The sequence below is a fragment of the Manihot esculenta genome, chromosome 7 (genome assembly GCF_001659605.2).
Source record: "Manihot esculenta cultivar AM560-2 chromosome 7, M.esculenta_v8, whole genome shotgun sequence".
NCBI classification, from domain to species: Eukaryota; Viridiplantae; Streptophyta; class Magnoliopsida; order Malpighiales; family Euphorbiaceae; genus Manihot; species Manihot esculenta.
Window position 1 is genome coordinate 30,294,950 of NC_035167.2, and position 71,309 is coordinate 30,366,258.

Sequence of the window (71,309 nt, forward strand, 5' to 3'; positions counted from 1 at the left end):
GGTCAGACCGGCCTATCACCTAAGAAGGATCATCATTAAGCAAAGGCCAGGAGCCCAGAACGAAGCGATGAAGACACCTCGTAATCTTACAAAGTTATGGGTCAGAAGCTTAACCCATTGATTAAAAGCAAAGCTCATAGGTCGGTCAGTTCAGCTCGGAAAAAGTAAAATCGAAAGCTAAGGAAACTTAGAGCTCGGATCATTGAACACAGACAGAGCTCACAGGCCGGATAGTCCAGCTCGAAAACAGAAAAGTGAGTTATGGATCAGAAGCTCAACCCTTTGGTTAAAAGCAGAGCTCGGAGGTCGGATTAGTCTCACTTGGACAAAGTAAACCAAAAGCAAGCTCGCAGGTCAGTCGGCACAGCTCGGAAAGAGTAAACTAAAAACTCGGACAGGCTAAATGGATTCCAGGTCGGATCAATTAAAAAGTAAGAAGGAAAAAACAATATCGTAGACTTCTCAGAGAAAACCACGAAGAAAAGAGTCTCAACATCTCATGCATAATAAAGAACAGTTCGGATATGAACGAAAAAATGAAAGTTTCATTACAGCGCGTTACAAATACCCACATTACAGAACAAAAAGCTATCCTTAGAGGATTTACATGACCAGATACATCGTCTACGTTTACATCACTATCACCTATCATTATCCTAGTTTTCGATACAGAGGAACTCTTGAATACGGGAAACGAGCTCAGTAGGTCGGCCGAACCCTGCTTCGTTATTATAGGAGAACTGAACAAGTTGATTCCCATAAGCATTTCTCACTGTTCCCCTATGGACAAACATTCGGTTGCCCAAATGTGATGCACGGTACATTCGAACAAGCTCAGATATTATATGCTGTTCGTATGTCACGCATGAAAAACATAAGTCTTCGAGTTACGGCTTCAGGAAGATCACAGAGCATATATTCGAAGGCATCGACGGAAGCTTGACTGAGTACAACAGATTTCAGCCTCTTATAATACTGGTACTTCACACCAAAGGGGACAATAAATTGATCATTTTCGCCACTTCCATTTATATCAAAAGCAGGCAACATGGACATCGGGGAAGTTTCCTTTTCGAAGGAAGGTAGAGTCAAAGCAGACCCTCCAATAGCCCATAGCCTCTTTGGAGCTCGAACAACAACCAGAGGAGGAGGCCAGCCAGATGATTTGGGTAAAACAGTTTCAACGACCTGCCAAATGACTCCACCCATCAACCGCCCTACTAGAAGGACCTCAGAAGCGACCTTCAGACTCTCTCGAGGTAATATCAAGTTTTCAAGAGGTTTGGACTGACCCATCTTCATCTCAGGTACTGTAAAAAGTTCCAAACAGAGACAAGTCAATCTTTTGTCAAGGTAGTGAAAGCAAGGTTAAAGCAAACCCCTGGGGCAACAAAGCAATGAAGCCCCAGGCTCACCTCAATCCGTTTGAAGAAGGCATCAAATAGATCCTTTGCAGAAAAAACAGGAGAATCTCGCTGGAAGGAAAGACCCCTTTTCTCCGACAAAGGACCTAGAAGTGAAGAGGAGTCGACACTGATATATACTCAAAATCCGAAGTCTTGGCGCAAAGTAACTCTAGACTCTAAGCCCACGATGTCAGGAGCTTTAAAAGATATTCACGGAAAAGGAAAGAGAAGCATGTTCAGGCGACAATGACAGGGAAGTAAAGAAGAGCAGAGTATCTGAAAGGTAAGGAAAGGCCAGAAAGGGAAAGAGGCAGATAGGATTCAAGAAATGCGGAATGACAAAAAGATGAAAGGGAGTTATAAAGGCATTTGTACGCGAACAGACGCGGTCATAATGGTTCTCGATATTCACCCCCTCGGCAGTCAGAGCAATAACTGCCAAGAAGGTGAAGGGGCAATTGATGACCGCTGGATTCCCTTACCCCCAATCCTGGGCCAAGATTACGGCCACGGCCCATGAAAGGAAGGCCCGCACGCCCTCTCAAAACAAGCCCAGATCATCAGACCCCTGAGGCCGGACTCCACCAGATTCTTCCTAATCGAGATCGGCTCAGCCCGTATAACCTCCCCACGGATTCCTTCTCCTCCTGGGTTCCGCGTCCAGCCCAGCTCTCGGCCCAGCCCAGGATCCAGAACGAGACTCGTCATACCGCCTGGCAGATCCGCTCGAGCGTACGCACGGGGAAGAATCAAGGTCGTTACGCATGGAGCAGGCGCCTGATACCCTCGTACGCCCATATCTGTATGGCAGAGACGCGTGGCCCAATCAGGGGAGAGCCGTTATACGTCACCAGCAAGCAGAAAGAAAGGATAAAAGGGATGCCCCTTTAGAGAGATAGGATGAGCTTTATTCTTGAATACAAAAACCCTTGTAAAACCCCATTCTACTGGATCTCAGATCATCAATATATAATTTAATTATACTTTTAAAACATGCTGCTATTCAGATTATCAAGACTTAAAATCTCATTCTTTACAGATTTACAAACGGATTTATATATATACTTATTTAACTAAAATTATTTGATTTTAAACTTATTAATTTTAATTTAAAATTTATTATATTTATAAATAAATTCAACTATTCGTAAATTATTAAAAATTATATTCGATAAAAATTTGATATAAAAATTCACCAAGTAAATTTATTAATGATTATTTTTTTATAATTTTTTTTATTATTTTAATAAGTGTAGTCGAATTTATTCTCCCAAACGAAAATTTGATGAGTATTAAATTTCGAACTACTAGTTTTTCCATTAAGAATCTTTAAACAATTGGGGCAGCGAATAGCAATTACTATTCTCCTAATTTTGAGATAATGGAATTGCACAACTGGCTATGCATTACTTCACCTTGCTCAAGTTCCATTAAAATTTTGCATACATGCCTTTGATACAAGTGTTTTCACCACCAATCGATTGCCTATTTCCCATCACAATTCAAATTAAGCCTAACTATAAAGACTTCATGGAGCCCAACATTAACACAACTAAACATATGCAGATGAAGTCCACACTCTTCAAAGGCTCACCAGCCCAAAGCTAAACCTCCTCATTGGCCACAAATTTGCTATTGTCAAACCGTTGTTCCTCCTTGATTTCAGCCACTGGCGTTCCTGTGTGCAGCACACTCAGCTAGGATTTTAGTGTCTTTGTTATTTGGGCTTGGACCATTGTCTTGGATTTTTTTTTTTCTAGGGTGTAGTTTTTATGGGGAAAGAGAATATATGGATCTATCTTATTCTCTTGTCAACAAGCCATTGATAATTGGATTCATTCACCTCTCTGTCTCAGTTCATATCGTTTGAGTGGCTCTACCATGCATGATAATGGAATAACATCTATGACTTCCTCTCTCAAAGCAATAATGGACCAGAATTGATGCAACCGTTTGGTTTCCTTCTTTGATTTATTTGGAAAGATAGGGATGAGTGTACTTTTAATCAAAGAAGAAAATCTTTTGATGATCTAATATCTTTGACAATACATGCTCAAAAGAACTTTGTCGAATCTTCTTCTCCTTTTGACATAAACAAGACATCCTTAGTAAATTTGCCATCTGTTTTCTGGTCTCCTCCGTCTCGGGATTTTTTAAAGTTTAATGAGGAGGGTAGGCATAGACTCTAATAAGGATTATGGAGAAATAATCACGGCGTCAAATCTATCGATTTAAAGTTTATTTCATTTTTTTTATTGATGGTCCATAAAAACTTATAAATAAAATAAATAAGTATGGATTCTATAAAAATTTTAATTCTGTTTAATTTAAATAATTAATTGGAATAGAAGAATGGTCTAATGAAAAAAATAGAAAAGAGAATTTTTTAAATGAAATTAGTTTTATTTTGAGCAAATCAATAAAAATAAATTTAAAAGAAATAATGTAATTAAAAATTAAAAAATAATTAATTAATTGAAATTTTCAACCAAAAATAATTAAATTGAGGTATTTTGTAGTTGATAAAAATATTTTATATTATTTGGTTATAGTAGTTAAACACGCGAATTCCATCTATTTTTCATCCGCTTCGCGCTTGAATTAATTAGTTAACTAGGAATCCAGATTTAATTAGTCAAACATTAAGAAGGAAGAATTCAAAATCAATAAAAATACGCAATTTATTTAAATTAAATTTATCAATTTCTTAATATAAACTAATATGTTAATCGTTACTATTATTAATCTAATTAAATAATTATGAATTTAATTAAATTAATTAATTGTTATTAATCTAATTAAATAATTATAAATTTAATTAAATTAATTAACTATTATTTTCAATAGATCTTTTGAATTAAAAAAAAACAACAATAGAAGTGATATTTCTCGAAATCAAAAATTAATAAAAATATAAAAATAAATAAAGAGAAAATAATAATGTAGGTGGTATTTTACGAAATTAGAAATTAATAAAAATATAAAAATAAATAAAGAGAAAATAATAATGTAGGTGGTATTTTTTGAAATCAGAAATTAATAGAAAATAAAAATAAAAGTGAGAAAATTAAAGTGTATAATTTCACAATTTAATAAAATTTCAATTTAATTTAACTGTCAACAGAAAATAACTGTTTAGTTTCTAAAGGCCATAATCAAATTCCTAATAACTAAGGATAAGAAGAAGAAAACTAAAAGAAAAAGAAAAAAGAAAAGTTGGGGACAGCAGCAAGAGAGAAAAAAAAAGAGAGAAAAAAATTAATTTTAAGAGTCTTTATATAGACACAAAGATAAAATTTAATAGGTCCTATTTTATTTCTATCCTGATATGATTAAATTCGCTTTGCACCATAGATTTGGTCAAAATTATAATATTTCAATTCAAAAATCTTTTGATTGAGTCTCTTTTCTTTTTTTTTTAATTTTTGTTCAACAATCGGTGTAAAATTAAATTTTAAAATAATATTAAATATTTATATCAAAATTAAAATAAAATCATAAAATTAAATAAAAAAATTGTGAGTTTTACTATCAATCAAATTGTGAGATATGATTAAGGTAATTTCTTAAAACGGTGCTGTTATACGTGGAATTTTTAGAAAGCATTACTTGCTGAAAAATTGTGAGATTTTTCTAGAATTACTATCGATATTAATAGATTTATTCAAATGAACTTTGGTATTTTCTTCCTTATCAGTTTAATTATATATCTCTTAATTTTTTTTTAAAAAAAATCCGTCGATGAATTGAAGTCAAGAGAAGTGTGCAACTTAAATTACCGGCGAGCAGCAGGGACATCAACAAGAATCTTCAGCAATACATGTTCTCAAGGATCTTGCCATCTCACAAGTCACGTGCAGGTGTGAACGCTAATATATTTTATTTATAAAAACAAAAAAGAAAGAATATTTTAATTTATTTGAAAAAAATAATATTTTAAAGAAAGAATATTTTAAATTTTTGAAAAAAGAAAATAATATTTTATCAGACAACTATATCCCACTTTTCCCTCCCACTAGCTTGTCTTCGTCACAGCAATAAGAGAAAAAAAAAAAATTCCTTCAAAAGCAGCCTTTTGATTTACTTGTACGAGTTGACGAAGGTTTGATTGTTAATTATTTCGTTTTTTTTATTTATATAATTAAATTTAATTTTTCATCACCCAATTAGTGGAAATTAACATTTCATAGCTTTGATTTTCATGTGATTTTAATTTTCAAAATTAAAAAACTTACTAATAAATTTTTCTATATTCTAAGGACTAAATAATAATTTTTTAACTAAATTGTTAAATTTTATGAAATTATGATGGTAAATTGTAAATGGAATAAAAGAACCTTTTTATACAAAGACTAATTTATCAGTTTTTTAGAATTATAAGGATCAAATAGCTTGATTTTAAAAATATAGGATTAAAGTGTAGGTTTATTAAATTATGGGACTAAATTATAAATTTTTATTAATCATTTTGTTTAAATTAGGTTTCGATTGTGTAGTCCGAAATGCTAATGGTAAATTTATTGCGGCTAAAATAGACTGTTTTTGCAGTCAAATGGAGGTTAAGTGTGCTGAGGCAATGGTTTTTCAAGAGGCGTTGAGCTGGATTAAAGAGTGGGGATGGGATCGAGTTCTTTTCGAATGTGATGCTCAGGTTCTTATTGTATCCATTAACAATGTTTTGTTAAATGATTTATCATCTTTTGGTCTTTTGGTTCAATATTGTAAATTGCTTCTATCCAGTTATGAAAAAGCAAGATGTGATTTTATTTACAGGTCTGCGAATGATATCGCTTATATTCTAGCAATATCGGTTCATTTTGAGTCAGGTCAATGTCCCACCTTCTCATATAGTTTCTTTGATCGTTTTGAATTAATGATATTCCTCGCATTTTTTTTTTAAAAAAAAAACATATTTTATATTGAATTCCAATGTGAACACGCGCATTATGCCTTTGAAGAGAAGAAAAATGCCAACTAAAACTAGTTGGAGTTTTGTTATTAAATTTATTATTTTAATGTCTTAATATATAAATTAATATATATTTAAACTTAAAAAGTTTAGCTGAAGTTTTCATTCTCACTCTTCTAAATGATTTTTCTTATCAATAATAATGTTATTAAAATTATTTATATTTATTTATAAAAAAATTTGGTCAAAGATAAAAGATGATTCTGCTGTTAATAAAAGCATATTTAAATAACAAAATTTTAGTAGAATTCCATTTAAAATCATTTTCTAAAGAGTTTAATTTGAGTATCTTTTTTAAAATAGTTTTAGCTTTTAAATTTATTTTTTTAAGTAGATGAATAGTTCTAATATTTTAAAAATGAATTCTACGATATTTAAGTAAATTCTTTTTTTTTTTGTTTTTTAAAGGAGAAAATATCAATTTTTTAACGTTAAATATACTTTTTTTATTATATTTAAATAAAACTTTATTTTTTGTCATTTCAGTCAAGTATACAAACTTTATTGGTTTTATTTGCTCATTGGTACTAAAATTATTTATCGAATCAAAAAGTTTAAATTCTAATTTTTAATCAAATCAATTATATAAAAAGAAATTTATCGATTATCGATATTTTTTAAATAAAAGTATTCAGTATAGATTTTTTTGAGAGATCATGTTAATTTGGTAAAAATAATTAACAGTACTTTAAAACCAATAGATTTTTTTATTTATAGAATATATATGGAAATACTATGAAGAAAAAAACCATACAAGGAAATCATCTGCACATTAAAAAACTCCATAGAGAAAAAGAAATAAAAGGAATAAATCAAATTAAAAAAATAAATATAAATTCAAGTGATGACTATTGGGTTTTTTCTACTCTGAATAAGATTGGTCTAAGAAAATAACGTTAGTGTGGAAAGAACTCTAACACCCGTATTCATATGCGTGTCGGAAAAAATTAAATTACCGTTTAGAGTAAAAAAAATTCTAATATATCTGTATGTATGAATTTGAATAAGAGAAATATGTGATACTGTAACAGAAAAACCGTTAGACGACATTGACAAACAAAAAGAAAATGAATAAAAGTAAAATAACATTTTCGTTCTCGATTAAGCTTTTTGAATATTAAAATATTACCGTAAAATAAATGTGAAAGTTTTTAATTCGAGAATTCTATTTTATGAATAAAGTAAATATTTAAAATATTTTATTTTTTAATAAACTTAAATTAAATTTAAAATAAGTAGAATGATAAAAATAATAAATTTAATAAAAATATTTATTGTATTTTTTAAAATTTATATAGATATTTAATTTAATAATTAATGACACCTATTTAAATTAAAAAGTGAACAAAAGAAAGAAGGGGTTATTTTGAAAAAAAAAAAAGAAGAGGGAGGTGGGATGGAATTTTTCTTATTTTGACCGTTTAAAATGCTATAAGCATTTATTTGTCCATAAGTATATTTGCATAAAATATTAATTTTTTATTTAATGGCTATTAAAAAATCAACACATAATAAATACAAATAAAAAATAATAATAAATTAATAAATTTCTAGAAAAATAAATTGTAAAGAAGAGCTGGCCAACTGCAAAGCCACGTCCAAGTGTGCCAGAATCCTATCTTCCCAACCTAAAAGCTGGCCTTGATTTCCTAGGTATATTATCTGATTCTTATTACAACCTTTCAACTTTTTCTCTTGTCGCCACACACGACAATATATGCTACACTTTCAATTTTTTTTTTATTATACATAATACGACAGGAAAATTGATTTTTTTTTTAAATTAAAAAAATTAATTTTTTTAATTGATCTACACAAGAGAATGATGATGAACAGGTAGATTTAATTTTAAACCTAAAATTATGGATCTATTAATTTAAAAAATTAAAATAAACTTATCGGACTTCTAAATAAATTTAGAGTTATTTCCGTCATCCATATACGTTTTAGCAGAAAATTTCTAGAATTCTTCTTTTTTTTTTTTCTTTTTAAATGGCAACCCTATATATCTGGCCGTCTAAGATTTTCTTAACTTCTTAATTTCATAATTTTCTTGCAATAATAGTTCTCTCACCTGTTCTAAGAAAAACTTTTCATCAAAGTTCAAAGTTTGACAAAATAAAAACAAGTTTCATAAATTATCATTATCAGAGATATGGATTTGAATTCGAATTAGGGTCTGAAATATTTGGGATAAAAAAATTAAATTTTCTAATAAAATAGTCAGATTTATTACAGTTACAAATGGGATCACAAAAAAAATGAGAAAATTGTTTAAAATTTTAATATAAAAAGAGGGAGAGAGAATAATTTCAGAAAATTCAAAGCTTGTGAATTCTTTTATAATTTTCTGAAAGATTGATTGTGACGTTGGAATAAGTATTTACCTTATTGGTCCACGTAGTTTGTTCTTGATTTTGATTTCAAATATGGAGCTTGTCTAGTTAAAATTACTACTTTGTGGTTTCTGTTTTGGCGGTTTCTTGTGGTGGTCTCCTCCTTCTCTGCTGCTCTTAGTTGGTCTGTTTCGATACGTTTCCCAGAAAAAATATTTGATTTTCTCGCCTTCCCTTCTCTTTTTTCTTCCCTTTTCCCTCTTGAAAACTCACCCATTTGTAAAGATTTTCTCATTTAAATACATGCCCATGCTTTTGATTTTCTCGGCAAGAAAATGGGATTCTTGAGCACTTTGTTGGGATTTATTGGTTTTGTATTTGCATTTCCTCTTGGACTTCTAGTTGGGTTCTTCCTCTTCGTTTATTCTGAGCCTAAAGATGTTAAGGTAATCAAGTTTTTAACTTAATCTTGTCCTTTGATGATTTCTTCTCCCCATTTTTCTGTGGAATCCAGTAATTTGATTTTCTTTGATGATTTTGATATTGCCAAACAGAGTAGAGATTGGGTTTTTTTACTATGTTTTTTAATTTGATTTGAGGGTTAGCTGAGATAATGTAAATTTCCCCTTCTCCTTCTGGATTTAATTGAAATGCACTGCTTCTTTGGCATTATATTCCATTATTCTCACTTGATTATGATTCTTTCTTATTATTGGTATTATTATTGATAAGTTATAGATTGTGATGTTTGCTTTGTGAAGTGTGGTGGTTCAACTTGTTAATTCTATGATTAAGATGAAGGTGACTGTTTACTTACATTGTGGGCCTGCTTTAAGGAACTTAATTATTAAGATTAGCTTTTGTTCTTGCATTTGATGTATGCTGGTCCCCCCAACCTCTTCACCCCTTCTCATTTTTTCTGTGTTTTTTCACACCATCTTAGAGCTTTAGTATGTTTTTAGTGTTTTTTTCCTTCTCTTAATGATGGAGCAATAAGGTTATGTCTTTTATTTTTAACAACATGAAGTGACAGATTTAGTGTTTTATGGTGTCAAAAAAATGGTCTTAAATTAAATTTGATAATTTTTAATCATACGAACGCTGAAGTAACAAAATATTTTTTTTCCAAATATGATTTTTTCCATGAAAAGCAAATTTGTCCCTCAAACCACAATACCAAACAGGCACTTAGCTTTTCAAAAAGTATTCCTCTTCATGACGGAAATGGAACAATTGAATACTATGATAATTGGATTAAATTTCATTATGCCAAAGTCATTCTTTATTGATGTTTTTGCTTCATCATCTGAGGGAAATGCAAACCTTTCATTATTTACTTAAACTGTGTGCATATTCAAAAGAAAGGAGGTTGAAGTTACAATGATGACTCAGTTGAAATTATCTAATATTCTCTGCTTGGCCTTTTGGATTTTGATTTTTGAGCATGGACTATCTAATATAGGATGTAGAGGTTAGACCGCTTCAGGAACTGGACTCAGACACCTTGCAAGATATACTGCCTGAGATTCCATTATGGGTGAAGTGCCCTGATTACGAACGGGTAAGCATAGTATATTTAGCTTGTATATTGCCTATTAAAATATCTTTAGGTTCTTAAGTGCTTGCTGCAGTTCCTTTACTGTATATATTTGTTCTTTCTGCTGATTATGCTTGCCTGAATTTTCAGGTGGACTGGTTAAACAAGTTTATCTTGGATATGTGGCCTTACCTTGATAAGGTGATTTGATCTCTTGAATAGCCTTGCTTTTGATGATGAATAGTTAAACGTTGCATTCATTAATCATCATGATCCACAGGCAATTTGTGCTGCAATAAAAAGCACAACCAAATCTATGTTTGCAGAGTACATTGGGAAGTATAAGATAGAAGAAATTGAGTTTGAGAATTTAACTCTTGGAACTCTTCCTCCTACCATCCATGGTTAGTACTTTGTGGTTTTGTTAATATTGATCATTGAATAATTTGAACAATTGAAAAGCTTTGATTATTATTTTTCTTGGGTTTGCAGATATATTTAAAAAAAGAAAATTTACTATTTAGTTTTTGTGGTATGGAGAAACTCATTAGTTGGTTGCTTCGATTTTGAAAATTTTATTAAAATATCTCTAAGATTTTAAAAAATTTATTAATTAGTCATTCCATTAATTTTAATCGTTAAGTGTTTTACTAAATCTATGTGATGTAAGTGTTTTATTAAATTTCTGTGGTATGATATGAAAAAATTCATTAGTTGGTCTCTTAGTTTTGTAAAAATGTCTACTAATTAGTTTTTTCATATTGATGTCATTTTAAACTTTTCTATAATATTTAACGGTTAAAATTAATAGAAAGACTAAATTAATAGACTTTTTAAAATCTTAAGGACGTTTTAATATATTTTTTAAAATTAAAGGAATAACTAGTGAGTTTTCCTATATCATAGGGACTAAATAGCAACTTTTCCTTAAAAAAAAGCGTGCTTTTCCAATTGAAAGTGGTCTTGTGTGCCAGTTGAAGCAGTCATTTTAGTTCATTAACACACATATAACCACCATTAATTAGACATCCAAGTTTTGAATATACAATTGAATTTCCAAAATCATAGCAGTAGTTTAGCAAAAATTTGCAGGCAAGATACATAAGGCATTGACCCTTATAATGTTTCTATATTGTTTTTCTTTGAAACTTTTCAGGTGTCAAAGTCTATGAGACTAATGAGAAGGATTTGGTGATGGAACCAGCAATTAGGTGGGCTGGTAATCCCAATATAATCTTGGGGTTGAAAATAATGTCTTTACAAATCAAAGTACAGGTCAGAAGAGCCTAAAAGGCAAAATCTTTTTATGAAAGAAAAAGAATAGTCTTGTTAGTTCCTACTAAGAAGATGCATATCCTCCAAAAGATTGATAATGCTTTTCTGCAGTTAGTTGATTTGCAAATATTTGCAGCACCAAGGGTAGCCTTGAAACCTCTAGTTCCTACCTTTCCATGTTTCGCAAACATCATCGTGTCGTTGATGGAGAGGGTAAGCAGTATCTTTTTTTTTTGTCAATTAAAAAGGTTTTCTTTTGATTGTTTAATTAAAAGCAAATGACTAAAAGTTTTGTATATGGTGATTTCTCACTCATTTACAGCCACATGTAGATTTCGGACTAAAAATTATGGGAGGGGATGTGATGTCCATACCTGGCCTTTACAGATTTGTTCAGGTGCTGCTCTGGTAATACTTATATATGGGTAGGATCAGGCTATGTTTATATTGTCTGAAAATGGATAATAACTAATTACTTTACATTAAGGTTTAAACTATTTGCTAACTATCCTAAACACTTGCAGGAGATGATCAGAAAACAAGTAGCAAGCCTTTATCTGTGGCCCCAATCTCTTGATATACCTGTTCTTGATGCATCAACGTAAGCATAAATTAGATGATGAATCATGATATGATTTATCAATTGTGATTAGGATTTAGGCTGCGAAAACTGAAGCCATCAGAAAATTTCTGTTCAAGCAGATGATGACTTCAGCATGAACCAATATACAAATATTAGGAGTGAAACATACACCTCTCATCAAAGATGAAATCATTTTCATTTTCTTTAGCACGATTCATTTTGCATGAAAAAATTCAAATGGATTCTTTCATAATCATGCAGGTTTTCAACTTCTTCCAAAATGAAAATTTTTTAAGTCTTTTATTCCAAACAAGAGAATTATTAGAAGAGAAATTAATTGAATTGAATTTTTGCGAAATTCTTGATTTCAAGTAGTGGGTTTATGCACTTGGGATTATAAATGAGTTGTATTTGTTGTATCTCATGCCAAATGAAATCATTCCCTTTGTGAAATGAGTCCATTTTCAAGATTTCAAAGAACTAATCGGTAAGACTAGGTGAAGGCCTTATGAATTTCATGTCAAAACCTTTCCACTGCACTTATATGGAAAGATTTGATGCAATTTCATTGTGTGATCTTGTTTTATTTTCCCTTGTAGTGTGGCTGTAAAGAAGCCTGTGGGGATACTGCATGTGAAGGTTGTGAGAGCAATGAAACTCTTAAAGGCTGATTTATTGGGAACATCTGATCCATATGTCAAACTCAGCTTAACTGGAGATAAGCTACCAGCAAAGAAAACCACAATCAAGAAGAATAATTTAAATCCTGTGTGGAATGAGAACTTCAAGCTTATTGTCAAGGATCCTCAGTCTCAAGTTCTTCAACTACAAGTATTTGATTGGGATAAGGTTTGGCTTAGAAATCTAAATTTTAATTGACTTTTCATTTTTCTCACTTTTTAACATCTGCATTTAGATTGTAGTAACCTTCCTTTGGCATGATTCATTTTGCAAGAAAATAATTCGAATGGATTCTTGCAAAATCATGCAATAATCTTTAAAGTTAAAATGAATTGAATTCTTCCATTTCAAATAAGATAATTGTGTGAAATTCTTAATTCCAAACAGGGAGTGAGAGTTTAAACATCTTAATTTTGTTTCGCAGGTTGGTGGACATGACAGATTAGGAATGCAGCTAATTCCTTTAAAAGTTCTGACAAACCATGAGCCAAAAGAATTTACTCTTGATTTGCTTAAGCACACAAAGATTAACAATTCTCAAGACAAGAAGCGAAGAGGGCAAATCGTGGTGGAGCTAACTTTTGTGCCTTTCAAAGAAGATAGTACTAAATTCAATGAAGCTTTGGATGGTGGAAGTGAAAAGTCTTCTGAAGAGGAGAAGTTGAGTGGAGCAGGTTTACTTTCAGTTATTGTTCAAGGAGCTCAGGATGTAGAAGGAGTGCATCACAATAATCCATATGCTTCAGTCCTTTTCAGAGGAGAAAAGAAGACAACAAAGGTGAAGAAGCTCTCTCTCTCTCTCTCTCTCTTTTTCATCTTTAGCTATGATGAGAAAAACTCATTTTTGTTTTCAGATGATGAGAAAAACTCGAGACCCACGTTGGAATGAGGAATTCCAATTTACACTTGATCAAGCTCCTTTACATGAGAAGATCCGAATTGATGTTATGAGCAAGAGGACACGCTTTAGTTTCAAATCAAAGGTACAGCAAACAGGATCATATTTCTCATCTGATATACACATGTAATCATTTTTTAAAAAACTGTATTTTGATCATCCTGTGCCTCAATGCAGGAATCATTGGGGCATGTGGAAGTTAATCTTGATGATGTAGTGCATAATGGACGAATCAATGAGAAATACCATCTAATTGATTCGAAGAATGGAATCATACATGTCGAGATTCGGTGGGATACAGTTTGAGAACATACAAAAGCAAACAGAATTTTACTACAGCACCAGGAAAAAGAGAGAATCTATACAACACTGCTGCTGTTTTTTTTTTTTTTTTCTTTTTTTGTTTTTTCTTTTAAATGATTTACTGACGTTGTGATTATACCCAATTAGGGTACTAATTGGGGCTGTTTGTGCAAAAATATTTGGGTGAATTATTATCGGATACCTATATTTTTTTAAATTAATTAATTATTTAATTTTTATATAAATCATTTCATGTTAAATATATAATTATTTCCTTATAGTAATTAAGATTAATCCATTAAATAACTGAATTAAAATTATACTCTATTTAATAGTTAAATTTATAAAATTCATATAATTAATACAAATTAATCCTATTATTTATAATTTATCAAAGAATTAAATTTTTTTTATGATTTATGTTGCTAATTATATTTTAAATTTTATTGAATGTAATTTAATTTTTTATAAATTAATGAAATTATATGGGAATAATTTTATTACTTTATAAAAATTTAATTAATAAAATTTTTTTCTAATAATAAATCCAACTATTTATAATTATTTTTTAACAAAACACGTGGACCCTAAGGCGTAAGGATGCTGGGATTAAGTTTGACTTGCAGATGGTCAACAGTTTAATGATCATCTATGTGATATCATGATTAAAGAAAGAGAAAATTATTATTTAATTTTAAAAAATATATTAAAATATTTTAATATTTTAAAAAGTTTATAAATTAATTCTTTTAATATTAATCGATTGAAAAATTTAAAATCTCTTTAATATAAATAATTAATAGATAATTTTATAAAATTAAAAAATTAATTAATAATTTTTTAAATTATAAAATTAAATAGTAAAATAATTAATAGTTAAAATTAATTAAATAATTAATTTATAATTTTTTTAAAATTTATAAATATTTTAATATATTTTTTTAAAATTAAAAGATTAATTAATAATTTTTTTTTAAAGGAAAGCCACTCAGCTGCCCTAGTGGACTTTGTGCAGGGCTGTCTGGTAGCCTTCTTCTTTTGTCACTATTATTATTAGGGTAATTTACGATTTAGTCCCTGGGTATTACCATTATTAACAAGTCAGTTCCTGTATTTTTAGAAACCTATTAAAACGTCCTTATGTTTTCTCTCCGTCAACAAAATAGTCCTTCTGTCTATTTTTACCGTTAAAAATATAGTAAAAGACTATATTACCCCCCATTATTTTTCTCCTTCTCCTCCTCCTTCCTTTTCTTCTTCATCAATTATTCTTCTGCTTCTTCTGCTTCTTCTTCTTCTCCTTCTTCTTCTGCTTCTTCTTCTTCTTCTTCTTCTTCTTCTTCTTTCTCTCTCTTCTTCTTCTTCTTCTTCTTCTTCTTCTTCTTCTTCTTCTTCTTTCTCTCTCTTCTTCTTCTTCTTCTTTCTCTCTCTTCTTCTTCTTCTTCTTCTTCTTCTTTCTCTCTCTTCTTCTTCTTCTTCTTCTTCTTCTTCTTCTTCTTCTTCTTCTTCTTCTTCTTCTTCTTTCTCTTCTTCTTCTTCTTCTTCTTCTTCTTTTTCTTCTTCTTCTTCTTCTTCTTCTTCTTCTTCTTCTTCTTCTTCTTCTTCGGAGGAGGAGGAGGAGGAGGAGGAGGAGGAGGAGGACGAAAGAAAAGACAGGGACTATTTCGTTGACAAAAAGAAATGATAAGGACGTTTTAATAGATCTGAGAAAAGATAGGGACTATTTGGTTGACATAAAAAAACGATAAGAACGTTTTAATAGATATGAAAAAAGATAAAAATATTTTAATAGATTTTTGAAAATGTAAGGACTAACTTGTTAATAATTGTAATATACAAGGACTAAATAAATGGTTTTATTTGAGGGTAAAATTGGATTTTAAAAATTTTCTCTCTCCTCCTTTATCTAATTTTAACGGAAAATAGGACGGAAGGACTATTTCGTTGACGGAAGTAAAACATAAGGACGTTTTAATAGGTTTCTAAAAATACAGGGACTGACTTGTTAATAATGGTAATACCTAGGGACTAAATCATAAATTACCCTTATTATTATTGTATTTTTCTTTTAAAGTGATATGATGAAGAAAACTGACTTTTAATAATGCTCTCACTGTTTTATTATCTTAATTATATATATTTTTTCTTTTTTCATAATTAAATAACATTACAATTTAATTTTATATCAAAATAAATCTATCTCTATTCATTATTAAAAAATTATATTTTTATAATTTAATATTTAAATTTCCTTAAAAAGTAAAAATTAATACTTTTATAGTAAAAAAAAATAAAAACGTATATACAAAAATATAAATTACTCGGTATGATAGTAAATATATTTGAATAAATCTGAACATAGATTTTAGATTCTACTTCACTAATTTCTCATTTTTTAATTAAAAAAAAGAAAATATTGAATTATTTTTAACATTATAATTATAAAATTAATTTCAATTTTAAATTTAATTTTTTTTAAAGTAAAAACTTTAAATTTTTTTTTAATCAAAAAAGACTTTATTTATCTTGTAAAATAATAATTCAAGAGACAATAAGGAATGTCAATCCAAATCTTGAATCTACCATGATGAATAGACTCTCTAGCTAATAAATGGACAGCTCTATTTTCTGAACGCCGTACTCTACGAATATGAATGTTACCATGAGACCGCATAGTATCCTTACAATCAGAAACAACTAATCCAAACTCCGAAAAGTCATTCAGAGGAGAGCGAATAGCCAAGGCTAAGGATTGGTTATCTGTAAAAATACAACCAGTCTGAAGAAAATAATCTCTAGCATAAGATAAACATTGACGCAAGGCCAAAGTTTCAATAATAACAGGTTGCCCACCCCTCATACAAACCCGAAATTGCAATGGAAAAGAAGTCTTCCAAATCCTCAAATACTGCTGCAAAACCGAAAAAATCAGCTCTAGTAAAGACTGCACAATCAATGAATGCAATCTAATCAACTTTAAGAGTGGTAGCCTCAATCAATAAGAGCACACGAGGAACAAATAGGTTGGATTTCTAAAATGTCATTAAGTCAATTTTTTTTAATATTTTTTAAATATGGGATTTGAGGGTTCCAAAATTTGTGAAGATTTTTTAAAATCTTTGGTAATTGGTAATTTTTTTAAAATAATAATAATAATAATAATAAGATAAAGACAGACTATGCAACAAGATACTTTGATTGACAATCACTATATAAAGTGGGAGGCAACATGAGAAGGGAGTAAATTTAAAAATTTAAAAATATAAAAATATAAATTTAAAAATAAAAAAGGTTTCAGCTTTCTATAGCTCGTTGACTTGCCCTAGAAAAAGTCTGCAAAATTTAGAGGCAGTAAAGGGAATCCAATCCCTCTCTCCCATAAAGGCTTTTTATAAGGATACTTTCATAATGGATCTCCATTACTGCTGCAACTACTCATTGCTATGATATCATTTTCAAAAATTTACTATTTCATCCCTATATTTTAATAAAATTAATTATTTAAAAATCGAAAAAATACTTTTTTATAATCTAATCCATCAATCTTTAAGTACTAATATTTCAATATAGTTAAAACAAAAATACACTAATTTAAAACATTATTAGCAAATAAAATCTAAATAGTTAAATTTTAGTAAAGTTTTAGGACTAAATAGTAATTTTTCTACTATCTTTATAATCTCACACAAGTGGTTGAAGCATGTGATCTAAAAAGGAGATGAGAAAAGAAAAGGAGAGACTTTTATTTGGTTCCATGTTGTTGGTGTTTGTTTTGTGGGGAAGAGGAATATTAGCAATTGTAAAAAGATTGAGCATTTTCCCTTTTAAAAGGTTGTCTTTTTGAGGCTTAGTAAAGTTGAGTAAGTGGGAATAGGAAAATGCACTACCCAATGGACAAAGGAACAAAAAAAAAAAAAAGCTAGCCCTATTCTCCACTTAGCCTCTTCAATCTTCATGTTCGGAATAATTTTAAAATAAAAATAAAATATTTATTTTATAAAATTAAGGATGTAATGCAATATAACAATCGCTTAAAATACGCTATGAGCGCTCAAAATACGCTACGAGCGAACTGTGATTATAAAAAAAATCACGTGATAAAATTATATGTATATATGCTTAGTACACTATCAATGATTTATTTTTTAACACCCAATACCAAATTATGTTTGAAATTTGAGTAAGAAAATAAATTCTTCTTCCACTCATTAAAGTATATATACTTTAATCCTCGTTACATATAAGGAAAAATTATTAATTCACTTGATTATATTACTCTGTTACATTTAGGGGTGAGCATTCAGTCGGTTTGGTTTAAAATCGAATCAAATCGAATAAACTGAAAATTAAAATTTTAATATTTATATAAAAATCGAACAGAATTGATTTTGATCAGAAATCGAATCGAACCGAATCAGATCGGTTTTGATTTTTAATAAATTTTTTATTTTTTACACTTTATTTTTAATATTTTAAAATTTAATTAAAATATTTTAATTTTAATATAATTTAATTTTTTTATATTATTGAAAATAACATATTATTATCACTAAATCGATTCGGTTCGGTTTTTTCGATTCTTTTTTTGATCAAAATCGAATCGAACCGAAATAACCGAAAATTTTGAAATTAAAAACCGAATCAAATTGAAATAAATAAAAAACCGAATCGAATTTTCAAATTAATTCGGTTCGGTCGATTTTTTCGATTTGAACTGAATACTGCTCACCCCTAGTTACACTTTCGTCTAATTTTTTTAAATATATTTAAAATAATCAAAATATATATCCTAGATTTATAGTATTATTTAATTATTAATTATGTTAAAAAAATTTTATTAAAAATAAAAAATTTAATAGAAAAACCTCCGAGTTAATGAAGTTAAAATATAAAAAAAACTAAACAATTGAATTTTAAAAAAATAAAAAAATAAAACTTCGCTTATTTTTATAATTACACCTTAAATTTTAACAAAATAAAAGTTTAGATATAATCATAAAAATAGTAAAGTCTAGGAATTTTTTAAAAAGTTTTTTTATTAATAAAAATATTTATTAAAATATATTATTAAATATATATATATAGTAATTATTCATAAATTTAAATATTATATTATCACTAATTATTTTTATATGTTATATTTAAACTCAATTAAAAATAAAGATAAAACCCTTACGTGGCATCCATTAGAATCTATATCAAAATTGATGTATTGATGTATTCCTAGCTTTGGAAAAAACTAGAAGGTGAGCAGTATTCGGTTTAAATTGAAAAAATCAATCGAATTGAATTGATTTAAAAATTTAGTTCGATTTTTTATATATTTCGGTTCAGTTTTTAATTTTAGAAATTTCGGTTATTTCGGTTTGGTTCAGTTTTGATTAGAAAAAAATTGAAAAAAACGAATCGAACCAATTAGTGATAATAATATGTTTTTTTTAATAATATAGAGAAATTAAATCATATTAAGATTAAAATATTTTAATTAAAATTTAAAATATTAAAAATAAAGTGTAAAAAATAAAAAAATTATTAAAAATCGAAATCGATCAAACCGAACCGAATCAGACCGATTCGGTTCGATTCGGTTTCTGATCAAAATCGGTTTGGTTCGATTTTCATAAACACTAAAATTTCAATTTTCGGTTTATTCGGTTCGGTTTGGTTCAAAACCGAACTGACCGAATGCTCACCCCTATAAAAAACCTCCCAACTTCAACGAGTACTTAAAGTTTTAACTGGATAATTTTTAACGGACTCGATCCACTTTGAATCAAAATTTAAATAAAAATTTTTTTATTATAATTTTTTTAAAAAAATCAATAAAATAAATATATATTTTTTTTTCAATTGGCCAAATTTCATTGGTATCAGATCATTAAAAAATTTTAAAAAATAACGATAGGCAATGAATATTTTTATCACTAATTATATAAACCACTGCATATTATAACAAGATAGAAGGAAATGTTTTTCTTCTACAACAAAAATATATGATAATCTTAATGAATATTAATTTTTTTTTAAATATATAGTTTATTTCTAATTTTTTTGTCATATAAATACAAATATTAAGTGCATAAATAATAAAAAAAATTATAAAAAGAATTTACTTTTTATATAATATTAGTGTTTGTTAATAAAAAGGGCTTCTAAATAAAAGTTAAAGTAAAATATATAATATATTTTGAAATAATAATTAAAAGGATAAATTATATTTTAATATTTAAATTTTAATATAATTAATAGATTAATTTTTATATTTTTAAAATTCAACACTTAAATCTTTTTATAATTAGTTTATAAAAATTATAGATTATTTCATTTATTTTTACTGTTAGAAGTATAAAAATATATTTATTACTTTATTTAAATAGATAAATTATATTTTAATCATTAAATTTTAATAAAATTAATAAATTCATCTTTATATTTTTAAAATTAAATATTTAAATTCTTTTATAATCACTCATTTCACACTTCAATTCTTTTATCCATTTATTGCAATTAAAAACATAAATAAATATTTATTATTATTTTTTAAATTAAAAATATTAAAAAATTAAAATTTTATCATTTTTGCTCTTTTATTAAAATTTAAATATTTTGATTATAAAAATATTTAAATTTCCATTAAATTTTTGTCCCATTTATCTCATTCAATTAATTTTTAATATATTTTTTATCCTTCAATTTCAATTTATTAAAATATTTAAGTACTTGATAGTTTTAAAATTTTAAAAAAATATTTATAATTTCAGCTATTTTTAAATAATACTAAATAATTTTAATTAAATTATAAATTTTTATAAAAAATATTTAAAAAAAATTATACTCTTTAATTATTCAGTAGTTTTGAATTAGTTTTAGTTTATAATGAATAAAATAACTGTAATTTTATACGAATTAAATATATAAAATTTAAAATTTTAATTTTAAGAATAAAAAATTAATCTTTTAATTACACTAAAATTCATTGATTAAAATATAATTCACATATTTCACTTACATCGATAAGAATTTAAGTGTTTATAAAAATATTTTAAAAATTTAATATTTCTTCTCCCTTAATCGATCGACTCATAAAATTATGAATAAATTAATTATAAAGAAATTTAAGTGTTTAATTTTAGAAATATAGTTATAAATTTGATAATTATTCTAAAAACTCATGATGAATAAAATTATAATTTATTTTAATTAAAATATGAATAATTTTAAATAATAATTATATTTTTTAATATATATATATATATATATATATATATCTTAATGTTATTTATAATTGTGATTTAATTTTTATATAATTTTTTAATATGGTATTAATATAATATTAGTTCTTAAGCATTTTTCTTTAATTATTTAGTATTATATTTATCATTTTTATTTATCTTTCAAATAATATATAAATAGTCTATTAAATTGAAAAATAATTAAATTATAGTATTTTAAAATTAAAATTTTAAGATTAAAAATTAAAAATATTTCTAAAAGCACTTTAAGTTTTTCACGCCAGATAAGAACAATTATTATCTTTCAATATTTTTTAGAAGAAAATACCGTAAATGAGTATAAAGATTATTTTAGTATGAATTTTAATTAAATATTTTATAAATTTTACTATTCTAAACTTCCATATCTCAAGGATTTGGTGGTCAAAAAGTAAAACTTGCTGGGAATGTCAACCCTGTTGACAAAGGACCATGTCAATGGCGTGCACGTGCGGAACTCATGCCTTGTGCCAATAAAATAAAATAATTAAGGAAAAAAATATATCATCATTAGAAAAATCCCACCATTTTGAGTAATCCCTACAAAATAATAAGATTTTTGCATTTTTTCGAGTTAAAAAAAAATTGAAAATTTAAATTTAATCTAAATTTATTTAAGTATAAACAGCCTACCACCCAAACTTTACAAATTTAAAACAGGCTGGGCAGGTTATAAAATTTTAAAATTTATTTATTTATTTTTAATTATTATTACATTATAAGAATATATTTAATATTATTTTATATTGAATTCTCTTTTTACTATTATCATTTTAAAAAGAAAAATTTATATTTTAATCATTAATTATTGCCATTATTAATAAGTCAGTCCCTGCATTTTTATAAATATATTAATTTTCTATCACTTATCACGTTAAAAATAGATAAATGATTGAGAGAAAGAATTTTTAAAATTTAATTTTACTCCCAAATATAATCTTTATTTAGTTCTTAGATATTACTATTATTAATAAGTCAGTCCCTACATTTTTAAAGATCTATTAAAACGCCCTTATATTTTCTCAGATATATTATAACGTCCTTATCATTTTTTTTTATCAATGAAATAGTCCCTCCTTCTTAAAAAATAAGAAGAAAAAAAGAAGAAAAAGAATATGATGATAAATGAGAAGAAGAAGAAAAAGAATAAAAAAAGAAGAAAGAGAAGAAGAAGATAACAATGATGATGAAGAAAAAGAAGAAGAAGAAAAATCTCCTATTTCTTCTTAAAGAAGAATAAAAAGAAAAATCGAAGAAGAATTAAAAGAAAAATCGAAGAAGAATTAAAGAATAAGAAGAAAAAGAAGAAAAAGAATAATAAGAACTAAAGAAGAAAAATAAGAGAAAGAAAAATCAATGAGGAGGAGGAGGAGGAGGAGGAGGAGGAGGAGGAGGAGGAGGAGGAGGAGGAGGAGGAGGAGGAGGAGGAGGAGGAGGAGGAGGAGAAGAAAAGGAAGGGGGTAATTTGATATTTTGCTATATTTTTAATGGCAGAAATAGATTGAATGACTATTTTGTTAACAAAGAGAAAAGATAAAAATGTTTTAATAAGTTTCTGAAAATATAGGAACTGACGTATTAGTAATGATAATATCTAAGAACTAAATTGTAAATTTTATTTTTAAAAATATATATTTATTAATTATTTATAATATAATAATAAATATTTTTAATTATTTTTATAATATATTTTATTATTTTTAACATATTAATCTAATAACATTATTATTTAATTGTATCTATAAGATTTACCGATAAACTTTTATTTAATTTTTATATTATATATTATAGTAATATATTTTGTTATATATATTATAAAATATATTTAATTATATTATTAATAAATAAATAATTAATAATAAGTACCATAAAATTCTTCTCAATAAAGAAATAATAAAAAATTATAAATTATTGAAATAATATAAATAATGTAAAGGTCATTTAATAGAATAGACACGATAAAATCTCATTAAATAAAGAAAATAATAATATGTGATATGAAAGAAGAAAAAAAACACCAAAAATAAGGAGAGCATAATCTTAATATTGAAGTAAGAAATTCATATATATTCTTAAATATATATGATATTTATTTGAATAAAAAATAAAAAAATAAAAAAAAAGAAAAAGGAAAAAGAGTGGGGCACTAAAAGGAAATTAGAGATTTAATCCTATTAGAATTTTAGTTTTTTTTTTAATTTAAATTTTAAGAAAATAAAAAAATAACCAATAAAGTTTTTATTTATTCAAGTTTAGTTTGATATAGCCATTTTTTGTAAATTAAATTTAATTCGATTAAAAAATAAATTAAATTACTTTTATTTTGATTTGTAAATTTATTTAAAATTATTTTATATCAATTTTATTCAATTCCAAATTTAATTTAATTTATTTTATTTTAATTTTAAATCATATTTAATTGAATTAATATAAATAATTAAAATGAAAATATTATTTTTCATCATAAAAATAACAACAATTTTTTTCAAAAAATTCATATAAATAATTTATGAAAAAAAAAATCCCAAATCACATATTTTTACGAACCATTCATATAATTCATATTTTAAAAATTATTTAAAAAATAAAAATTAGGGATTGAGAGAGTAAAAATTAAAATTTTACATATTTACTCCGTCTTGAGTGGAAATGCATTAATATAATTATGATTTGAGTAGTTGAAATTTTATTATTTCTTTGGTCTTTTGTCGAAATTATTAGTTTTGTTTGAGTAAAGTGAATTCAAAGTAATATTTTGCTTACAGAATTTTATAACATACTCAATTGGCTAAATAATTTAGAATAATTTATTAAATACCTAAATTTTTATAATCATAATCACTAAATATAATTATCAATTTGCTTATCAAATAAAGTTAGTCAATATTTTATTTGCAATTAATTTAAATTTAAATTTAAATTTTATTAATTATACTCTAAATTTTTATAAAAATAAATTATAATAAAACAACAAGACCATAGTAATGTTTGGTAACAAGAACAAGACCATAGTATAATTTTATTAATTATATTCTAAATTTTTTAAAATTCGGACAATCATTGTAATTGTTTTCTAAAATTATTAAGGAAAAATTATTTTTTAGTCCTTGTGATGTAACGTAATTAACACTTTTATCCCTCTATTTTGGCGATTTAACACTTAAGTCCCTCACTTTCTCTTCCGTCCAAATTCGTAGTCCTTCCGTCCATTTAAATCGTTTGGTCAAAGAGTCAAAGGTGAGATGTGATAATTTTTTTCAAAAATACCCTTTTTTCAATGTGAAATTCCAGAAGAAGAAGAAGAAGAAGAAGAAGAAGAAGAAGAAGAAGAAGAAGAAGAAGAAGAAAAAGAAGAAAGTGAGGGACTTAAGTGTTTGGGTCGCCAAAATAGAGAGACAGAAGTGTTAATTACGTTAAACCTTAGGGATTAAAAAGTAATTTTCCCAATTATTAATTTAAATATTTAGTAAAAAGAAAGAAGGGTTAAAATGGTAATTGTATCCTAAAAATTATTAATTTAAATATTTTATTAATTATACTCTAAATATTTGGTAAAAAGAAAGAAGGGTTAAAATGGTAAAAGAGGAAGAGAATAGTGAAATGATTGCAAAAAGCAACCAAAACGTGCTTTTATTTTACTTCTCTTTTTCACTATTCTCTCAATTAAACCAACGACACTCACCAAAGCTCAGAATCCTCTCTCTCACTCTAATTTTCTCAAAGAATCAACCTTTCTCCTCTCCTTCTCACCTTTCCATGACGGTCAAGACCACCACTTTCAACCCTACTCCTGCTCTCAGCTCTCAACCCATACGCCCTCTGCGGCTCACTTCCTTCCTTTGACATTTTTTAGCTTCTCAAGCTCGCGTTTCTCCACCAAATACAGCCCAAAACAGTCCCCTCTTGAAAAAATAGAAGGGACATTAGACCAGCTCTCTACCTCTCGGTTTTCGTGTTCCATTTCACTTTTGTTATAACCCCATTATCTCTCCCATTCCAAGAAAGAACAAAACAGAAAAACAAAGAGAGTAGCTTGTTTCTAAGCATTTTGAGATCTGTTTTTGTTCATTCTTGCTTTTTGTTTTTTCAGTTGTTTAGTTGAAACTCCTTGGATTTTTGTTTTGGTTCTTGAATATTTGGAAAGAGTTGAAGTTTCAAGTAAAATGGGAAGCAAATGGAGGAAACCGAAGTTATCATTGCGTTTAAATCTTTGTGCGTATGTACCAAGAACGCTAGAGGATTTATCACCACCCTCAAGTGAGAGACTATCTGATGCTGCTTTGCTTTCACCTGCGAATTGGGACTCAAGGCCAATGACACCTACTCCTTCTTCACATGGTTTATGGTTGTCCAAGATTGGGAGCAAATCACCAAAGGTTTTTTTTTTTTTTTTTTTAAACTCTATTTGTTACCTTGTTTTAGTTACAAATACTTGTATTTTAGTATTTTCCCTGCTGGTTTTTCTTACTTTCGAGTTCAGTTTGAGGTGAAAAAAAAAGTAATGGATTTTTGAGTGTTGGGTTTTTTTTTTTCTAAAAAAAAATGTTTGACAGTTTGTGGTTCATGTGGGTATTGTTGGTATGCTTGGTGGATTTGATGTTGGAATTCATATTGGTTGTGGAATTTTTATGTGGACTTGGCTGAATTAATTTAATAGTTTTATGCTTCATTTGTGATTTTGTTATTACTAGAGCTTGTATGTAATTATGTGTGATGAACATTCTAGTTTCCTATTGGCTGCTTGGTCTTTAATTGCTGAGAAAGAGGGGAAGACAGGGTCTTTAATTGCCCAAATAAGCCAAGTTGTTATATTTCCATTAATTGAGTGAAGGTTTTCTTTTCGTGGTTATTGCATAATGAAACGTCTTCTTTCCTAGATTTTGATTGATATTTCCTGTTCGTACATCGTTTTCAGCTATTAAAAGCGGCTTACGTTTTGCAGAAGCATTTATCTTCTTTGTATTTTTCTCAGACATGGACAGTTGAAAAAGCATAGAAATTTCTCATTTTTTTACAGCCACTTATTTCATACTTGTCCTGATATTTGATAAGAAGTTAAATGATCTTGTTGAAACATTGGTTCTTGTTCGGTTCCGGATTTTAAAATCATTACATAGAATTCTTTGTATCTCTGAATTTTTGCCTTCTTAATTTTGTTTGAATGTCATTTTCAGGCAGTGGGGAAAAAAGTAGAAATGAAGAACTGTATAATTGAATAGTAAACATATGTTTGTTAATAATTTATTAGCAATTTTGGCAGTTTTTGAGCAGTACTTGAAATTATTGAGCTGCTGGGCTGATGTCATGTTGTTTCCCACTCTTTGACCTTGTGGGGTTAATGAATATGTCTTTTTCTGAATCATTTTCAATTGCCTTAACAATAAAAGAAGGCTACAGGATTCATCTTTCCTTTTCCCCTTTCCCTTGGATGGTGGTTTAAACTTTGGACTGTTTGGGTGTTTGATTGCAAGCTTTCTAGGTGTGAAACTTCATCAAAGAAGTAAAGGAAAAGAAAGGAAAATAAAGGAAAGGAAACATCACAAAGCAACATATGATCTTGCTTGCTTTGATATATAGGTTTTATTTGCATTGAGTGGCCTGGTTTATCTGTTGCATAAAATAATTGTTTGATAACATTTCAAAAGTCAGTCTTATTTTTAACTCCACATTATCTAGTGTATGGTGTGGCCCATATGTTGGGTACCTAATATCCACTTCTTTCCAGATTAATACTTATCCTTTTCTATGACAATGCGGCCTGGCCTAGAGTCGAGGACATTCAGGCATACAGATTATCCTGTTGTGGTTATTGCTGTCTGACCAAGATGCTATGAGACAAGTAGTTTATTGTCATCTTCTGTTTTTATTTTTTGTTTGTTGTTCTTTTGTTATTGTTTTTATTTTTCATTTTTTATTTGTTTGTGGGGGAGGGGATGTGAGAGAGAGAGGTATGTGCCTTAGTTGGCTCAGGACTCAATTCTTCTACAAGATAAATGTTTGTTATGAGATCTTTGATGTACCATGCATGGGATGGGACTGCATTCTCGTTATTGGCTGTATTCATATATGTTCTTTTCTATATCATCCATGATGCTACTGATCCTCAATATATATTGTGAGATTATTTTTTATTTTGAATTTTATCCCATATTTACTCTTTCTTGCTCGTTTTTGTTTTGCAATTTCAGCAAACCTGCTCCATATGCTTGGCCAAGATGAAACAAGGAGGCGGACATGCTATTTTCACTGCAGAGTGCTCACATTCCTTCCATTTCCATTGCATTACGTCAAATGTAAAACATGGTAACCAAATTTGTCCGGTTTGCAGAGCAAAATGGAAAGAAATCCCCTTGCAGGCTCCCAATTTGGAACCTTTGCCCAACAGAGGTTCCATCAATGCAGTAGGTTGGCCTCAACATGATGCTTTGATGACTGTGGTCCGACGATTACCTCCTCGTCGAGATTTGAATCGAAGGCATATTGTTCCATTGCTTCAGGCTCCTGAACCAAGCGTATTTGATGATGATGAATCTGTGGATCTCCAACCTGTATTTACTGATAAAAGTTCTGGTAATAGAAATGCTGCAGATCACAATTCTGCTAGAATAGAGATCAAGGCATACCCAGAAGTTTCAGCTGCATCACGATCCAAGTCATATGATAACTTCACTGTCTTGGTCAATCTCAAAGCTGGTGCTACTACTATAGGCCAAGATCTCAGAAGAAACCAGGCTAGCTCACCTCAACTTTCTCAAACTTCACGTGCTCCAGTTGACCTAGTCACGGTGCTTGACATCAGCGGTAGCATGGCAGGTACAAAGCTAGCATTGCTAAAACGAGCCATGGGGTTTGTAATACAAAACCTTGGCCCCAATGATAGGCTCTCAGTTATTGCCTTCTCTTCCACTGCCAGTCGCCTCTTTCCTCTTCGTCGAATGTCTGATACAGGCCGGAAGCTGGCACTTCAAGCTGTCAATTCCTTGGTTGCAAATGGTGGAACTAACATTGCTGAAGGCCTGAGAAAGGGAGCAAAAGTAATGGAAGACCGAAGAGAAAAGAATCCTGTGGCAAGTATAATACTGCTATCAGATGGGCAGGATACGTACACTGTCAGTGGTTCCGGTTGTAGCCAATCTCATCCAAATTACCAGTTGCTTCTCCCTTCATCTATTCATGGTGGTGACACTGCAGGGTTCAAGATTCCGGTTCATTCTTTTGGCTTTGGTGCAGACCATGATGCTTCATCAATGCATTCAATTTCAGAAATTTCTGGAGGCACCTTCTCTTTCATTGAGACTGAAGCCATTATCCAGGACGCATTCGCACAATGCATTGGGGGACTTTTAAGTGTTGTTGTGCAGGAGCTGCAGGTGGGAGTGGAATGCGTTCACCCAAGTATCCACCTTGGTTCGCTGAAAGTGGGAAGTTACCCAAGTCGTGTGATGGCTGATGGACGCACAGGATTTATTGATGTTGGAGATCTGTATGCTGATGAAGAGAGGGATTTTCTGGTTTCAATCAATGTCCCAGCTGAGCCATCCAGGAATCAAACATCACTCATAAAGGTGAGATGTGTTTACAAGGATCCTTTAACTAAAGAACTGGCAACATTAAAAACTGAAGAAGTTAGGCTTGAGAGGCCCGAAATATCTGGAGAAGGAACACTGTCAATCGAAGTAGATAGACAACAGAATAGACTTCAAGCAGCCGCTGCAATGTCACGGGCAAGAACTGCAGCTGAGCAGGGAGATCTGGCTGGTGCAGTTTCTATCCTTGAAAATTGTCAAAGGGTTTTGTCAGAAACTATGTCAGCTAAATCCCACGATCGATTATGCATCGCATTAGATGCAGAGCTCAAGGAGATGCAAGAGAGGATGGCAAGTAGGCATGTATATGAAGCATCTGGAAGAGCTTATATTCTTTCAGGTCTGAGCTCACACTCATGGCAAAGAGCAACAGCTAGAGGAGACTCAACTGATGGTTCAAGTCTCATTCAGGCATATCAAACCCCATCAATGACAGAGATGCTGACTCGATCTCACGCTTCATTACTCGGTAGTCCATCAGCTCAGAGGCTTGTCCAACCATTATGGCCATTCGAGTCGCAGCCAAATCCAAGGTGACTTGCTCAGAGGCCTCTCTAGCTTTTATTTTTGGGGTAAACAGGAGAGATATACAGAGGGTATTTTTGATAGTAATTTTGCTCCTCTTACTAATGTAAATGAATAAAATCTGGGAAAAGGGTGAAGCAGTATATTTGGAAGTCAAGAAAAGGAATACTAGGCATTTTGTGTTGCAGGGGTTGATGTAGATAAGGAGAAACAGTACTTTTTCTGTGAGAGAAATGGGTATAAGTTTGTAATTGTGATGATTGAGATGAAGCTTTTGCCTAATATAGTTTACCTGCTCTCAATTCTTTTGGAGAATTATGCTATTTTTTGCTTAGTTAAATCAAGAGTTAGGTTCTCTCTACCCCTCTCATAGATATGTTTCTGCACATAATGTTTTACTTGCAACCTCTCAATTTTGATTAAGAAAGTTTACTATGGTATAAAAAAATTTTATTAATTACTATTTATTTTTAAAAAATATATTAAAATATCTTTGAAATATTTAAAATTTTATTAATTATTTTTTTTATTTTATCTATTAAATATTTTACTATTTAATTTCTAATCTACTAGAAAGTTCATTACAACAACTTTAAATTTTTCTATAATATTTCCTAACAAGTAAAATTAATAAAAAATCTATTTTTTAAATTTTAAAACTTTAAGAATATTTTAATATATTTTTTAAAATTAAAAAAATTAAATAATATTTTTTATTATATATTATAAGAATTAAATAATAAATTTTCTTTTTTCACTCATCTTCAATTTGAATATATTTCTTAATTTTAGTTATATTTTTAATTTGGTAAAACTCTTTCGAGCCTTAATAGGGTATTAGTAAAATTCTTATTCCATGTTAATAACTCCTCTCCTCTCTTCTAAAATAATTTTCTTTTTCTTATTTATATTTTGATTAATAAATGTATACTTATAAAAAATTATAAAATATTTTTTAGTAATTAAATTTAATTTTGTACTTCTGGTATCTATCTCTTTTTTATTTAAATTAAATATTAGAAATAAATAAAATAAATATTAAATATTAATTGAATGGTAAAAATTCATAAATTTTTTGAAATACTTTTGTAAATATTTTTATTTTTGATTATATTTTATTTAATAAACCACTACTATGAAAAGTAATTTAAAACATTTATATAAATACAAAAAAGAATGAAATAACTGTGGATAATTTCAAACGCTTTTCATTTATTATTCATCTATTTAAAATTTGTAATTTTTAAATCTGATGAATATTTTGATTCTCCAATTCACTTTAAGTTCGATTACAAACAATCTTAATTTATTTAAATTCATTAGTAGTTTAATTATAAGATGAACAATATAAGCTTGTTAATTTAATTTTTTATGTTTTAATTAATAATTTATATAAAATATATTTACTCTTAATAATTTATGATTTAAAGTTTAATAATTCTACAACAAAATTATTTATTTGAAATATAACGCATAAAATTAATAATTAGGAATATATATTTTATATTTAATTAAATATTTATATAAAGAGTTTCGAGTAATGAAGGAAAACCAGCAAAAGAACAGATCTTTGTCAGAAGGAAAACTTAGATCAATATGATCAAAATAAAAATGTGAGTTTCCTAAAGTCTAAACTACAAACAACAATTAGTTAGTCTTTCACAAGTCAGAAATGAAAGGAAAGAATAAAAGATTTTGCCTTTTTTTCTTTTTCTTTTTCTTTTTTTTTTTTAAAAAATAATGTTCATTCTTCTAATTCACCACTGTGATTTTCTTTTCCATTCAAGATTGGTGCAGAGGATGTTGGTGATCCTCTGCCATTTTTGGGTTTTGAAGGTTTAGCTTCACTGGGTTTTGATTTGTTAAAACCAAACCTTCTGCAAAAGATGCTCCAACTCCCCTTTGTCTTCACTATTTTCTCAATCTCCTCTTTCATGTTCAAGCATTCTTTCTCAAGCTCTGAAACTCGCTCCTTCATTTCATCAACAGCTATGGCACGGTCTTGCGTTGCTACAGCTTGACCGTGCACATCGTTTCGGGTGAGGACAAGATTTCTACTGGGATTCTGTGAACTTTCAAGGTTGTCTGAAACAAAGAACCAACCAGCAATGGAGGTTCGAAGTCGTAGTTGTTCGAAGAATAAAACTTGGACAATAACTCTAAGTGGTAGCCTTTCATTTTGTGCTGCATGTGTGCTTGCTTCCAATGAGAGCTTCTGGCAGTTCATGAGCCTGCAAAGTTGTTCTCTTTCTGAATCTGTCAGCCATGTATGAGCCTGAAGCAAAAAAGAAAGCAAGCATCAGAACCAAGCAATTAAAGAAGCATTTGAAGATTTTTTTTTCAATCTTACCTTGAGGTATATATCTATTGCACGGTATATTCCATCATCTAATGGCCTGGCGTAATCAGGGATAACAGCAGCAAGTGATTGAAATTTTATCAGCTTCAAGTTAACATCAGGTGCCACTTCTGCCAAATAATTATCAATTAGATTTGCCACCATTGTGGTTGGGGTTAGTGAATGTGAAACTCCCATCAACTGCCCTTCTTCTGCTATATAATTCGATGAAGGATCATCACGATCTACCAGCAAGAAATGATCAAGAATCCGCTGAACACAGTCAATATCATATAGTGTTTCCATTGAGTAACCCATGTTTGGTATCATTATATCTTCAAGAGCTGCTTGATCTAACTGAGCACCAATCCTTTTCTCTAAGTTCTCACGACATGATGGACTCGCTTGAAAAATCATGGCTGTTCGTAGAAGCCTGAGAAGAAATTTGCTGGGTGTGACACCTTTTTGATCTGGTAATAGTTCCACCAATTCTTCAAGGAGATTCCTTTGATCAGGATCAGCTGCAGTTGAAATAGTTGATCCAGGAGTAGCATGGTTTCCGCTCTCAACGCTTGATTGCCTACCCAACAAAGGAAGATGTCTCCTTGCATAATACATTAATGCTCCAACAATCTTCTCAGGTTTCATGCCATTTGAACCAACAGCCAGAAGTAGCCTTTTGAACAGAGGTAAGCTAAGGAATGAGACATCCTCATACCACCAATCCTCACCCACAGGTTGTGGCTTGGCCGAAGTACATATCCCATTCCAAAATACAGTACCTTCTGGGTTCTTTAAGTTGTTGGATCCTGACATTGGCCAACTGAATAAACTTGGATCTGCACAAGCTTTCATTGCTAGAGAATTGATGCATCTTGAAACAATATGAAGCTCTTCTGCATATGGTAGAACCTCTTCACAGGTTTCAAGAGCTTTAAGGGAGTCCCTCCAATTTCCAAAGATTTCATTCAGAAAAATTTCTGTTTGGGTGATGAGATTTCCTTCTCCATATCCTTCACTCATTTGAAGATATTCGGTGGCACATCTAAGACTGACTATATTCAGAGCAGAGAGTTCTATTTTTACCCCATAGCAGAATTTGGCCACCAGCAAGAAAGTTTTAGCTCCTCCAGGTATATCATGAAGTTGCAGGAAACACTTTCTTTCATCCTCACCACAACATTCTCCAATTAGATCTTCTAGCACTTTACTCCTGGAAAGCAACGGAAACTGGAAAAGGTGCAAGAACTATAAAACCTTATGCAACTCAATGGGCGAATCAGACAGTGGAAAATTAAATTGTAAACTGTAGTTAGCTAATTTAAGAACCAAGACGTGATGCATTCCAGGCCAGAAAACATCCATTTAAATGAAGAAAATGATCAAGGGGAATTTTAATCATCCCTCAACACATTTACAAACTGACAATTAGGTTCTGCTAATAAGTAGTGTTGCTCTTACACTTTAAATGTGATTCTTTTTAAACGGTTGATGAATGAATAGACTAACAACCTTGTAACAAGAATTTGCACCGTTTACTTAATTCCTAGACTGGGCACCGGATAAGCTCAGGGTGTTGTGCATGCATTTCAAGGGGTCAAAGCCTTCTCAATACAGTGTCTATGAAATGCAGACAGCACTTTTTGGTGTCAGTCAAGTAACAAGAGAAAGATGACATTTGGTTGTATCTTACACACCTTATGGAGATTAAATGACATATCCCCAACTTCCACAATAACATCACTTGGAAGCCCTGTTGAGCAAAGCCTGCACAAAAAGCATACTTTGAATTCATTTAAAGTGCAGTTGAGATCTTAGCTTAAAAGTTGTACACATTATTCAAAAGAAGGCACAGTAGTTCTCACTTGAGAGGAGTAGAGAACATAAGAATTATGAGGAATTTAGCATCCAGAAATTGCATACAACTTTACATTATTTAGAATAGGAAATCATATGTGTAAGGCAGCAGCAAGTAGAAGTAATTCAGTTGAAATCCGATCAGAACTCAACTTATACATGCATATAGATATTCATTTGAGAATATATATGCAAACGTTTTCTCTTTTTGTCCTTTCTGCAATTGTAGTGAATTTGCAGCAAATTCACATACCTTCATTTCTTAATTGCTTGTTTGAAATTAATCTCTGTAGCTAAAATGGGTGACTGCATACTATGACAAAGCCCTCTATATTGTTAAGATGGCAATCAAATACTTAAAAATCTAAACACCAAATCAATAATTAGTATTTCAATGTAGACTTCATTTAACATTCTGAAAGATAATTAGAAGAAGCAGTAGACTTGAAAAGCTAAATGCATTCCTCGGCACCACATAAACTTACTAGCTCATGAGACCTTTTCTCCATTGAATTGCACGTATTCTTTTGAACATCTAAAACTGTATATGTTTATTTATCTTGTTAAATTTACATGTTGGATTACTACAACTCTTTCAAGACTCAAATAGTTGTTCAAAGGCAGCTCTTCGTCATCTTAATGAGCTGAACCGTGAGTAGGCTTCCTGTTTAATCTTTGAGACAGTATTTATAAAAATTCACACTTCTGCATGCAATTGCACATATTTAATTCCCTGCTTCTCCCTCCCCTTCCTTGAACCGATCATTTAAAAGAAAAGAAGAACAAAGCGGCGAATCTAATTCCCGATTTTCATGTTTCAGCTCAGAATCTCTATGAAATAATTCACACATATAAAAGAAGCTGATGAAAAGGGCTAGCCCGCCTGATCTAGTGATCATTACATTAATAAAACAAACAAACACTATCTAAAGCTAGTGATCATTACAGAAATCATATCTTAATTCAAACGCAACACAAACACATTCGTTAAGCATCACAGGCCATGAACACACAAGCCAATGAGTGACAGTCTCAGAAAGCAATCCAACCCAGTAAAATATTAAAGAAGAAACGCAACGCTACAGAAAAAAAATCATCTCAAAAGTGAAAAATAAAACCAACCCATTAATTGATTTCCGACTTCATCAAACACCCACATTCTAAAACCAAAACTAAAATCAGTATCGATACAAAACAACGGAGGGGAAAATGACAGACCAGGTATTGCCATCGAGGTGAAACACTTCAGATTTTGATCCAAGCTTCATGCAGGCCATGTATTTGCTTAAACTACACGCTTAATTATCACTAAAAGGACTTCCTCAAAAGTAACAGAAAGAAAGTGAATGAATAGGAAAAGCAATGGCAATGGTGATTAGTGGCAATGATGATGAAAAAAGAGAAAGATTTCCTCTTTTTTCCTTCCCTTTTCTTTTCTTTCGAATGCAAATTCTGCAGGCTTTAGGATAAACAGAAAAGACGAGAAAAATGAAAATGAAAAAGAAAAAAAGAAAGAGAGTTCCGAGTCTATAGGGGAAAATCCAGGAGCAGAACCGGTCGCGGCTGTTACCTCACCTGTTACGAGCAAAAGCCAGCGTTTATATTTATTTATTTATTTACATTAGTAATGTAATCCTCTACAGTTGTATCTATCTTTGTTCGGCTGTTACTTGTTTTGTAGCATAGTAATTATAAAAGCCCAATAGACCATGTAAATACACATATATTTTTCGCCAAGGATAAAATAAGTTTATTTTATTTTTTTATTAAAAAAATCTTAAAACTTTACATTAAAAATCAGATAAATTCTAGCAAATTAAAATATTAATGGTTTAATAATAAAATATTATTTTTTATATTATTTTTAATTAACTTAATATTAAAATAATAAAGCTTTATGGAAAATATTTTTTTAATATTTTTTGGTGTTTAAAATATTTAAAAAATTTAATAAGAAATAATATTTTTCAAAAAAATAATTTAATATTTAAAAAAAATAACTCATTTTTTAAGCCTTTAGAACTTTATTAAAATTTCTATATATAAATTTATTAATTAAATTAAAATTAAAATTAAATAATAAAAAATAAATTATCTTATTAAAATATTTTTTAAAAAATATTTTTTATGAAAAATATTTTATAAATATAAGTTATTTTTCATAAATAAATGAAACTTAATATTATATTAGCTTAAATTTATTTAAAAAAATTAAAATTAAGTTTATTTGGCTTTATTAAAGTATATATATATTTAGGCTCTATTTATTTATAAAAAATATTTATAATAATTCTATGTAAAATGTTTTATTCGAAAAATATTTTTCATAGAAAATATTAATAATATCACATTTAAGGAAAGCGATTTTATCTTTTCAATAAAAGAATATTTTTTTAAAAAAATAATTTCATTTTTTTATTAATAAAATATTTTTTATTGATTAAATTTTTTTAAATACAATAAACGCTAAGAAATATAAAAATTATTTTTCTATGAATATCACATCCTAAGGATATTTGTAAATCTAATTTTTATAGTACTCGGTCAGATTAAATTCTATTAAAATCGATTTACAAAATTATGTAAAAGATAAATTCAGTTTATTTTAATAAGTTTAGTTTGATTTTTTTTTTTAATATGTAATTACTGTTTTATTATTATAGTCGTGTTGGCTGTTCAAATAACCATTTAATTTTTAGGTGAAATAAATATAGTTTAATATTTTAATTGATCTCTAAATTTTAATTTTAATATAATTAAATTTTATAAATTATTAAATTTTATAAATAGAGAAATAAATTTATTAATTATATTATGATTTAGAAATAAAAATAATAATTTTTATTAATATTTATTGTTTTAATTATGTAATTATACTTTCTTTTAAATATTTTTATAATAATAATAATAACAATAATGAAAGTTGGTTAACTTTCACGTCACTACTCGCAGGCGTTGGTGACAGTGATACGCTATAACACAAGGACTGTCATCGGGAGTCCACTACACTGCACCACACGGCCATGGGAGCTCTGCAAGGAGCTCCACTGGCCCTTGCTCTCTCCATTTTTGCATTTCTCTCACTTCTCACCACGTCCTTCTCCTCTCAACAGATCCAAATCCTCAACGCCGAGCGCAGAGTAAGATCATGTCCTTCGCTTCTATCAATATATGCTTCTTAGTTTTTGCAATGTATGTGTTCCGGTCGTTTGGGTTTCCAATACTTGGCTTCTTTTGGCATTTGTTATTTCTTGTTTCTACACTACGTTTACTGAATTTTGTAATTTAGGGCTATAGTCTGCTTTTTGGGGATAATAATACTTGCATTTTGATTCACTCTTGTGATTAAATCCGATATTTAGCTTTTATGTGTGATTGCTTTAGATTTTTAAGCTATTTGTGGGAAATTTATCCTTTTAGATTTTGGAGTTTTATGCCCTTGTACAACTCTTTGGTTCAGACTTTGTTACTTGAACTGATATTTCTTCCTCTGTTGATAATGGATGCAGATTGACCTGACTTCACATATTGTTAAGGTCTTCTTGACTTTGAAGGTATGTAAGTTGTACCACTTCTATTAACATGGTAGCTTTGCAATTTGTTTATTTTATTAGTTTAATGTCTATTGAATGAAATGTACTGATGATTTAATATAATTGTTAGGATGGTAGGCTAAGAAACTGTACTCAGCTAGTGAAACACACAACGGACACCTATATATATTCCACCATTCCACCACTAGTCTTCTAAATTCACATTTAGCATTTATCTTTGGCGGGTTATTATGTTTAAATTCCTTTTAGATGGTCAAAGGCCTCATGTTTAAGTTGTACAGATGCCAAATTTGGACCAGCTCGGCCAGTTCAATCAGAAACAAAAGGAACCAGTCTGGCTCAAACACCTCTTTTGAAGCCTAGCTTATAAGTTAATCAAACTAGCTTGTAAGCTTTAATTTTAAGTTGAACCTATTTGTGTGGAAGACTTTGAGTGCTTATATGTTGGGGGGAAAATGATAGGGGGAGAAGGTTTCATGTTGGCTTTTACAAGCACTATGTTTTAAGCTAGTTTAAATAAGTAGTATATTGCCTTCATTTAGTTTTAAAATTTTACCATATACTTCATTTTTTCTTATTCACGTTTTTCACTGTTGGAATTTAAAAAAAAAAAAAAATCTGCCTATCATCTTCAAGATTTTATTCCTCCTTTAGGGATAATAAAATACTTTTTTCCTTATAATTTTTTCATAAAATATTTGCTTAGGGTGAATTGTTAATAGGTCCCCTTTTTTGTTAAAATTAACTACTTATTCCCTATTTCTTAATCACTCAAATACTGTGTTCATGTGTTTTGTAAGATCAAACTTGTTTATCCTTCTTCTTTTGAGAAGAGCTAGAAACGCCCTGAGCATCCCTAAAGGAGACTCTCTTACTCTCTTTTCTATAGCAATCAACTTGTTTTACTTTTGAATAATATACTGTTTAGTTTCACTAATTTTAACTACATATATATTATATTGTCCCCATAATTTTAACTTTCTATAATTTTTAGTCCCTATAATCAAGTTTAAAACAGGTTGTTTGGTGTTTTATTAGACAAAAGGACTAAAAAGTTCGATTTTATAAAATACAGGGATGTTTTAATTGAGTGATTAAGAAATAGGGACCAAGTAGTTAACTTGAAATAGATATCATACTTTAAAAATATATTTTAATTAAAATAATAGTTTAAGTAGAGCTGACTTAGTATAGTATTTACGTTATCAGTATATCAAACAATGTTCATTCTCTTCTCCTCTTGCATTTGCTTCCTAATCTGATAATCCTTTTTTCTTGTAAGGCTCACTTAGCTAATGGATCATGGATCCTTGATGGTTTCTCTGACCATATCTCTAGTAATAAAAATCTCTTCTCTACTCTTATACCTTCTCCTAATATGTCTACTTTCATACTAGCTAAAAATTGCAATTAATGGAGTTGGGAAACACTCCCTCTTTCCTCTTTTCTTTAACTGCAGTGTTGTTTGCTTGAGAATGTTCATATAATTTGATCTCCATAAGCAAATTAACTAGACAACTTGATTGCTCTATCACCTTTTTAGCTGATTCTGTTGTCGTGTAGAACCAAAGTACATGGAAATTGATTGGCATAGAACATGAGTGATAAGGATTGTATAATCTTTTTGGACTAGAAACACTAGTTGCATTTGCTTCCAATGCTTCTCTTAAACTTCTTTATAATTGTTTGGGTCATCCATGATCCAACTCTTTCCTAACTTCAAAAACTAGTTCCATAATTTTCCAATTTATTTTCCTTAAACTATGAGTCATGTCAACTCGGAAAGCAAACTTGTTCCTTTTTTAGCAAAAGAATTCATAATTGTAATGCATGCATGTTTTATATTGTTCATTCAGAAATTTGGTCCTACTAACGTCAATTTATTTAGGGTTTTACTACTTTGTTACTTTTATTGATTAATATTCTCTCTACATATAGTTATTTTTTTTAATGAAAAACCATTTGGAGTTGGTCTATCTTTCAAAAATTTTATTCAGAGATACGTACTCAATTTGGTGTTTCCATTGAAGTGTTACATAGCAATAATGCACATGAATATTTTTTTCTTCATTTTTCAAACGTACATGTCTTCTCATGGAAGTTTTCATCAATCTTCTTGTGCCCTTACTCAACAAAATGGAGTAGTTGTGCCTAATAATAGGCATCTTAGAGAAATAATCCATGCTTTATTCATACACCATCAGCCATTTTTAGATTTAGGGGGGGGGGAGTTTTTATGAAATTAGGTTTGTGGGGAAAATATTCTTGAAAATCAGGATAAATAGGGTCAATAGTCATAGTGTTGAATCGTCATGTTCGACACTATGACTATAATAATTATATATTCTAAACCATGTTTTCATTTTATCCTCAAAATAACAATAATAAAATTTAAAATTAATAATTCTAATAAACTGAGGGTGGGGGTTAAGCCATGTAGAGAACCAATCTCTACATGGACGAGATGACGCATCAAAGATTCCTGCGTGGAATTGGTACAATGCCATGTTCCACAATGTAAGTGTCGAACGTGGCACATCAATACTTATTTGATAGTCATAGTGTTAAACATGATGATTCAATACTATGACTGGTCGAACTTACAACACATGCAGTAATGCAATGTGGAAGTCGACTATGTTTGATACTGTAAGTGTTGAACATTACTACTATGAAATCATTGATTGATCCAACAATTGATGACTCAATCATTATGTAATTCAAAAGTCAATTATTTTGTGCAACCCGCATACAAAGTGCCATGTTCCACACTTATAGTGTCGAATATAGAACATTTGCGTCTAGGCCCACCATGTTCAATAGTATGACTGCTGGACAAGGTGAAAAATGCTCTGAATGAGAAAATGTTTTCCCCCCTTCCCTAGTTTCAACTTTTTTCTCCCTCCCAACCCGTATTGAAAAAGGCTTCCTTCTTTTGTCTTGCAAAATCAGAGTTCCATTCCTTTTTATTTCCAAATCAACCTCCTTATCCATTTTTTCCTTGTTTGTTTGTTGCATATGTTTTATTCATGATCTTAACTTCGGAAAAGACAAACTCCAACAAAGTAATATTAAATGTGACTTCCTAGGATACTCTCATCTTCAAAAAGGATGCAAATATTATTACTTGACCACAAACAAGCATTTGTTCTTGGTAGATGTAACCTTTTGTGAAGATTCACCATACTTCTCGGTCCAAATACCATCAATCAAAACACTATGGCTTTACCAATTCCTGTTGTTCTTGCTCCATAAGTCACCCCCCTCATCTTCAGGTCTATAGACAACTACTTGCCCCACTTTTGCTAACCCCAATGATATTTCTCATGATGATATAGCTACCCAATAACATCTAAGTGACTTATCTCCAATATTGCCACCATTACCTATATCACTCAAGCAAAAACATCTATTCCTTCCATTACTCTTGGAAAAGGTAGTTGTTCTTCTCTTAACCTTTTACCCTATTTATTATTTTAATGAGTTATAATCATTCTCTTCTTGCTATTATGCTTTTGTTATGAAACCTTCTCCATAGGTGAACCAAGAGAAAAGGGGATCAGAAACATTAAGGGTATATTCTAGAAGAAAGGTGAAATTGGTGAATTATGATGAGGTGGCAGCAAGTTCTGACTTGTTAGTTACTGAGGGAATATTTGGTGGGGATATAGAAGAGCCAGCGGAAACGCATGCAGGAAAAAATATACGATATAAGCAGGAGGTTAATTTCTTCTTGGTGTGCAAAAATTTTGTTGTTAGTAATCGACTTTCAGTTGGGCCAAGGTCTTCCTTTCCTTAGAGTTTATTTCATTAGTGTGATAGCAGTGAGCTCTTGTAAAGAATGTTGTATCTCCTTTACTCTTTTTGAGACATTTAATACTATTGCAGCAATTGGTCTTTCTATTGTGTCTCTTCCTAAATCTTCTCTTGCAAATTCTTAACTCTATCAAAGTGTTCCGAACCTGCCGCTCACCTTCATTTAGCTGGGCCATTTTTTCCAATTGGAGTTGCCTCTGTACTCCGTTGGCGAGATCTCTCAACTAAAAACAATGAAGTTCCGGGCATTCCTTCATGATACTCCCCTCGTCGTGATGGTGAATAGTGGGGCAAGCCACAATTTTATTGCCACACACCCGGTTTCAGCTCTCAATTTATCCGTTCACGATACTCCCCCATTTTGGTTTTGTTTGGGAAATGGTTAGAAAACCACTTCTCAGGGTATGTGTTCTAATGTCCCACTACAGTTGCCTTCTCTCACAGTTACTACTAATTATTACATTTTTCCTCTGGGTGGTGTTGATGTAATACTTGGTATTGCTTGGTTGGAGATTCTAGGAGATGTACAGGCTAATTGCGCAAAAATGTCTGAAATTTACTCATGACGACAAACCAATGACTCTTTCCGGTGATCTTTCATGTTGCAGTGTGATTTCTTCAAGGTTCTTGAGATAGTTATTGTGATGTAGCTATTTGCTTCCTTAAATATATCAACGGAGCATCAAACAAGTACTATTGTATGAAGATAGTGAGCATACTTTGATTGTTGGATATTTTGATGTAGATTGGGCAAGTTCTTAATAAGATAGACTATCTACTTTAAGGTAGTATGTTCTAATTGGTGGGAATTTAATATCTTGGAAAAGTAAAAAAGCATGATGTAGTGGCTAGGTCAAGTGGAGAAGCAGAATGCTGAGCTATGGCATTAGCCAATTGTGAACTTATCTAGTTAAAACAACTCTTCAAGAGTTGAGACGCCTCGACTTTTAACATATGGGAATGATTTGTGATAATCAAGGAAAAATGCACATCACTTTTAATCCATTTTTTCATGGAAGGACAAAACACAGAGGTAGATTGTTATTTCATTAGGTAGAAGATTGCTTCAGGATGTATTGCCGCTAGTTTTGTCAATTTAAATGGTCAATTACAGACATCCTTACTAAATCCCGTAGAGGTGCTTAGATTGATTACATTTGTAACAAGCTAGGCTAAATCCCTTAGAGGTGCTTAGATTGATTGCATTTGTAACAAGCTAGGCGCATATAGACTATTGCTCCAGCTTAAGGTTAGAATATTGCATGCCTCAGTACTGTGATTTTGTAAATTATGGGATAGATTATAGGGATTAATTATAGGAATTGTATTTATTGTATTTCCTAATTGATTCACTTCTAAAGCTATAATATAAACCCCACTATTTGAAGAAATAATCAAGCATTTTCTTTCGCAAAACTCTACTATTCTTTTCTAATACTATTTGATTATTTTTTAAAAGAAAATTATATATTAAAATTTGCAAATTATTTTAGTAATTTTCTTTAAAATGTATAAAGTTACTAATTTTGGTATTATATGATATATTTGGGTCAGACCTAACTTACCCAAAAGCTAGCTCAAGGGGAGGAGTGCCTATGGCCCATATAAGGGACACATTACCTTTTCCACAACCTATGTGGGATTCAATACACCCCCACGCCCAGAATTTTACTGGTGCGTGACATATTCATGGGAGGTCCAACATCGGATGGGGAGGCTATGATACCATGTTAAATTTGGAACAGATCTAACTCACCCCAAAAGCTAGTTCAAGGGGGAGGAGTGTCTATGGCCCATATAAGGGGCACATTACCCCTTTCCCAACAATATTTAATATAATTGAATAGTACATGAATAAGTATTGTACTTACTGAACCCCAATTGAACTTTAAACCATTTATCCTTTGTCTTCACCAGTTTAAGACTGAACTGGGTTTGATAATTTTGGTAATTTCAGATATCTTTTAATTTAATTTAATTTAATTTTGTTCATGAATATGGGTCTTTTCAGGTTGAGAATGCTGGAGCAGCTCCTGCCTCTGAAGTCCTTCTCGCTTTCCCACCTACTCAAGTTGATCATCTAGCAGTTGTCAAAGCACAGGCAGCCACAGGAAAGCGGAAGAAGCGAATATACATGCTTCTTGATGTAAAGCCAACAGAGCTACCTGATGCACCAAATGGAGCTAAATATTTTATCATATCTTTGCTCAGTCCATTGAATTCAGGTGAAACTGCAACACTGGAAGTGCTCTATCTGTTAACACACTCTTTGGAACCTTTTCCAGCTGAGATAAGCCAATCAGATCTGCAGCTGGTATATTACCATGATAGTGCTATAATATTGTCACCGTACCATATTAAGCAGCAAACAACTTTTATCAAAACACCAACTGCGAAAGTGGAATCATTCACGAGAGTGGGACCAACTAACCATGTCAGTAAAGAATTAAAGTATGGGCCATATGAAGATCGCCCGCCATATTCATTTTCTCCAATAATTGTTCATTTTGAGAATAACAATCCATTTGCTGTTGTTGAGGAGCTTGTACGTGAAGTGGAAATATCTCACTGGGGCAACCTTCAGATAACAGAACAGTATAAGTTGGTTCATGCTGGTGCTCGACACAAAGGCGTGTTTTCAAGGTAGGATTTCTTCTGCTTTCTTGTCGTATTTGTATATATTTTTTTAATTTTTAAATTTTTCTATACTTTAGTTGTATACCTCATTTTTCCCCTGTGACCTTTTTTTTCCCTCATTTCCTATATTGCATTGGAACTTAGACCGGAACGCATGGTAGAATCTATCATACTGCTTCTTAACATGTTAAACAAGTAATAATGATTCAATTGAACTAAGGCTCAGTACCAAATTAGTTGAGAATTCACTATATTTATCTTATTCTCCATTCTACTTGTTTTGGGCCAAAATTTTGTTAGATTGAATGATTTATTATCCTTCTATCCACATCATTTTTTTGTTTACTCATCTTATTTGCTTCTGGTGCTTGAATACAGGACTATTATTTATTAGTGCATATATAGGTCTACATGTAATTTGGTCAAACCATTTTAGTAATCTTCCTACTCATCTTTGGTGGCTGCCACTTTCACTTCTTTTCATATGTAGGCATTTTTTTCCCATTCTTTGCATACATTTTCACATCCATAATATCTTGAGATAATAAACATTTGCTAATGTTTTTCTTAAATCATCAACCTAAAATCTAGCTCCGCAAATATTTTCATATTCGTTAAGGAAGTTTGATGAATGAAATGTGAGAAATCCTTCTCTGCATGTGCTTGTGTTCATGAACTTATATTTAAGTTTTCTTTCTTAAATATAGTTATTGTATAGTGACATACCCTTTCAGTGGGAAACAAACTTCTAACTATACATAACATAAAATTTTGTGCTTCTTTTTTAAGTACATAGCTTTTTTTTTTCTGCAACTGGTTCATTCAATTAGCATTTATGAAACTTCCTTTTGGCAGGGTTGATTATCAAAATAGGCCATCTTTTAACGGTGTATCTTCATTCAAACACCTTCTAGCAATACTACCACCCAGGACGCATTCTGTCTATTATCGAGATGAAATAGGAAACATTTCATCATCTCATTTTCGTACAGATAACCGAAAGGTATTGATTCTCTTCCTCCCTACTCCCATTTCCTGTTGGCATTGCCTGGGATGCATTTTGTCAATTACCAAGATGAAATAGGTAACACCTGACGTTTATCTACATATACAATCAAGAGGTGTTAAGATTCTTTTTATCTCATCCCCTTTCCTTACCTTGTGTCCTTCTTGGTTTTCCTTGGTTTCCTCCTCTTCTTCCAGCAATCCAAGTTGGAAATTAAAATTTGCCTGCATTTTCAAATTGTATGTTCACATCCTAAAGGAACTGTGTTGTATTTTAATTGGAGAGGTAGAATTACTGCAAATGGGAAATACAATATTCACTATTTATGAGATGTGGTTTTGATCTTCAAATTTGTTGAATCAATGCTTTTCTAAACAGTCGGAACTTGAAATTGAACCACGGTATCCTTTATTTGGAGGTTGGAAAGCTACTTTTGTCATTGGGTATGGGCTACCATTGCAAGATTTCCTTTTTGAGTCTTCAGATGGCAAACGTTACCTCAACTTCAGCTTTGGCTGTCCTCTTGCAGAGACTGTTGTGGACAAGTTAACTGTCAAAGTGGGTTTATTTCTATACCTCTACATTCATATTGCTATATATATATGGCTCAGAAGTTTCAATGTATCTTTTTCCAAAGTAAACTTTCTAATTCAAAAGCAATCCTACTTCAGGTTGTGCTGCCAGAGGGATCCAAAGAGCCCTCTGCTGTGGTTCCTTTTCCAGTAGAGCAACATGTGGAGGTAAATTGTCCTTAAATAACAATTTATCTGCTCATGGGACAATGTATTTGATACTTATTTCTTGCATGTCTACTAACTAGCAACTTAGGCTATTATTCTGGTTAGCACATATGTAGGTGGCTACATTGTTCATTTCTATATAAGCAATAACAATAAAACTATCATGATTGGCAACATGAATATTTGAACGTTACAGGCAGCGTGTGAGGTAAAGCCAGAGTACTTCTCATATGCATCTATAGCCTTGCATTTTTGCTCTTGTGAACTGATTATTTTAAATTGGACTGTGCAGACCAAATATTCATACCTTGATGTTGTTGGGAGAACTGTGCTGGTTCTGGAAAAGAAAAATGTAGTTCCTGAGCACAACTCTCCTTTCCAGGTGGATTTTCAATCCCCTTGTACATGTATTTTGTTTGCTGGTATCGCCATATCTAAGTTATGTGTTCAAATTATGCTAGACGTTTGTTTGTGAGGGTTTCAGTTAGCCATTAAAACAGAGATCAAAATGTTTTCCTTGGCAACAAGATTTAGGTGGCAGACTTTTATGGAACCTTCTTATTTCATTTATAATGCCTATTTTAATGCATGAAAAATAAAAATTGCTGTTGGTAATGCCCCATGCTATCAGCACCAAGTCACCTACTTCAATGTTGTAGTAGCTTATATACATGTTGAATCTGCTATATAGACGGTACATGATGTCATATACCTAAATGTGATCAAGTATGTTGTTTAGAGTTTTTAAGATGCACAAGTTATGGTATATGGTAATTTTATTTTCCATCTTTTAGGCTTCATTTGAAAATTCATTTTGCAAGAAAAAATTTCAAATGAATTCTTATAGATCATGCATGATTTCAATTTTGTTTAAAATGATTTTTTTTAAAGTTAAAGTTAAAAAGAATTTAATGCTTTCATTTCAAATAAGAGAATTGATCATAAAGAAATTAATTGAAAGCCGTGCAAAGTGCTGTTTCGTAATTTTAATTTGTGGCTTATAGTGCTTCCCTCTCTCTCTTCTTCTTCTTCTTTCTTTTTTTTTTCTTTTTCCTTTTGGGTGATAGTACATTGGGGGTTGGGGAGAGTGGGGGAGGGGGGAGGGGGGAGGGGGGATGGGTGTCTCATCTGGGCATGTGCAAACAATAAAGGGTAACTTCCCCCTTCCCTGACCCTAAAGCCAACTCTTTCAACATCCACCAATATTTGATGAATAGTAAGACCTGAACTCTGGCCCCACTCCATTAAAAGGTATGGTGAGATTGCCTGATTTGGCATGTTGTGATTAATTCATTTAGCCTCCGTTTGGTATGATTCATTTTGCAAGAAAAGAATTCATTTTTTTTTTTTTGTAAAATTATATAAGAATTCAATTTCTTTTAAAATGAAAAATTTTCAAGTTAAAAAGAATTGAATTCTTACATTCCAAACAAGAGAATTGTTAAAAAAAGAAATCGATTGAATTGAATTCCTGCTAAATCCGAAATCCTTAATTCCAAATGGAGGGTTAAAAGTTATGGAGGCAAAGGCCCAAAAACCATGAAAATTGTTCAGTCTGTTTCTTTGTAGGCCTACATTTTGGGCATGGTCATGCTTGCAAAAGAAAATTAGCAAAATGATTGATTTGTTCTGAAATGAAAGATAAATCCTCCAATCTATCCTACTTATATTCTCTAATTTTATATTACAATTAGTGCTACCTTCTTTTTACCTGCTAACGCTAATGAAAATCTGATTCGACTTTTGCAGGTGTATTACAGTTTCAACCAAATGGTCGTGCTAGCAGAACCATTGATGTTGGTATCTGCATTTTTCTTCTTGTTTGTGGCCTGTGTAGCTTATTTGCACATTGACCTTTCCATACACAAGTGATAGAAAAAGAAAAAGAAACACATATAGGTATGATTTATAGCAATGCATTAGATTTATGAGTTGACACAGAGTTAATCTCTGTAATCAAGAGCTCAACATGCTGTGAGTTGTTTAACGTGGTTAGCAATTAGAATGAAATGTCAGAATCCAAGCTATTTTGACTGAAATTGCATACTTCATTTTCATTATTTAAAATTGTAGTATGCTAGAACTTTCTTCCCAAAAAAAAAAAAGGAAAAAGAAAAACCTCTGCCATCCAGAATGTACCATAAAACAGATTTGAAACTTATGAAATTTATTGGACACACAGGCGTTGGTGATTTGGAAGGAAACATTAAAGATGGTAGAAATATATCAACATCAAGTAGCTCTACGTTGGCAATGAGGTATCGCTGTGGTGGCAAAAAAATAGTTTTTCAGACTAATAGGTCTCACATTTATTTTCAGTTTTTTTTTTAAAAAAAAATTAAATTTTATTTCCACTGTCTTCTATTTATTACTCGTACTTATTCTTCATTTATTAATTATATTTACAAATAAAGGTAATATCAGGTGTTTCAGAAAAATTACCAAACACTTAGTTTAAGTTTTGTACGTTACATCCAATAATTAAATCAAATACCACGTAATAGCGATTAACAGTTTTAATAATGGATAATCAATAGTAATTAATTAAATATTGTAAAAAGTAATTTTTCATAATTTATTTTTAAAACACTAAATATTACTTTAAAATTATTTACAAATAAAATCTATATCTAAAATAAATGTTTTGTACTAATTAACTTTATATTATTGTGATAAAATTTAAAATTAATAATATTATATTTTTATTTAAATAAAATTATTGATTTTTAAATTTAATCATATGTAATACAATTCTATTATTAAAATACCAAATTATTATAATTATATCTAATAAAAATTGGTTAAAAATTATCATGAAGATATATTATTTTAAAAGATGTGACTAATTTTTTATTGTTAATTATTTTATTTATAGTTATTTTATTATAAAAAAGATTATTATTTGTAAAGTTTTGCTTTTATTAAAAAATTATTATTACTTATTTAATTTGATATTTACGTTAGTAGTATTTGAATTTTAATCTTTAAAGTAATAGAACAATAATATTAGAAAAAAAAACTTACATGGATTTAGTTTATTAAATAAAATTTTAATTGTTATAAATAAATAATTCGCGATTAAAAATTTTATGATGTAATAATTTACGTCACTAAATGATTGAGCGAAATATAATACCAAAGTTTATCGTTGCTAATTTTATTCTTAGACATAAATATAAATATGCATCACTAAAAATATTATTTTTTTATATATTTTTAAGTGCAAATTTTTTATTTTTTAAATTTTATTTTAGATTATTATAAATTTTAATTTAATAGAATTAAATATTAAAATAAATCCCCAACAATTTTAGATAAATATTAATGTATGTTTTTAACAGTTTTATTTTAAATAGAAAATCAATATAATTTTCCAATTAAATTAAAAATATATATATATATATATAAATAAAAAAATTGTAATTATTATATATAAGTAGGGATATTTTTCGTAATAGCAGTATTTTCCTCCCACCGACTTTTTTTTATATATATTATAATTGAAAAATCATAGATATAGCATTTGATAATATTATTCTTTTTTATTTTGTGATTGCATATTTAATTATTAGTTAAGAAAATTTACATGTAGTGACCATATATACACATAATAAATTAAAATAAAATGTAAGAAATAGTACAATATTTTTTCTTATTAATTCAAGAAAAAAATACATATTAAGCCTAAAAATGGGTTTTTTTTTCCATTCTAATGTAAAAGCAAAAATATTACTAAATATTGTGTTAATAATTATAAAGTAATATTTTTATTAGAAAAATATTTTTAGTTAATCAATTTTTTAATTGTCTAAATATAATAAAATAAAAAAATATTTTTTTAAAAATAATTGGAGATAAAAGAAAAAAAGAAAAAAAAAACTGAAGTTGGAGCATTTGACATAGATGCATCCTTATCATTGAATGTCAGTAGAAACTCTGGCCCAGCCCATAATGATTCTACTGTTGATGTGCATGTTTTTCTGTACGCTGAGTCTGGAAATTTTCTTTTCATGTAATTAATTTTGTGGGTTTGCTAACAGTTTGGAAGTTTGATAATTAAAGGCATGATACTTGATTTCGAGTATAAACGGTAATATGTCTTACATGGACTTTAAATCCTACCAGATATGGTCAATTTTTTAGTTTTTTTTTATGGGTCTTGATTCAAACAAAACGAGAGGAAAAGTTAAAATTATTTGAATATACAAGTCCTAACAGAACTTATCATGGTAGGTGCATACAATTTTCCCCAATAAATTTTCAATTATTTTCTATCTTCTCAAAAAAAATGGATATAAATTTATAATATCCTCTCCATTCCATAACTTAAGAAAAAAAAATATATTTTTTATTTTTTCAATTGATGTAACATAACGATCGTCTAAAATAAGTTATGAGTTATCACCACAAAACATAGTCACGTGATAAGATTTTGATAAATCAATACGCGGTCCTACCCGTGGAAAGGAAGACACAGGCATCGTGACACTTAGTTCTTCATCAAGACTCGCTCTATTCAGGAAAGGTCGAGTTTTCGCACTAAGTTACCGTTAGCAGATATCATCCAATAAATTCCTATTATACTTATAATTGCGGGATCTCTTGGCAATTAACCGGTGCCCACCAAATTTTCAGGAGATACCTTGATTAACTCCATTTTCTTACAATATAAAGGCTAGAGATTACAGAGATAAAAATACGCTATTCTTTTATACAACTACTCTTGAATTTTAAGCATTCCAATACTCTTGCCCCATTATTCAGCTTACTGACTTAAGCGTCGGAGTGGCTGCCATAGGTGCCAACCTCCCCACCTTCTCTTTCTTGCAGGATTGACTAATCATAGTATAGCTCTATTTCGGCTATATCATTTGGTTCCGTTACTGAAAAATTCATTGAATTCTCTCTGTTCATCTAGATTGAAACCGGTCTCTTATCCCTTTTCTCTTAAAAAAAAATCTCTCTTTTCTCTCTCGAAATGATCGACAATTCACAAGCTCCTACTAAGATTGCTACCAATGAATGGGCTATCATTTCTTCCCCTTCAGACAGTGGTTAAAACACACCCCTTATAGTAAACGAAGTAGATCTCAACGATCTAAACAATGAGCAAATGCTTCAATACATCAAAAGGTTGCAAGCCACTCTCAAGTAATACAACTACTCTTGAATTTTAAGCATTACAATACTCTTGCCCCATTCTTCAGCTTACTGACTTAAGCGTCGGAGTGGCTGCCATAGGTGCCAACCTCCCCACCTTCTCTTTCTTGCAGGATTGACTAATCATAGTATAGCTCTATTTCGGCTATATCATTTGGTTCTGTTACTGAAAAATTCATTGAATTCTCTCTGTTCATCTAGATTGAAACCGGTCTCTTATCCCTTTTCTCTTAAAAAGAAATCTCTCTTTTCTCTCTCGAAATGATCGACAGTTCACAAGCTCCTACTAAGATTGCTACCAATGAATGGGCTATCATTTCTTCCACTTCAGACAGTGGATAAAACACACCCCTTATAGTAAACGAAGTAGATCTCAACTATCTGAACAATGAGCAAATGCTTCAATACATCAAAAGGTTGCAAGCCACTCTCGAGTAATACAACTACTCTTGAATTTTAAGCATTACAATACTCTTGTCCCATTCTTCAGCTTACTGACTTAAACGTCGGAGTGGCTGCCATAGGTGCCAACCTCCCCACCTTCTCTTTCTTGCAGGATTGACTAATCATAGTATAGCTCTATTTCGGCTATATCATTTGGTTCCGTTACTAAAAAATTCATTGAATTCTCTCTGTTCATCTAGATTGAAACCGGTCTCTTATCCCTTTTCTCTTAAAAAGAAATCTCTCTTTTCTCTCTCGAAATGATCGACAATTCACAAGCTCCTACTAAGATTGCTACCAATGAATGGGCTATCATTTCTTCCACTTCAGACAGTGGATAAAACACACCCCTTATAGTAAACGAAGTAGATCTCAACGATCTGAATAATGAGCAAATGCTTCAATACATCAAAAGGTTGCAAGGCACTCTTGAGTAATACAACTACTCTTGAGTTTTAAGCATTACAATACTCTTGCCCCATTCTTCAGCTTACTGACTTAAGCGTCGGAGTGGCTGCCATAGGTGCCAACCTCCCCACCTTCTCTTTCTTGCAGGATTGACTAATCATAGTATAGCTCTATTTCGGCTATATCATTTGGTTCCGTTACTGAAAAATTCATTGAATTCTCTCTGTTCATCTAGATTGAAACCGGTCTCTTATCCCTTTTCTCTTAAAAAGAAATCTCTCTTTTCTCTCTCGAAATGATCGACAATTCACAAGCTCCTACTAAGATTGCTACCAATGAATGGGCTATCATTTCTTCCACTTCAGACGGTGGATAAAACACACCCCTTATAGTAAACGAAGTAGATCTCGACGATCTGAACAATGAGCAAATGCTTCAATACATCAAAAGGTTGCAAGTCACTCTCGAGTAATACCAAGCTTAGGAGGAAGCATCATTCATGACTCCTAGAGGAAGGGAGGAAGCCTCCGTTGATATTCCAAGGCTTTGAACAGAGGTGATCCAGACGCGGTCCAAAGGGAAGGCCAAGTTTGGAGATGAAGAGTCACCAGACGATGCTCCAAAAGATGTCGACTAGAAGTTGATACAGGCTATTCAAAGGTACCAGAAAGAGCAAGAAGAAGACTATAGCCTGGACGATGCCTCACCCTTATAAGAGGAGCTCTTAGCAAAAACTTTCCTAACCAAGTTCAAGTTGCCAAGTTTAGACAAATATGATAGAACAGTAGATCCCAGAAGTCATCTGGCGATCTTTAGGATGACCATGCAACTTCAGGATGTCGACAACCTCGTGTTGTGCCGAGTGTTTCCGTCAACGCTCATAGGTTTGGCTCATAAATGGTACCAATATTTAAGTCCAGGTTTAATTCAGAACTTTATGTAATTTGCTATGTTATTTTAATCCAGATTTATTACTTGTATACCTCACAAAAAACTCTCCTCTGATCTGTGAAAGATTCCAAGGAGATAGTGAGTCTTTAAGGAGTTTTATCTCACGATTCAATGCAGAAGCAATACAGGTGGAGGAATTAAATAACGAGATAGCATGTGAAATATTGAAGAAAGAAATACGCAATGTCAAGTTCATGGACTCCTTAATCAAGGACCTAGTCGCTACATCAGGCTAGATGATGAAGTCCAGGCATTAAGAGAAGACAAAAGGACGAGTACAAAATAAAACCAAAAGCCAAAGAAGTGAGAATATGAAGGAGACTACAAAAGCCACCCTATCTCCTGAAGAAGGGATGATCAAAGTAAGTACAATAATTATATTTCATTGAATGACTCACGAACACGCATTCTAATGTGGATTGAAAAGAACGACAAGAAAGTCAGATAGCCTCCCAAGCTCAATCTCGAGAGAGCTAAAAGGCGAGACAAGATCAAGTACTATCGTTTTCACAGAGACCACAGACATACAATGAAGGAGTGCCAACAGCTGAAAGATGAAATTAAGAGGTTAATAAGGGACGACACACTTTGAAAGTTCGTCAAAAAGAATAGCAAAGAGAGAAGGCCCGAACCTGAGGTAACAACTCTTGAAACTACCCTTGACCATGAACCTGTAAGGGATTATTCATGTAATTGCAGAAGGACCCAATGATGGTAAAATAAAAGAATCATAAAAGATGTCCTGAATGTTCAACAGAAGAGTCAGGTCATGTGTTTCTAGTGTAGGATACTTAGTCCTTAAATGGACGGATGTAATAAGTGGTAAAATCGGGTTTGGTAAGTTGGGCAAAAACTGGAAATGACCATTTAGGGTCTCGAAAGTTATTCATCCAGGGTCTTATAAGCTGGCCGAGTTATTCTCTACTCTTAGAATATTTTTAATCCGAGAAAATTTTATCAATAACAATTAACGATGTAATTTTTATGTGTTGTATTCTTCAGTGACAAAGAATGTTGGGATTGCCTTCTTCAAAAAGATTAAAGAGTATTCCTTAAAGGCCACAAGGCAGGTTCCGCCAGGCCACCTAATCCGGGTATTAGTCCCGCTAAACAAGACATCCTATGACAGGCCACAAGATGGAAATCTATCAAGCCATAATCCAGATGTTAGTCCCGCCAAACAAGACATCTTATGTCAGGAAAAAGGTGGGAATCCATTAGGTCATAATCCGAGTGTTAGTCCAGCTAAATAAGGCATCTTATGCCAGGCCGCAAGATGGGAATTCATTAGGCCATAATCCGGGTATTAATCCCGTCAAATAAGGCATCTTATGCTAAGTCACAAGGTGGGAATCCATCAGGCCATAATCCAGGTGTCAGTCTCATTAAAATAAGGTATTTTATGTCCAGGCCATAAAGCGAGTGTTAACCAGGCCACATGACCGGGTGTTAGTCCCGCTTCACAAAAAGTTTCTAAGGTATTTTCTACACGGGCCATAAGGCGAGTATTAGCCAGGCCATACAATACAGGTGTTAATCCCACTAATAAAAGCATTCGGTAACATGCCATAAGGCGGGAATCCGCCAGGCACATGACTGAGTGTTAGTCTTGATAAATAAAAGTTTTAAGGCCACAAGGCGAGTATCCGTCAAGCAAGCCACTAGGCGAGAATCCGCTAGGCACATGATCGGGTGTTAGTCCCGATAAAACACCACAAGGCGGGAATTTATCAAGCCACGCAGCCGAGTGTTAGTCCCATTTAGCAAAAAGTTTCTAAAGGCATTTCATGCCCAGACTACAATGTAGGTATAAGACAGGCCAAGCAACCGGGTGTTAGTCCCATCTCACAAAAGGTCTAAGGCATTTCATGCCCAAGCCATGAAGGCTAGTGTTCCCCAGGCCACGCAATGAGGTGTTAGTCCTGCTTCACAATAAGTTTCTAAGGCATTTCATGCCCAGGCTATAAGGCTCGTATTTGCCAGGCTGCGTGCCCAGGTGTTGGTTCTGTTTTGTAAATTTTTCAAGTTATTTATTTTATGGCCATGGAAAGGTCATTAGTTAGGCTAGTGACTGGGTGTTATGTCTTGTTAGCAAACTTGGTTTAATCTTTTTTTGACAAAGGCAATGTTTACCAGGTTCTTTGGTTGAGTATTAACCCTTTACCTAATTTTTTAAATGATTATTTAAGTCTTGATTGAACGAGGATACTGGACAAATCAGTGAAGATAATGGTATGATATGCAAAAAATCTATTTTTATTGAAAGATCATATGGGAGGAGGGATGTCTTCAATTTCCTCTTCCCGAGTCTCTGTTATATTTTTAACTATTACATCATTTGTAGAGACTCGGTTGGAGGGATTGTCCTCAGCTTGTCCCTCCTCCTCTTGCTCATCTTCATCTCCCTCCTCTGGAAAGATGTCGTCTATTCAAAAAAAGTCTTCAGAAGGGAACCATTTCACCAACTCCTTCTTGACTGAGTCTTAGCCCTCGATGAACATCTCCCCTCCCCAGGCTACTGTCTCCTTAAGCTAAGCCTCTAGTTCAGCAATTCTGTTGGAGGTGGCCCGGTTCTCCTTAACTTGAGACTGCAGCTTCTTGACTTGGCACTGAAGCATAGCCACTTGATCCTCGGCCGTCTTAGCCCGATTCTTAAGGACAAAATTTGAAGCGTTTGCCTGGTCCAGGTTAGCCTGGAGCTTGTCCATAGACTCCAACATCCCTTTCATAGTACCCTCCACTTCATCAACCCGAGCCTTTAGCCTCGAGCACTCCTCTTGCAGAAGACTTTTATCCATCTTCTGTACCCTGAACTCTCGCCTCAGAGTCTTGTTCATCTCCTTGGCCATGTATGCACAGAGAGCACTCTCCATCGCAGATAATGTTATTGTAGAGGTCATCGGTCTCGACAGCATTCAAGCAATGATGGTCTTTGGGCCTCAGGGCATTCTTTGCAATGAGGACAGATACGCGAGGCTCTTCAAGGAAGGTAGTCTGAGTCAAAGCCAGCACTAGATGCTAGATGCCCCGGGGCCATGATGCTTCAACACTAGCCTCTTGAACAGGGACGACCATAGGAGTATCCCTAGAAGAAGACTTGGGCTGTGAGAGGGTTATTTCCTCGGTTGCAAGTGCAGGAGGGGGAGGAGGAAGCATGATTATCTCCTTTGCCCGGTGAGCCCATTTGGGAGGTGGACCGATGCTTCAGCAACAGCTTTTCCCTTGCAGGCAGCATGAGCCGCCTTGGCATACTTGTTTTTCTTTCCAGCCATATCTGCACAAAATAAAACATGAGTAAGTAAGGCAATTCCAAAGAAAGTTGGAAAGAAAAAGTACCCTGCTCTGAAACACGAGAAGTATTTTCCCGAGGGCTATGAAAACTGGGCGGGTGAGGAGGCCGAGCCTGTTCATGCTGAGAGTGGCTCTGCCATGACAAAATGGCATTCCTCATCGCCACATTGATGTCTACCCTCTAGGACGAAGCCATCCTTTGGAGAAAGTTTAAAGCCTTTTCTTTGTCCCTTCGTGACTGGACCCCATCTTTTCTCAGCTCTACATATATGTTTCATTTAGTACGGAGAGGACCAAAATCCCCAGTCACTCTGTGACAGAGGATAAAAAATTTGTTCTTCCAGCGCTTTAAGGATAAGGGTATCCGATTAAAGAGTGTATGGCATTTCTCCCCACTAAAGAACCAGATTTCATTCTTTCATGTAACCAGCCAGTATAGTTGAGAGAAAAGCACTATGCTCGGCTCAATATTGTTGTTAAAGCAGATGAACTAGAACGCCACTAAAATCCTCCAGTTGTTGTAGTTTAGTTGGGTGACTGATAGCTTGTGAAATCAGAGGACCTCAGTAAAAAATGGGTCCATGGTAGACTATGATGGTATCCTTTGTAGGGATCTGGTCTTCCACGCAAACGCACAAAGATGCAGCAAAGATGTGGAAGATTTCTCGAGAATTTTGGTATTTTTCGTGAAGACGTTCTACATCTCTCTCTGTTAGTATGGAATGGATGTCACTGATCAGGCTACCTTAGCTTTCATGACTCACCCTCAATGAAACGATAGGAGCTAGGGCGCGAATGGGACCACCGGAGGAGGAGCTTGAGGTGAAACTTTCACTAGAAGCAAGAAAAGAAGATAAAGTATTCTTATTCATTTTGAAAGAGAAAGAAAACATGAATTTCCTTGAAAGCAAAGATATCAAATGTGAACAAAAGTGATATTTGAAAAAGAAGAGACGGTAAACTTTAAATGCGGCTCAAGAAATAGGGCAATTATCATTGAGGGGTAGGTGCAGGCGAAGTGACGTAAGCAAGGAAAGGCCAATATGATTTAGCCACGTGCCTCAGATCGTGAAAAACAACTGTCACCTTCGAATATGAAGAATCGAAGACCAGTGGGGGACCTCTGATATAACACAACAGTCGTCCAAAGTAAGCTATGAGCTGTCACCACAAGACAGGGCCACATGGCAAGATTCTGATAAACCGATACAGGGTCATACCCATGTAAAGGAAGACTCGGTCACCGTGGCACCCAGTTGTTCATCAAGACTCGCGCTATTCAGGAAAGGTCGAGTCTTCACACTAAGTTACCATTAGCGGATATCATCTAGCAGAACCCCATTACACTTATAATAGCAAGATCCCTTGGCAATTAGCTGGCATCCGCCAGATTTTCAAAAGATGCCATGATTAACTCCATTTTCTTACAGTATAAATGCCAGTGATCATAGAAATAAAGGTACGCAATTCTCTTATACAACTACTTTTGAATTCTAAACATTATAATACTCTTGCCCTATTCTTCAGCTTACTAATTTGAGCGTTGGAGTAGTTATCATAGCCGTCAACCACTTCATCTTCTCTTTTTTATAAGATTGACCAATCACAGCAGAGGTTTATTTCGATCACATCACAGGTTTATACTCATTTTAAAAATATTAAATTTTATTAAATATTAAGAGATATTTTGAGAGATTTCTTAAAAATAATGTAAAATTAAATAGAGTTATAATAGTCAATTTATGTATTATTGTAAGGAAAGTGAATAATAATTTTAAGATAAAAAAATGAATAAAAATTATAGAACAAAGAGGATATATAAATAAAATATCTTATCATATATACCTATCTAATAAATGTAATAACAACCTTATTTCTGCCTTGAAAGAAAATCTTTTCTTTTCCACTCTTAAATTAAAAGAAAAAATCATTTATTTTCTAATTAAAAAATTATTTAAAAAAAATAAATTATACATAATTTTGAAAGAAGTCGGTTTAAATTTTTTTTATAAAATAAATCTCATAGGCCTCCTCAATATTGGACTCCTTTTTTTTTTTTCTAAAAAAAAAAAAATGGAATTTGCATAGTGGAAAATTTTTGTATTTCCATCTCCATCATCAATCATGATTAGGGGCGGCAATTATTGACACGACATGTACTAATATATGAAAATAATATAAAATAATTAAATTTTTTATATTCGTGTCAAAATCATACCATTCTTCGCTAATAATTATATTTATGTCAGGAATTAATCCATTAATCTAATTTAACATGTTTATAACATAATTTATTATTCATATTATATGTCAATTTATGATTCGTCAATTTATAATTATTATATTAAAAAATATATTATTCAATATAAATATTAACTTTTTATTGTTGATTTCAATTTTTGTTTATTAAAAATTATTTAATTTATGTATTTATTTAATAAATTAAATATTATATTATCTTTTAAATTTTTGTTAAAATATTAATTTATTAAATACGAAGTCTCACTTTCTCTAATTTTAAATAATTAAGTTTTATATTTTAATATATTATTAAATTACAAATGTTAAAATAAATATATAAATTTTATTAATATATTATTTTATAAATATTTAAAAAATTAATTTTTTTATCAAATTACATAAAAAAAATAATATTGAGTCATATAAAAATGTATTAAGTGTGTCAAATTGTATCAATTTGTGTTAATAAATTTATTATGTCAAATAATATTAATAAATTTATTCGTGCAAAATCATATTAAATGAGTCGTAACATTTTAATCTAATATAATTAAATTAATCGTATCATATAACTCGTATAATAAAAATATCATGTTAATATTTAAAATTTTAATATAATTTATTAATTATAGCATATTTATATAACTCTTAATTATGTTCGTATTGAATTCGTATCGACACGAACATGACTCATCAACCCGAGTTGCCATCCCTAATCATAATGCTCTCTACTCTAGCACCATCTAATCTCCTTATTCTTCATGGCTAAATATTTTCAATAGACCTTGATTCCTTCTATAATTGCTCAAAATCATCCATTGATCTCCTACATGAGTTAAGTTTCAGAATTTCATCTGCTTAAAGTTACCACGCATTTATTAATCTTGCATGATATTTTTATATGGCTAAAATATCAAATTTGCCTCTAAATTATATAATAAGAGTTAAAAATATCAAATTTCTCACTGAAAATTTATTCCTAAATTATTATTAAAAAAATCAAATAAGATAATCCGTTACGTGGATTTCATACTGTGAATTATATTCTTCTCCGTTTATTTAGTATTATTTAAATTTATTTTGATATTTTAATGATAATAATAGATAAATTTAAATCGAAGATGAAATTTATCATTTTTGTCCTCTGTTAATATAGTTACGAACAAAATTGACCTTTTTTACTATTTTGGTATCACTAACAAAGACCATTTAGCACTGTGATAAGCAAATTATATCATTATACCTCAAGTTTTTTGCCATAATGTCCTAATATAATTAAATACTCATTACACCTATAATCACAAGATATATTATTTACTGATTGGTACTAGTCGAATTTTCAGAAAAATCATCAACTGACCTTATTTTATTACGATATAAAAAAAATTTATACAAAATTCAACATATGAATTCTAATACACATATTTCTAAACTCAAATTCTCTATTTGCACTCGTTTTTCTCGAAAACTTATTAATTTAAGCGTCAAAATGGCAGCTACTAAACTCTAACCACTTTACTCTTATTTTTAAAAAATTGCAAGATTATATTCCGTTCATTTTCAACGACATCAATAATTTATATGATTTACGTAACTTCACACAATGTCAAGAAATCATTTTCACAAAAAGAAAATGAATAATATATTGCGATGTGTAATTTAAGGTATAGACAAATAAAAAAGAACTAATGAGGTATGTAGCTTTGAAAATTTTCCCATAGATGATGAATGAATATTTGGGGAGGCTAGTCTTGTTGATACATTCTAAAAGGATTGGCTTGCTTTCTTGATCATGCAGTTGGAGGATATAAAGGTGAAGGAGATGGAGAAATAGTCATTATGGAGGATATGAGAAGCCATGTAGTTGGGCCAATATAGAGTATTAAATGCCCTAATATGAAAGGTATAATAAGATTCCGAATAAGTCTTTTAAAAAGGTTTTTCTTCTTTATAGGAGGTATTCGTGACAGTGGCTTCCTCTTGCTAAATTAGCCTATGCCTCTCAAATGAAAAGAACCGGTTTAATGAAGAAAGGAGTGTGAAGGGAAAAGATAAGAACTAGAATAATATGAATACAAATATTTTTAAAAAATTTATAATTAATGTAAAATGGATTTTAAATATAATTGAATGATGAAAAATAAAATTACTATTGGATAAAAAAAAAACTAAATATTTATATTAATTTATATTTGTAGTCAAAATTTTAATTTTTTTATGATAAATAAAAAACTTTCAATTTGTCAAGGGCATTATGTATTACAAATAAAAATTACCATTTAGTCTTTATCATATAGAAAAATTTTTTAATTAATTTTTTAATTTTAAAAAATATATTAATTAATTTCTGAATCAATTTTAATTGGTAAGTATTATAAAAAATTTCAAATGTTCTCAACAGAAAAGAACTAACTGAGGACTAACTAATGATTTTTATTTTAATATAAAAATTAAATAGTAAAATATTTAAATGGTAAAACTAATAAAAAGACCAATTAATATATTTTTAATATTTTAAAAATACTTAAATATATTTTTTTAAAAAATTGATCAACTAATGAGTTTTTCCATATTATACACTCTAAATAGTACAATTTTCTTATAAAAACAGTCTAAAATACCTTCAATATTGAAGAACTAATTAGCAAATATTTTTATAAAATTAAAATACTGATTAATGAGTTTTTTATATTCTATTGACTAAATAATAAAATATTTGACGACTAAAACTAATAAAATGATTAATTAATATATTTTTCAAAACGTGAAGGACGTTTTTGTAATACCCGGCTAGACCTCGGCATCGGAATTCCTATTTTCCGGTGGAATCTCGGATGTCGAAAACCTCTAGAAGGGTAAAATATATTTTTTCTAAAATGTTTTCAGGTGTTTTAAGGTTTTAAGTAAGAAAAGAATTGAGTTTTTGAAAGAAAAGCACCAAGGAAGGAAAGCCAGGTTCGGCCGCCGAACCTCATGTTCGGCCGCCGAACATGGTGCAGTTTAGGGAGCACCTTTGGCCCCCGAAGGTGGTCTGGCCAGCCACCTATAAAAGGCCCCATGTCCGAAAATGAACGAGTTTTCTTCCCCATTTTCGGGCAAAGGTGAGTCCATGTCCTTCCATGGTTAGTTTTGATGTTTTCCTTCAAATCGTTCATGTTTTTTATGAGTTTTAACTTGGTTTTGAAGATTTTGAGCAAAGAACGAAGTTTTGAAGCTTGGAGACCCCGGAGCTCGATTTCTCCCATCTCCGAGTTTGGATCACCTCTCCTCTCGATTTTCAAGAGGTAAGAGTAGATCCTACCCTTCTTTTATGTTTTTAGTAAGTTTTGAGGGGTTTGAAGGGTGTTGGATGCATGATTAAGTTAGTTGTAAAATGTTAGGGTTTATGTGAGTTTAATGATAAAATGCATGTTAAATGTGTTGCTATGTGATGTTTGTTGGGGGATAGAATAGTTTGAGACCCCTATATGCTTGTGCACATATTTATGTATGTTTTTGCATGGTTTAGCTTGAGTTTAGAAGGTTTTGGGTGGCTGAATGTATGTTGGTGGCTTGGGTTCTGCCTGCTGGAGGACCCAGGTTCGGCTGCCGAAACTATGTTCGGCCGCCGAACCTACTTGTGGAGGCAGTTTTGGCTGCCGAACCCTGCCTCCAAAAGTTTGGACTTTCGGCTCTGGAGGGGAGTTTCGGCCGCCGAACCTGCCCCCAAAGGTTGGTGAGTTTCGGCTCTAGAACCACTTTCGGCCACCGAACCTACCGCTGACAGTGGCTGAGTTTCGGCTCTGGAGGGACTTTCGGCCGCCGAACCTGCCGCCAAAAGTGCCCTATTCAGCCTTTCTTTGCATGTTTTCTATGATTGTTTTAAGGTGTTTTAGGGGGTTTTTGGGGAGATGTTTAGAGTTATGATGGTGTATGTTTGGTCCCTCATTTGAGTCCACCTGTGTAGGTTCGGACCCGAGGAATCGAGGACCCCAGCAGTGAGATAGCTACTTCAGAGTCTTTGCAGAGTCAGTCTGAGGTGAGTAGAATGGATCTTTATATTTCAAAGCAAATAAATTTTGAGCATGTTCATGCATCACGAATGCCATGATATATACTAGGTTGTTTGTATTAGAAATCACGAATATGTTGCATTGCATTTTATGATGTTGATGTGGATGGATGTTGGATGACCCATTAGCCCTCGATATGATATGATGACGAGGATACGGTACGGAAGTCCAGTGAGGCCCATTCTACGCCCCTGGCACGATGTAAGAGAAAGACCAGTGAGGCCCATTCTATGCCCCTGATACATTGGAATGTTATGTTATGTTAAGAGAAAGACCAGTGAGGCCCATTCTACGCCCCTGGCACCATTGGAATGTGTAGAGGGCTATTGGTGACAAGTCCATTCTTGATGTGATTTGTTTCTAATGTGATGCATTTCATGAAAGTATGGATTTTAATATATTGTTTTACTATTATGCTCACTGGACTCTAGTAGCTCACCCCTTTCCCTTAACCCTCAGCCTTACAGGTTCGGGATAGATCAGGAGGTCAGCAAGAGTAAATGCTTAGTGTGGACATGAAGGATATTATAATGTAATGTATTGTAAGATATTGTACAAATTTGTATTGAGGATTACTATTGTGCTTGACCCTAGAGTTTATGGTTAATCCCTTTTGATACATGATCGTTATGAAATGTTTTAATGAATGTGATGTAAACCAAGTTTGATGTATGTAATGTTGACCCAGTTAGAGCATTTGATGAGAGCTCTAGTATAGGGTTTGTACGTTTAATGTTATGGTGCATGCACAGGTCAAGCTTGGTAGATGAAAAAGTTTAAAGTTTTTATGTAAATGTATGATCATGTATGGGATTTAACAGGTATGACAGGTTGTATGTTAGGTTTGCTACGGGTCCCGGCGACCTTAAGTCGATCTGGATCCTAGCGCCGGTAGCGATCCGATTTCGAGTCGTTACAGTTTTAAAATTGAGAAATATAAATGAATTTTTCTATATTAAAAAGGCTAAATAGTAAATTTTTTTATAATAATAAAATAAAATATATTTTATAAATTAATTAAATAAATATCTATGAGAAAGGAAGAATAATGGGATTTTTCAAAATATCTCTCCTAATATTTAATAATTATAATATTTTTATTATTTGAAATTTTTTAATTTAATTATATTAATATTCTATTTAATTTTAAATTAATTGAGAATATTTTTTAACATTTAAATTATATTTGATTAAGTGAGTTTTTTTTATTTAAATTTAAGCTTTATTAGATTAATCGACAAAAATTTTATTATTTTTATTTTAAATTTAAATTATGAATTAAAAATTATTTTAATTAAATGAATTTTTTATTTTAATTTTAAATTTTAAATTTTTTTAATGGATATAATTTTCTTATAATTTTTAATTCAATTACAATTATAGATTTGAGTTTAAAAATATTACAATTAGACTTATATGTAAATTATTTTAGATAGTTTTTTATTATAATTAAAATTATTTAAAAAAATTTAAAATCATCTAAAAAAATAAAAACTTTTAATTTTTATAAACTATTTTTTTAAAAAAATTAATATTAAATTGAGTAATATTTATAATATTTAAAAATTAATTTTTAATCTATTTTAAAAAAATTAATTTTTAATATATTAAATTTATGACTATTGTTAAATGAGCAGATAATTATTATTTATTTAAATGTGATTGTGATTGAATTCTCATAAAATAATAATTAGCAAAATTTAATTAAGATATAAATTTATAATATCGTGGACTATAAATAATGTGCAAAATATATTAACCGATGATATTGTATTTAAAAATATGAATTTGATTGATGAAATAAAATTTTAAAATTTTTAATAATAATTAAATAAAAATTATAAAAAAAATTATTTAGTAAAATATGTAATAAGAAAATTAATATTTAGTTTTCGGTTGTTAATTTTTTTATTTTAAAAATATTTTTTAATAAATAGTAAAAATAAAAATACTGAATAAATTTTTTCCTTTTGTAAAATAAAAAATTTTAAAAAAAGGGCAATGATAACCAACGACCTTTAGTTTTTAACTTTTATTTTATATACAAAATTATTCTTTCATCCAATTTTCCATGCAATTACTATTAACTTTAACAAAAAAAAAAAAATCAAAATCCCATTTATATTTTCATCTAAACTCTTAAAATTTTATTTTAGTAATAAAATAGTTCCTTAATTTAAATATAAAATATGGCTAAATCTAATTTTTCATCTTCCATATACATTAATTTGTTATAATTAATTAAAGATTTTGACTTGGTAAAAAATTAAGAGATAGGGCAAGCATTTGGGAAAATGAATCAAAAGGTTGGAAGTTAGAACATCTTTCCTCTACCACAAAAAAAAAAAAAAAAAAAAATAAATAAATAAATCTTATTTAGCCACCTCAGTCTGCCATATTTTGCTCATTGTGGAAGAATCCATGGATTATTATATTACTCAGAATCTAGTATATATCTCCACCACTAACATGTTATCAGTCACTCTTCCACCAGCTTCAGACCTATCAAACAGTTCTACAGTTGACTCTTCGTGCGTACGAGATTCTGTATTTTTTTAAAACCATCCGCTGTTCAAATATTTCATTATTCTACTAATTCGAATTCGCCCTAGTTTGAAATTCCTCGGAGTTCGACAGCCGATATTGGATTCATAATGGAGGAACAAAACGGTGGGTGGGCTGGTGGAAGCACAGGGCAATCAAAGAGAAGAAATAAATGAGAGAGATTAAAGACGAAAGCAAAGAGATAGTACAGCTTCTAACGTGGAATCAAATTGCTCCACAAAAGAAGAGAAACTTCTAAACTCAAGAGATAAGAAGAGTATCCTTATTATCCTCATATGTAATAAAATTTACTAAATTCTAATGGGTATTATGGTAATTCAACATTACGTAAGTTTAATGGCTTTCTAACAGGAAGAACACAACAGGTAAGTGACTGTCAATTTGCAAGTTAGCTCTTAGATTCACTTTGGTAGGGAACCACAGAGTCAACCTAAGTATTGGTCATACTATATAACCATATCAGATTCCGACATTAGCCATCTTTTCTTGGCTGTGCGTTGCAGAAGAACTTTCCGGGAAAAAAAGAAGGAATTCAGCACGCAGCAGAATTGATATTCAAACTTTTTTTTTTTTTTTAATTTTGTTTTAATAAAACCAAAGAAAACTTGGTTTGCTGAAATGGGTACGCAACCAAATTTTGGAAAAATGGAAGGATGGCTTTATACTATTCAGTCCAGTAGATTTGGCTTGAAGTTTTCAAGCAAGAGATACTTTATTCTTGAAGAAAACCACCTCAAATGCTACAAAACAATACCCATTTCACAAAATGAGGTAAATTTCTTTTTTTTTTTCTCCTTCTGTTTTCCATTATTATTCATGGTTTCTTTCTTCTTTAATTAATTTTGATTTCACTTTCAGGACCCAGTTAGAAGTGCAATGCTAGATTCCTGCATTCGAATTACAGATAATGGAAGAGAGAGCATCAACAGAAAAGTATTCATCCTGATTTCATGGTTCTTTTACTAATGATGGATGAACTCTTTTCACTTAATAATTGTTTGATACTTGCAGGTCCTCTTCATTTTCACACTTTACAGCACTTTGAATCACAATGATCAGCTTAAGGTATGGTAGAGATTATAGTAATTGGAAGTTGTTTGTTTCTTATGATTTTTCAGTAAAACTTTCTCTGAAATTGCATTATTGTAGCTAGGAGCAAGTAGTTCAGAAGATGCTGCAAGATGGATTCATTCCTTGCAGAATGCTGTGTTAAAGGTATGAAACTGTTAATTCATAAGCAATCAATACATTTTCTCTTTCTTTCTCATGGTGCCTCTTGCTTAACTTTATTTTCCAGGAATGCACAAATCCAGGAAAAGATTTTGTGGCTATTTCCAAAAGGAAATGGCCACCCATAAGGTATTTTGCTGCTGCACACACCCAAAATTACTTCAAGCTCTTGAAATTCTTTGCTGAACTGAGTTAAATTCCTGATTTTAAATCATGGTTGACATATATTCTTTATATGTTTCATGGAATACTAAAACATTTGAACATGCTATACTACAAGTAAAAAATAAAAAAAAATAGCTGCAAAATTTCGCGAATTAAATGATCAACAGTAGGTATTTCATATCACTAAAGATTGTCAATAAATTACTTTACCAACCATTTTTTCATAATTTAATAAATAAATTTTTCTACTTTTTCTTGTATGTTTAAAGTTTTTTTGCTTAGTTGTCTTAGCGATTTTGTTTCGACAGGTTAAGTGGTTCAAAGGGGGTAGACTCTCTAGATTATTACTCAACCTTGCATACTGAGGCAATGACTTCAGATGTTATTGCATCCTCTGGATGGAAAATTATTGGCTGTAAGAATGGTGAGATCAGCATCACTTATCTCATCTTCATGGGCTATGCTTAAAAAAATTTGTTACTTTGCAGGACTACGCCTTTTTAAAGAAGCAACCGATTGGGATTCTTATGGGAGGGTAACTTGCATCTCCTAATATAACTCATTGATTATTGATAATTACACTAATTTTTTTTTTAGCTGAACATTTTCTTTTTCCTTCAAGCATTGGGATGATCATCCAGCAATTATGGCAGTTGGTGTGGTTGATGGAACTCCAGAGACCATTTTCCATACTCTTATGTCTCTTGGTCCGTTACGATCAGAGTAAGATAGCTCGAATCTATCCTTTTATTTTTCTTGAATTGAAATCTGCAACTGCAAGATTTAAGGCGAGAAAAGAATTATTTACAATCTCATCTAACTGTGATTATATCAGATCCAAGTTTGTTGAAGCAACGTATACATCATTTGTTATGTTAAACTACATATTTTACTCAATCTGCACAAGACTGGCATTGGGTTTTGTCTTGGAACAGAAACAGACACTTTCAAAATATTTATCATAATGATTTTTCTGATCATGGTTAATTTCATTCTAGATGTTGAATTACCAAGTGTATTGCAGATGGGACTTCTGTTTTGACTGTGGTAGTGTGGTTGAGCTGCTTGATTGTCATACAGACATTATTCACAAAAAATTGTCCAATCATTGGCTACCCAGGTCAGATTAAAGGCCTCTTTGTAATAAGAAATTCACTGCTAAATATATTGTTACTAATAACTAGTAGTGTTTTGCAGGATGATGAATAGTAGAGATTTATTGTTGCGACGTTATTGGCGAAGAGAGGATGATGGCACATATGGTAGTCTTATTGTAGAAAGTGCATTTTTATTTACTGAAAATTTTCAGCTCTTATCATTTGATCTTGATCTTTTTAATCTGATTGTTTCACAGTGATTCTATATCACTCTGTGATTCACAAGAAGTGTCCACCGCAGAAAGGCTATGTTCGAGCATGCCTTAAAAGTAATGCATACTTTGCACTTGCAGATTTCAATGATTATATTATACATTTCCTACAAGTATTGTTACTGTTCACCAACAATACAAAAAAATTTGCAGGTGGTGGTTATGTAATAAGTCCTATAAATCAAGGAACACGATCACTTGTAAAACATATGCTTGCAGTCGATTGGAAAACATGGAAATCGTATGTACATCCTTCATCTGAAAGATCCATAACTATTCGTATGCTCGAAAGAGTTGCAGGTAGTAGTTTTTAGAGACTAGTAGTTGCGTTCTGGTTCTTACAACCTTGGCATATTTAACTTGTTATTGTTAAATGCTGACTACAGCTGTTCCACTTTGCAGCATTAAGGGAGTTTTTCCAAGCCAAAGAAGGAAACAATTCGGCCTTTTTGTCCGGAGATTTGTCAGGACAAACTGTGTTGCCACATATTGAAAGGGAAGATATTAAAGTGGAAGTTAAAGGCCTAGAAAAGACTAAGGACTTGTGTTTAATGGAAAATGAAGCAAAAAAACTCGATAAAAGCTTAACACCTCTTTCTAGTCTCTCTGATGAATTCTTTGAAGTCCCTGATGCCAATGATATGATGGATTTCGATATGGAGAATGAATGGTCTTCCCAAATGAAACCAGAGGTTCAAACAGCAGTACTCTCACCCGGATTATCGTCTGCTACTGGCACAGCAAAGAAGAAGTTGCATGACCTTGCAGGTTAGTGCTGTTACAGTAGGCTTAATTCGTATTTAGATAGTTGATGAATGGATGGTTTCCGATGAAGAAATGGTTCGAAACTTCTGTCTGGTGCAGTTCAAAAGAATGGTTATGTGGACTTACAAAATTCAGCTAAGGAAGATAGCAGATTTTGCTTCTATGGAACTACTTTTCGTAACGATCCCTGCTGCAGTTTGCCTTGCAGTTGGGCTGCTGCTGATCCTTCTACATATTTGATACGTGGAAAAAATTACTTTAACGACGGTGTTAAGGTATTCATTAAATTCTAAACTAGTGCATTTCTTTCAATTTCACTACTACTTAGGACGGCAGCCGTAAATTATTATCTTAGACATAAATCAATAACCACGATTTAAGAACTGCTACATCTACCTCCGCTCCGCTCCTAAGTATAAAGCAATGGTTTAATTACTTTCCCGCAATGAATTAAAACATAACTAAAATTATAACTTTATTGAACATCAAATAAACTTTTTATTAAATTATATTATTATATATGCAGTAAAAGAGCGAATTTTTATTTTGTTAACATTTTTAAACTGTTGTCAAACTGTTACTTTAATAACAGTAAGGTAATAATTTCATAAACGTTGTGAAAATATGATTGCCTAAATCCGAAAATACAGTAGTATTTCTTTCCTAAGTTCTTTTTTGTTTCATCAGGTCAATGCAAAAGGCACTTTGATGGAAATTGTTGGAGCAGATTGGTTGAGATCCGACCAACGAGTAAGTGACCTCAGTAGCCATCCTGACAGTATTGTTCAGGTATGATCTATAACCTTGTGCCATCTCTTGCATCCTAGTACTAAGATTTCCTTGTTGATGAATATTGTCAAATTGATACAGAAGTATGCAGCACAAGATAGACCAGAATTCTTCTTGGTTATCAATATACAGGTGAGCTTAATGTTAAAAGAAACTAGTTTAATCCTGACATTAGTCGCCACCACCATCATCATCATCAAGAATCAAGTTTCATATTTTGCTTGAACATGAACCAGTTTCGCAGTTCAACCGTGTACACACTGGCATTGTACTACATGCTAAAAACTCCTCTAGAAGAAACACCTTTTCTACTAAACTTCGTTAATGGCGATGATGCCTACAGGAATGCAAGATTTAAGATGATACCTTATATAGCTAAGGTCAGTAACGTTGAAAGCCATTTTTTTTTGGCATATATCAATGCTCATGGTGCTTTTGTTTCATATTTAGTATTGAATGTGATGTGATTTTCTCAGGGAGCATGGATTGTGAAGCAGAGTGTTCGTAAGAGAGGTTGCTTGGTGGGAAAAGCACTAGATGTAAATTATTATCGAGGAAAAAACTACTTAGAGGTAGATTATCAGATTATGATTATCACAGAACATAGTTGAAGTATATAGATTCGAGTTTCGAAAGGCTAAATATTCTTTTGTATGTGTATAAATTTCAGGTTGAAATTGATGTTGCTTCTTCCATTGTTGCTAGAGGTTTGACCAACCTTGTTGTTGGATACATGATGAATTTGGTGGTGGAAATGGCATTTTTGATACAGGTAAAGGAAAAAAAAAAAAAAAAAATCTGACAATTAGTTTTGAAATGTTATCTTTTCCGCCAGAATACAGATCTACACACTTGAACTTTGTTAGAAAAACCTCTGTCGTGACACAACTGACTTGTGCAGAGTGAAACTGAAGAGGAGCTACCAGAATGCTTGCTTGGAACCTGTCGACTTAATTATCTAGATGCAGCAAAAGCTGTCCCATTATGATCCTGATTTTCACCTGCAATGTTTTTTTTTTTTTCTTTTTTTGTGGGGATGGACTAAGTCAGGATAGAGTGAAAAAGACTTCTTGTTTGTTTCCAGTAAACTGGAAATCTATGTGATACAAACAGAATAATAAGTAGAAAAAGAAAGAAGAGTTGGGCAAGAATTCTGTCCAGAGACTTTATATTAATAAAGAAATAAGATGATCTTTACAATACATGCCCATTTGCTTATGTATTGTTTACACTAACATATCAGTTCCACACTACTTTAAAATGGATTGATTAATGATTATAAATGACTCTCTTATATTCTTACATTAATCGTACTCGTAAATTAATAATAATAGTTTCATAATTATTGTATTTATTTTCGCTTACTTTATATATATAATAAATTTTAAATTTATTAAAAATATAAAATTTTAAATAATAAATTTTATACATAATATTTTTGGATAAACTGCAATTTATTCCCTCTAGTTTAGTGAAATATAACCTTTCATCCCTCTATTTTAAAAAACTTTCAATTTAATCCTTCACATTTAAAAAAACTGTAAAATAGTCCCTACCGTCAAATTTTCAATTAACCTTCCGTTTATTTTAATGAAAATGACTAAACTACTCATTAAGTAAAAAAACTCAATCAAACAGTATTCACTCCATCCCAACACAGGAGGAGGAGGATCGGGAGGAGGATCGGGAGGAGGACGAGGAGGAGGATGAGGAGAAAAGGAAGAAGAGGATCGGGAGGAGGAGGAGAAGGAGAAGGAGGAGAAAGGATCGGGAAAAGAAGGAGAAGGAGAAGAAGAAAAAGAAGAAGAAGAAGAAGGACGAGGACGAGGACGAGGAGGAGGAAGATGAGGAGAAAATGAAGAAGATGATCGGGAAAGAAGGAGAAGGATGAGGAGAAAAGGGTATTTTAGTCATTTTTATTAAAATAAATGGAAGGTTAACTGAAAATTTGACGGTAGGAACTATTTTGCAGTTTTTTTAAATATGAAGAATTAAATTAAAAGTTTTTTAAAACAGAGAGATGAAAGGTTGTATTTAACTAAATCAGAAGGATTAAATTGTAGTTTACTCTAATTTTTTTTACTGTTAAATCGAACCAACAGTAGTCCAAAGGGGTAAGAGACTGAAATTTTTTAAGGGTATATAGGTATTATCATTAAATTTCTATATCTTTAAAAAATTTACCAACTTATTTTTATTTTAAAATTATTTAATTAAATCATCATTATAAAAACCAAACCCTTTAATCTATTTGATTTTTTTACTATTTAATTCCTCATCCTCTCCATTATTTTTTAATCTAAAAAATTTATTTTTCATTTTCAAAATTTCAATTTCAATTCTTAAATTATTCACTCATTATTTAATTTAATTTTATATACCATTTTTATTATTAAATAATAATTTTTTATTTATTTTAATTAATTACTAATCTATTTATATGATTGAAATTATATGAAAATAAATTTTAATGAGTTAAAATATTTATTTTTTTAAAAAAAATAAATTTCAATAATAAATTATATATTAACATATTATATTATTTTAATAATATTATTTTT

General features: G+C 30.9%; 5 protein-coding genes across 12 annotated transcripts; 4 read left to right on the forward strand and 1 right to left on the reverse strand.

Annotated features, from left to right (window-relative positions):
- Positions 1-8,788: 8,788 nt before the first annotated feature.
- Positions 8,789-14,233, forward strand: LOC110618485 (synaptotagmin-3). Of its 3 annotated transcripts, XM_021761623.2 has the most exons (12): positions 8,789-9,157; positions 10,174-10,272; positions 10,399-10,449; positions 10,529-10,652; positions 11,405-11,523; positions 11,635-11,736; positions 11,846-11,920; positions 12,048-12,124; positions 12,706-12,955; positions 13,212-13,565; positions 13,642-13,770; positions 13,863-14,233. In XM_021761623.2, the coding sequence occupies exons 1-12, from the start codon at positions 9,047-9,049 to the stop codon at positions 13,989-13,991; spliced, it is 1,620 nt and encodes a 539-aa protein (XP_021617315.1). In that variant the 5' UTR covers positions 8,789-9,046; the 3' UTR covers positions 13,992-14,233. The 3 variants fall into 3 exon arrangements, with proteins under 3 accessions (XP_021617315.1, XP_043814571.1, XP_043814572.1); XM_043958636.1 differs by lacking the exons at positions 8,789-9,157; positions 10,174-10,272 and having other exon boundaries at positions 11,846-11,931; XM_043958637.1 differs by lacking the exons at positions 8,789-9,157; positions 10,174-10,272; positions 10,399-10,449; positions 10,529-10,652; positions 11,405-11,523 and having other exon boundaries at positions 11,566-11,736; positions 11,846-11,931.
- Positions 14,234-24,913: 10,680 nt separating this feature from the next.
- LOC110619386 (E3 ubiquitin-protein ligase WAV3) lies at positions 24,914-29,685 on the forward strand. Its single transcript, XM_021762797.2, has 2 exons — positions 24,914-25,635; positions 27,448-29,685. Exons 1-2 carry the CDS (start codon positions 25,423-25,425, stop codon positions 29,380-29,382), a joined length of 2,148 nt encoding a protein of 715 aa, XP_021618489.1. The 5' UTR covers positions 24,914-25,422; the 3' UTR covers positions 29,383-29,685.
- A 1,240-nt stretch (positions 29,686-30,925) lies between these two features.
- On the reverse strand, positions 30,926-35,147 carry LOC110618883 (BTB/POZ domain-containing protein At5g03250). 4 transcript variants are annotated; one of them, XM_043958059.1, is made up of 4 exons: positions 34,688-35,147; positions 33,406-33,475; positions 31,721-32,921; positions 30,926-31,645 (listed from the first exon to the last, which is right to left on the reverse strand). In XM_043958059.1, exons 1-4 carry the CDS (start codon positions 34,794-34,796, stop codon positions 31,115-31,117), a joined length of 1,911 nt encoding a protein of 636 aa, XP_043813994.1. In that variant the 5' UTR covers positions 34,797-35,147; the 3' UTR covers positions 30,926-31,114. The 4 variants fall into 4 exon arrangements, with proteins under 4 accessions (XP_043813994.1, XP_043813995.1, XP_021617847.1 ...); XM_043958060.1 differs by having other exon boundaries at positions 34,784-35,146; XM_021762155.2 differs by having other exon boundaries at positions 30,927-31,645; positions 31,721-32,938; positions 34,784-35,146.
- A 1,359-nt stretch (positions 35,148-36,506) lies between these two features.
- LOC110618563 (dolichyl-diphosphooligosaccharide--protein glycosyltransferase subunit 1B) lies at positions 36,507-47,767 on the forward strand. Of its 2 annotated transcripts, XM_021761717.2 has the most exons (9): positions 36,507-36,705; positions 37,075-37,119; positions 42,947-43,578; positions 44,428-44,575; positions 44,957-45,136; positions 45,250-45,318; positions 45,611-45,700; positions 47,068-47,217; positions 47,501-47,767. In XM_021761717.2, the coding sequence occupies exons 1-8, from the start codon at positions 36,589-36,591 to the stop codon at positions 47,188-47,190; spliced, it is 1,404 nt and encodes a 467-aa protein (XP_021617409.1). In that variant the 5' UTR covers positions 36,507-36,588; the 3' UTR covers positions 47,191-47,217; positions 47,501-47,767. The 2 variants fall into 2 exon arrangements, with proteins under 2 accessions (XP_021617409.1, XP_021617408.1); XM_021761716.2 differs by lacking the exon at positions 47,501-47,767 and having other exon boundaries at positions 47,068-47,357.
- A 16,502-nt stretch (positions 47,768-64,269) lies between these two features.
- LOC110619539 (protein ENHANCED DISEASE RESISTANCE 2) lies at positions 64,270-69,950 on the forward strand. 2 transcript variants are annotated; one of them, XM_043957982.1, is made up of 20 exons: positions 64,270-65,201; positions 65,289-65,363; positions 65,442-65,495; positions 65,580-65,645; positions 65,728-65,789; positions 66,134-66,249; positions 66,314-66,360; positions 66,448-66,548; positions 66,850-66,945; positions 67,023-67,087; positions 67,180-67,251; positions 67,348-67,497; positions 67,597-67,962; positions 68,059-68,234; positions 68,647-68,748; positions 68,830-68,880; positions 68,985-69,128; positions 69,225-69,320; positions 69,419-69,520; positions 69,650-69,950. In XM_043957982.1, the coding sequence occupies exons 1-20, from the start codon at positions 65,049-65,051 to the stop codon at positions 69,734-69,736; spliced, it is 2,181 nt and encodes a 726-aa protein (XP_043813917.1). In that variant the 5' UTR covers positions 64,270-65,048; the 3' UTR covers positions 69,737-69,950. The 2 variants fall into 2 exon arrangements, with proteins under 2 accessions (XP_043813917.1, XP_021618744.1); XM_021763052.2 differs by having other exon boundaries at positions 64,272-65,201; positions 67,348-67,494.
- The last annotated feature ends 1,359 nt before the right edge of the window (positions 69,951-71,309 follow it).

What these genes read in the sequence shown, in the direction of transcription:
- LOC110618485 (XM_021761623.2), top strand. Translation starts at nt 9,047, where the DNA reads ATGGGATTCTTGAGCACTTTGTTGGGATTTATTGGTTTTGTATTTGCA. An exon ending in CTGAGCCTAAAGATGTTAAG is followed by an intron (nt 9,158 to 10,173) that starts GTAATCAAGTTT and finishes TATCTAATATAG; the next exon opens with GATGTAGAGGTTAGACCGCT. An exon ending in AAGTATTTGATTGGGATAAG is followed by an intron (nt 12,956 to 13,211) that starts GTTTGGCTTAGA and finishes TTTGTTTCGCAG; the next exon opens with GTTGGTGGACATGACAGATT.
- LOC110619386 (XM_021762797.2), top strand. Translation starts at nt 25,423, where the DNA reads ATGGGAAGCAAATGGAGGAAACCGAAGTTATCATTGCGTTTAAATCTT. An exon ending in TTGGGAGCAAATCACCAAAG is followed by an intron (nt 25,636 to 27,447) that starts GTTTTTTTTTTT and finishes TTGCAATTTCAG; the next exon opens with CAAACCTGCTCCATATGCTT.
- LOC110618883 (XM_043958059.1), bottom strand. Translation starts at nt 34,796, where the DNA reads ATGGCAATACCTGGTCTGTCATTTTCCCCTCCGTTGTTTTGTATCGAT. An exon ending in TGTCATTTAATCTCCATAAG is followed by an intron (nt 32,922 to 33,405) that starts GTGTGTAAGATA and finishes GTTGCTTTCCAG; the next exon opens with GAGTAAAGTGCTAGAAGATC. An exon ending in CAATAGATATATACCTCAAG is followed by an intron (nt 31,646 to 31,720) that starts GTAAGATTGAAA and finishes TTTTTGCTTCAG; the next exon opens with GCTCATACATGGCTGACAGA.
- LOC110618563 (XM_021761717.2), top strand. Translation starts at nt 36,589, where the DNA reads ATGGGAGCTCTGCAAGGAGCTCCACTGGCCCTTGCTCTCTCCATTTTT. An exon ending in TTCGTACAGATAACCGAAAG is followed by an intron (nt 44,576 to 44,956) that starts GTATTGATTCTC and finishes TTTTCTAAACAG; the next exon opens with TCGGAACTTGAAATTGAACC. An exon ending in CAGTAGAGCAACATGTGGAG is followed by an intron (nt 45,319 to 45,610) that starts GTAAATTGTCCT and finishes TGGACTGTGCAG; the next exon opens with ACCAAATATTCATACCTTGA.
- LOC110619539 (XM_043957982.1), top strand. Translation starts at nt 65,049, where the DNA reads ATGGGTACGCAACCAAATTTTGGAAAAATGGAAGGATGGCTTTATACT. An exon ending in GCTCGAAAGAGTTGCAGGTA is followed by an intron (nt 67,498 to 67,596) that starts GTAGTTTTTAGA and finishes TCCACTTTGCAG; the next exon opens with CATTAAGGGAGTTTTTCCAA. An exon ending in GAGGAAAAAACTACTTAGAG is followed by an intron (nt 69,321 to 69,418) that starts GTAGATTATCAG and finishes TATAAATTTCAG; the next exon opens with GTTGAAATTGATGTTGCTTC.